Here is a 69,362-nt window from a genome sequence, read left to right as displayed (position 1 = left end):
GAGAGTGGGGAGAGTGGGGTTCTGGTTGAAGTAGGGCCCAGACTCCATGAAGCCTTATCTTTGGGTTCTAATATTCCCTCACTCTCTCCATTCCAGCCCTATAATGGCCATAGGTGCATTTGTAAGATCCCTCAGAATCTTCCAAAGTCCTTTTCAGAGTCCTCCCTCTTGAGCATCCACTGAATCAGTATCAGAAGCTGGCGTAATGTGACTGTATACATCTTAAGACACAGTGCACATATCAGTGTGGAGAAAGCGGCCAGGGGAGGTCTGTGTTATGTGTACTGGTGGTCTTCGTGTAGCATGCATTTGATTTATGGGTTCTGAAGGAGTATGGGTACAGTTCTGTATGTACTGGCTGAGTGTGTACATTTGTGAGAATGTACTTATCTGTGTGATAGCTTTATTGAGGGGTGGAGATGTGCATGTAGTCTAAATGTCTCTGTTTGCTGCCTCTGGCATGTGTGTCTGTCCGTGTCTGTGTTTCCCTGGGCAGGCAACAGTCCTAGAAGTGTATGAGCTGTGGTTCTCAAAGGGTTAAGTGAAACAGGCACCGCCATAACTCTTAATCATAGCTTTGCAAGCTTAGCCAGTGCCCCTGTTGAAAAATGTTTCAAAAAGCAAAATAAATGATCTTTTAGTTACAGAAGTATTGATTTTGCCCACATCTAGTAATAAAGAGCAAGTCACCTGTAGCTAAAACTCTTGTAAAATATATTTTATACTCTAATAGTCTGCAGATAGAGTCACCCGCTGAGCACAGATGACAAATCTCCCCAGCGCGGCTGCGCCCCCCATATTTCACGTCAGGGACACGGTGGTGGCAGTGCAGGCAGCGACAGAGCTAGGCCTCCCTGCGGGTAAAGATGTGGCCTGGTTGGTTGGCTGGAAGAAAAAAAAAGGAAAAAAAGTCTAGATTCATGGTATATGGTCTGTCTCTTTGCCCTGACCCTGAGCCCTTAGCGCCAACCTGGATTGTAGTGGAGGCTTGAAAGCCAACTACTTTGTAGACAGAACACCCCTCTTACACCTGGAGCTCTTGGAGGGAGCTCCCCCAGACTCTCTGAATAAGGTGGCATCTCTCCCCACCATTTGGCTTCAGAGAGACAGAACAAGAGAGTAAACAGGAGGTCAGGGTCTGCTAGGCTTGATGGATATTATTCTAATCATGTTCATTCATGTTCCATGGTCTGGCCTCTCCCAGGCCTCTGTGTTTACACACAGGGCCCTGATGCACACCTGTGTGGGGTATGTACACATTCAGACGGACATGCACTTGGTTTCATGAATACACTCAGACACACACTCAGGAGCTTACCTCGAACGTCTCCAGTTCCTTCACAAAGATCAGGCCAGATCAACTGCCCAGAGATTTTCCAAGAGAACTAGACTTCTATCTCAAGTGACTGAATAATCACTCTGGTTTGAGGTCTGGATTGTATACTACTCTCTTCTCTCCTGATAGATCCAGCCAAACAAGCCCATCATACAGCTACCTCACCCCCACACCTACCCACCACTGCTGGAGGAGGTGAGTTGCCTTGTGGAAGCACCTTGGCCTCTTGATCTCCTTTAATTTCTTCATGGGGTACAGCCACAGAGGAAGCCCACATCTGGAGGACCACAAACCTGCTGTCCGTTTCTCTTTTGCCCTGACCTGATGTATGGACTGGAGCAAACCCCTGGGGAGGAGGGAGACAAGAAGGGAAAGGAAGAGAAGGGAAGGCAAGGGAAGGCAAGGGAAGGGAAGGGAAGGGAGGGAAGGCAAGGGAAGGCAAGGGAAGGGAAGGGAAGGGAAGAGAAAGGAAGGGAAAGAAAGACAGGAAAGGCAAGGCAAGATAGCTCTGTTTGTATGAGGTTAGGAGAAGTCTGGCATCGTGGCCTCCCCTTCAAGAAGGTGCATCAACTTCACCAGGTCTCTGATCGGGGATGTCTTGGAGAAGCCAGCGTGTCCTACATTCTTCCCCTCTGTGCCTTTCCTTAGCCTTCCAGACCCCATTGAAAAGGGTCTGCTCCACAGCCTTCCCCTCTCAGCTGCCACTGAGTGAAGGCAATTGAAAACCACCCCAACCCTTCCCACAGCAAGATTACCAGGTGTAAAGACCCTGCTCCTCCCCAGACTTAGAGCAAATGCAGGTTTCTAATCCACTGTGAGAGAAGGGATGGAGAAGGGGAGGGTGAGAGGTGGAGGAGAAGTTGGTGAATGTCTAGGAGTAAGAACTTCCAGGGGAGTGAAGCCACCGGTAGTGTTGGGGGAGGGTTGGGAACCGGAGGGTTCCTGGGGAGGGTTGGGGGTGGGGGTGGAGGTGGCGGCTTGAGCTGAGGTGGGAGGGGAGGCCTGAGCTGCCACCTAACAGGGGGTGTTGTGGGGTGGTTCGCAGAGTCCGGACTGCGAATGGTATTGGAGGGCGGGGGACAGCAGGTAGCCGTCCTGCACTGGGATCGGGAGTGGGGGCGAGGGGATGGGGAAGGCTCTTTAAGCGGCGGCCGCGCTAATAACCTGTCCAGGAGATGGCTCGTGGCAAATTGCTTTGTTAGTCTTGTCAGCGCGGCCAGGGCCGCCGTCAGCGCGCGCCATGGATCAAGATGATGAATCGCCGTGGACGGCGCAGATGCGGGCGGCCCGAGGCCCGGCCTGGGGCTGGGGGTGGGCGGTGGAGGGGGCCGCAGGGGGCCTCGGCCACCGCTATTAACTCGAGAATTAGCTCTAAGCCGTCCACCACCCAGCCACTGCTCGTGGTGTGCCAGTCGTGGGGGGGGGGGGAGAAGACAGCGTCCCGATCGGACCCTGGCTGGACCCTGGCCCTGCACGTCTGGGCTCCTGTGCACACTGAGCACGGGGCCGCTCGCAAAGGATGCCAGAAGAGCGCGTGTGCAGGCTCGGGAGAGGGCCGACCGCTTGTGGTCAAGCCTGATGTTCTTTGGCCACCAATGCAACCTGAGGAACCCAGTTCTGTCTCCTAACCCACGTCCCAGCCCGGGCACAGGAAGCAAGGAGGGAAAGCTGACTTCTCTTTCTGAGTGTGTGTGTGTGTGTGTGTGTGTGTGTGTGTGTGTGTGTGTGTGACAAGGGGTGAGCGGGAAGGGTTTGGTGTAGCTGTCTTTAAGGGACCCGAGATGGAAGGTTGAGGCTTCCTCACAGGCTCTGGGTGGATTAAACCCCTAATTTTCCAGATCTTTCAGCAAAGACATCTGGGACTCAGCCTTCTTGAAGTTGCCAAGCCAAATGAAAACCTGTGAACATCTGGTTTCCACAAGTCTCTGAATTAACCCATCCTTTGACCTTGCCCCACCTTGGTCCAATTTAGACCCCCTTCCCCCAAGGTGGTTACACGTGGGCGCACGCGCATACATACACACACACACACACACACACACACACAGGAATTTATTAATGCAATCCACACAAGCAAGTCTGCATTGTCATATGTACATATTTAAATGTAAATATAGATCACATTACACACAAATATAGGAGTATATGAGTGTGCATTCACAAACATAGGACACAGGATAATGAATTTCAACAGACATAAACACATTCAGAAATATACTACCTGCTGGGGTGAGCTACCCCCTGTGTCCTAGGATTGTATTTGGGGAGGTCCCCAGTTCCTCTGAGGATGTTCTCTTAAAACCATCACAGCCTGGGGCAGGCGGATGAGAAGGCTCCTTCGAGCAGTTTTGGGAGGAAGATGCTAAGCTCTCTAAGAGACCCTAAGATCTTTTGGCCCTGTCTAGATGGTGGCATTTTTGAAGGTGTGTGTGTGTATGTATCCATCCTGGGGTTTGAACTCAGGGTGTGAACACTGTCCCTGAGCTTCTGTGCCACTGGAGACATGGCTATACTTCTGGCTTTTTGGTGGTTAACTGAAGTTGAGTCCTATGGACTTTCCTGCCCAGGCTGGCTTCAAACTGTGATTCTCAGATCCGAGTAGCTGGGATTATAGGCGGTGCCCAAAGTGGTTTTGTTAGCTAGTGAAACCTACCCACATTGTGGCATGCTAGGCTTCCTACCACTCGCCAGGCCTTCCTAAAGGACTTGTTCCATTTTCCTGTCCTCTTTTCCTTCAATACTCCTCATTCCAGCAATTCAGTTTATTAAGGGTTTCGTGCTCCCTCACACCCCAGGAATGCACAATCCACCCCAGAGCTCCAGCTCTGGGAGGTCATATCAGTAGAAGCCAGGGAGATGGGAATGTGACTTTGTGACATCAGTTCTTGGGGTCTATGCTTTTCTCGTATATGAAGGCCTGTGTGTCCCTTTGAAGGTAGGCAGTATAGGTTTCTCCAGCTGTTGGGAAATCTGTCTTATGAAGCCACCACCTCCAGTCCTGGGTCAGTGGGTACTTGGCAGCCTGGGATCAGAGGCAAACAAGGATTTCCCTAGCTGGACTGTGTCTATATTGCAGACAAGCTCCCTTCACGACAGGTGCCTGCTGGGATCTGTGCCCACCACATGCAGTCCTCTAGAGTCCTCTGCCAGCTAATAGAACCTGTGCTATTCTCAGCCATCCTGGTGCCCAGTCTTTGAAGCTCTGGTTCACCCAGGTGCAGGGGTCACTACCCTTGGCCTGCCCAGCTGCCCCTGTCCTGCTTGAAATGGAGAACAAGGGAAGAATGAGTGGACTTGGGTCTCTTGGAAAAGAAAGATAATACTGGAGAGGAAGCCCTAGGTTGGAGCACAATTCTTGTGGGGGATACTTTTGGGCAAATCCTCCTGATACCCCCAGTTAGCAATAGCTGGAAGAAGTGACAAGAGGAAGGATTTTAGAGCTCCCTCTCCCCATTTGCCTCTCTATCTATATGAGACCTCTCTCACTATGCACCTGTCTCTGTGTTTAAATGAATAGCTGTATATGTGTTTACAGGGCTATAGTTTTCTGCAGAAAAAATGGTCTGCTAGATGGAGGTGCAACGTCCTTCCCACCATTTCCTCTGTTTTCATGGAGCTCCAGCAGCAGTCTTGATTATCTAAGCCAAAGCAGCAGACTTCATTCCCCCCCTCCCCTCCCTTCCTACGCCAGGCCCTGGATCCTTAAAGAGAAATTAAAAGGTTATTTAAAGCCCCCGCCTCCGCCTTTCTTGTCCCTTTAAATTGAGCCTAAACGGTTTTGCTTTGGCAGAAGAAATCTTTTCTGGAGTGTTGTGGTGGGGGTGGGGGATCCTAGTGGGAGAGAAGGGTCTAAGCAGCCTAATCCTCTTATGCCCCCATCATCCACCCTCCTCTTCTTTCTGAGTCTCCCCCCCCCCCCCCCGGGCTATTCCCCTCCCCAGGTGTCCAGCTCCTAAATGGTTGAAGATCCACCTGCCCCTCAAATCTGCTGGTGGCTCTTTCTGCTCTGCCAAGGCCAAATGTCTTGGTCACTCTTGGCCCAGCCTGGGTCTTTAAAATCTACTGTCAGCATGGCCAGCCAATTCTCCCTTCCTTCTTCCCCATATTTTAGTCACTAAGAAACAGAGTAGCTCCTGGGAGCTAGACCTGGAGATTCACTGATGGATCTGAGAGGTGCCAGAACCAGGGGTCCACCTTCCCCAGTCACATATGTAAGACTTGGTACCCAAACTGTGTTGCGCCACCCAGATGACACCCTTGAGCCTGAAACTGCACCAGGATTCATTGCAAACACACAAAGGAAACCCCACAATTACACATGGACTGGCACTCACCAGAGCACCAGTCACCCAAGGCACACTCCACATGTAGTTCGCAGTGACAGCCACTGACATGGAAGAAAGGATGCAAGGAGTCCCAGACAGAGAGGGACACATGGCCCCTCACCCAGTCCGCAAGAGCCTGTTCCACCACAGCCACACAATCACATCCATAGAGTCTCCCAGTGCCTCCACACACGAAGTAGCCACCACACACCTGCCAGCAACGTGGCGCTTAACCTGTTCCCATGGCACACACCTTTAGAAAGGCCAGGCCCCGCAGGCCCCACAGCTGGCTCCAGAACGTCCTCTTCCAGTGAGCCAGTTGCACCTAGCAGGACGCTTGCCAGGGTCCGAATCTTCTCTACGTGAGCCCGCCCTGTTTCTGTCCCCCTTCTCCAGGCGACAGGTGTGTGTGAAGCCGCGAGTCCCTCGCCCTCGACTCCCAGCCTCTCCAAGGCCTCCTGGCGCCGGACAGGTGAGCGGCTTGCTCGGAGGAGCATCCCCCAACTTGGGCCGAGTGTAGTGTGGATTGTGGGGTGTGGTGGCGCCAGAGATGACGGTGTAGCAGTCCAGTCGAAAGTGTGTTTGTGTGCTCGCACAGCTCAGAACCAACCTTGCAGTGCCCGGGGGAGGTGGGAGTCAGTCCAGCCGCCCCCGCGCCGCCGCCACCAAGCGCAGGGGTCAAGCTCTGGGGAAGGCGTGGGGATGGGGTGTTGCCCAGGGGCCTGTTTGGGTCTTCTGCGGGTCTCGGAAGACCAGAGACCCCGGGAGCAGGAGTTAGGAATGACGGGCGGAGGTGCGGGGCAGAGGGGATGGGCGAAGGCTGGGCCCGCAGATCCACCGACTGACCGTCGGATCCATTCGGCCTACGAGGAAGGCTGAGCAGCAGCGCGGGCGGGGCGGGGGAGGGGGCGGGGGCGGCGCGTGATTGGCAGCCACTGGGGCCATTAGGGAGCGCGCGGGCCCGAGCCGGGCGCCCGGGAAACGAGGTTTAAAACTCCGGTCCCGGCTGCGGCGCGCGTAGATGGCAGCGGAGGCGGCGGCGCGGGCCGGGAAGACCAGGTGCGAGAGGGGCGGGGCTGGCGGAGCGGAGCCGGGAGGGGCGCGGGGGCCGCCGGGGCGGGCCGGGCGCGCGAGCCCTGCGCTCCGGGGACGCCTCCCCTCTCGCCGTCCCGAAGTCAGGGACCTACTGGGAAGAAGATCGCAAAGTTTGCTGGGGGTGTGTGTGGGGGGGACGCAGAGACTTGGGGAGACAGACAGCGCAGGGGCAGAGGAAGCCAAAAAGATGTGGGGGAGACAGAGGGCGCGACAGCGGGGGCCGACCGCGGGGTCAGACAGCTAGACACCCGGCTAGACCGGGGGAGGCAGAACTGGAAACTCCGAGGCGGAGAGGGGAGAGCGAGTGGTGGGCAGAGCCGCGACGAGGCGGAGACGGAAGCCTCGGCCCCGCGGAGACGCAGGCACCCGCAGAGAACGCTTCGGATCCGTCACGGTCTTGCCTCATTTGGAAGATATTACTTCGCCCCTGAAAAAAAATAAATACAAAAAAGGTTTGGATATTAAGCGGAGACAAATCCTTCTCAGTTTGGAAGGGGGTGGTGGGTGCGGAGGGTGGGGGGGGGGAGGTGGCCCGGATAATGCAGAGCAGATGCGGCCCCGGGCGTCGCGGAGCTCGCGGCGGGGCTGGGGAGGGGGCGCGGCCGGGGACGCGGGTCCTGGCGACGGGGGCCGCCCCAGCTTCCCGGCCCTTCGGGACCCCGCGACGCCCGAGGCTTCGCGGAGATCCAGCTGTGGTCTCGGCCGCACGGATCTCGTTCAAACTCTACGGCCACCGAGGGCGCCGGGTCTCCCGGGACTGCGATTGCACGAGTTTTCCGGTCGGGGTGGGTGGTGGTGGTGGTGGTGGTTCGGCCGCCACTTGGCGTCCGCCCTCGTAGACGCAGCCTCGGGCTGGGGTCCTCCAGGTAGGTGTCGGCGGCGCCGCGGTCACAGGCGCCTGGAATTCGTTTTCCCTCTCTCGATCTCGGCGGGCGTGGGTCGGGTGGACTCGGGCGGGGAACGGAGTCCGAGGCCAGCCGGAGCAGCTGCGCTCGTGGAGGTTGGGGACCGGAAGCCAAGGGCTGGGGGGCACGGCCACGACCGCGCCTCTCTGGGCCTCCCGCCGCGGTGGCCCTAACCCCGTTCTGGACGGCTGCGGGCTGGGGGCCCCCGGCGTGCCGTTCTGCGGGGGGAGGTCCTGGGCGAGCAGACTGAACTTCCGAGCCTCAAGTTCCGAGACGACCACGCGGGGGCCCGCAGCGCTGCGGCTCGTGCCTCCCCCCATTCTCCCGGAATCGGAGGGGCCCCCCGTCTTCTCTCCGCGTGCCGACTGGCCTCCCTCGGGGAATGGGGAGGGCTCGGGCCTCTCGGATTCGCGATTTGTGGAGGAAGGGAATCCTGGATCCAGGGTGTGGTAACCGGGTCCTGGCCGCTTCGCCGTTTCCGAGTTTGGAATCCCTCCAAGCTGGGAACCCGTGGGGCCTCCCGCGGAGCTCTGGTGGGGTTGGAGCGTGGGACGGTTTTCGTTGCTGTTGTTTTCGTGTTAGGAAACCCCCCTGGGGTCCAGGAGCAGGCTGGCGCTGTTGCTGGTTTTCTGGTGATGGTTTGGGTTTGGGGTCGGAAGAGACTCGATGGCCGGGGTGTGTGTGTGTGGGGGGGGAAGGCCGAAGGAACCGCCCAGGTCGTGTGTGCCACAACCGCAGAAATGGTGGAAGCGTCCAGTTGGCCTGGTGAGAGTGAGCCGGGGAGAGGAACGTCTCGTCCCGTCCCTGCCCCGCGCCCGAGCCCCGTACGCCGCAGGCGGGTTCGCCTCCTCCCGGCTCCGGTTAGGAAGTTCCGCGGCCTGTTACTTTTAGGTGGCGTTGGAGTGAGCGTTTTCAGTTCTGCTGGGTCCACGCCCCTTTCTGCCCTCCCGGTCCTCCGCGGGGGAAGGACCCGAGGATCGCAGAACCGAGTCCTGCTTCCCCTCTCCCCGAGCCGACGGTCAGGTGCGTGCTGTCGGTCAGGAGGGAACAAATCGAATTGGTTGTCTAGTGAGTGTCAGGTCTTCGGATAATTGGCTCGAATTTCCCTCCTCCATGGCTGAGATAGACACACCCTTTGGACACGAAGCCGGGCGTCATTACTCAGGGTTTGGAGGTGAGCACCTTACCCCACCTGCTCAGATCTAGCGGTGTGGACTCTTGCCAGGACGCAGGAACCTGGCGGCGGCCTCGGAGACTCGAGTCCCGGCCACCCAGAAGGGCAAAGGTGCCGAGGAGTGGAAACCCGCCCCGGGCGAAGGCCACCGCGAACGCCGGCGATCTCGGCCTCCTGACGGGCGCTGTCAGGGCAGGCTCGAGGGTGAGCTTCCAGGGCCACGGTGAGTCTCGGGGGGAACGTTCACCCTCCTCAGCTCCACTTCATAGCAAGACCCCCTGTGGGCCAAAGTCGGCCGCCTCCCCCGCGGAGATGAATGACTGCGTGCTTGCTTTAGCACCTGCTCTGCACCCTCACCCTGGCGCACACCGGTCTGGAACTGAAAACAAAGTTTCCACCTTGCGGCGGGCCTGAAGCACTAATCGGACCTGGGAGAAGGAGTGGATCCGGACTCTGGCTGTCGGCTTTCTGGAGGACAGGGGTTCTAGGGGGATGACGGAGACGGTGGCAGACCCAGACCAGCTCGCGGGTTTTGAGTACAAGGGAGGACCAGACCCAGAGACACAGCTCCAGCGCTCTGAGCTAAGGCGGTACTGCCTTCCTCGGCGCCCGCCCGCATCTGCCAGCAGAGCAGTCCAGGTGGACCGCGACCCTCGCGGTCGGATAGCCGCTCCGAGTCATGCCCAGTGCTCAGAGTCACCTGCGCCGCGGGTGACACAACCAGACACACTTCAGATGAGGGGTCCAATGGGCGGGTCTGCCGGACACACACTCGGAGAAGCTCTTGGATAGACGCCGTGGCACTCGATTTCAGCACACGTCGATACCGCGTGCAGGGCTGGGACGGCCGGCCCCAGGCAGGGTCCTGGCCCGCTCTCCACTCTCCCGCCCGGGCTGAGCTCCCCGTCCCCGCCTCTTTCTGGGATCTCCCGTCCTTGCCTGATCACTCTCCCTCCCCCGCGTTCCCCCTCGCCGCAGCCCCTTTCCCCACCGTCCCGCTCGGCCGCCCCGCGGTGCCCATGTAAATGACAGCAATAAATATCTAATCAAGGCCTCGGGCGACGCCGCCTCCCGCCAAAGCCCATTACAAAGCGGGCGACGTAGGGAGGGGGTGCTGCGGGATGGGAGCTTCGGGTGGGGGCTCTGTTCCGTTCCGCGTTCACCCTGCGCCTCTCATCCCTGACCTTGAGCGGGCCTCAGTTTCCCCTTCTGTAAGCAGGGCGCTGATCTGGGCGCTCCGACACCCTGTCTGGGCCTCGGAGGTCCGGTGGCCGCTTTCTGGTTTCCTTCGGAGTGGCTCACAGACCCCTCCTCCCCCGCCCCAGGCCATATTTGGTGGCTCTGGCTCCGACTGTTGGGACTTTAGCTGGGTTTCAGCCAGCGAGGGGAGCCGAGTCCCTGCAGTCCTGGAACGTCAGACCGAAGCGCCTTTCCTGGAAAACTTGGCGGCTTCGGGCCGGCCCGACCTACCGCCGCCGCGTCCGCTTGCGTGTGCCCCCAGGTCACCGGGACCCGCGTGGGCTCGCGTGGGTCGTCCCTCCGTCCTGGGTCTGTGGCGTGCCAGGCGGGGGTGCGCGCTCCGAACCCGCGCCGCAGCCCCTCTGCTCTAGCTGCGCCAGGCCCCGACTGGCTCCAGGACCACCGCGTCCACAGAGGCCGCCACAGCCCCTATGTCCAGGCCAGCGGCCTTCTTCTGCGGGACTCCCGGCCAGGGTGGAGCCCCGGGCGGGTCCAACCTGTCCCCGACTCCATCTCAGCGGCCCCTAAGTCAACTCGGCTTCCAACTGCAGCTCTAGCTGCCTCTGCTGCCAAGGCCGGGGATCAGCAATCGCCCCAACTCCCAGCGTCGGTGGTCAGATCTCTCTGCCTCCCTCTGCCCAGCTTTTAGTCCATGCACTAGAGTCCAACGGATTTGCCAGACAACAAACAAACTCAGGTCTCGTCCATCTTCCTTTCCTCCTCCCGCCACATTTCACTGCTTTATTATTATTTTAAAATTCACTCCAGCCAGGCGCCTGATTTCTCTGCACCTCCAATAATTCCAGACCTCGGAAAACTGAGAACTATAGGCGAAAGAACTTTCCTCAGTCCCGGCCCATTAGCCTGCAGGGGGCTAATTACCCCAATTAGTGGCTGATTTATAATTAATGGCTCGGACCGAGGAATAATTGGATGTTAATGGATAACAGTTTGTGTAGAGAACTAAGTGCGTGGGTTCCTGAAGTGGGTTCCTGAAGGGGGCGGCAGGCTGGGGGTCTATCCTGAGATCCACCCTGGACCCTGGCAGTATCCCTACTGGTGCCTCTTCACTCTGTCCCCTCAAGTAAAGACAGGAGGTGATAAGTCCCTTTGGAGGAATTTATGACCGCGGAGCAGTCCACATCTCAACTGATCTGACCCTGGTGAAGTCAGTCCTTAAGCACAGCTGCCATCGGTCCTTGCTTTTGACTCCAGGATGGCTCTTACCTCAACAGGCCCTTGTCTCCCTGTTGGGGTATGGCAGTGGGGAGGTATTAGTGACACCGTGCCCACATAAGACGTGGATGTTCAATGAGACATCAGTGTCCAGGACTCAGCCTGGGGACCCCGTGTTTCTCCACTGGTTAGGACTCAGTGTGTAGCAAGGTCAGGCCCACAAATTATGGCCAGAAGGTGGCTTAGATTTTGCTAGAGACCTAGAATTTTCCCTGCTCAGGTAAGGTAAGGCAGGCAGTGTGGGAAGGAGACTAGCCTTTGACTTATTCCATCCTAAGCTTTGCTACTCCTTCCTATTTCCTAGCGCTGGTCTTTATCCACTGAGGGGATCTGACCGGCTGTGATTTCCCAGTAGTCTGAGCCCCTTGAGACTCAGAGCCCATTGTGTGATAAGCAGTGGTTCCATCTTTTTGGAGTCAACATAGGATGTTCCTTAGTGCTCTAGAGAGGTCTCAGACCACGGGGGTTAAGAGCTCTGGTGGACATTGAGGTCACACTTGGGAGTTAGACTTTTTGAATTCCATCCTAGCTAAACTGCTTAGGTATTGGTTTGGGAATAAATGACTTTACCTTCTTTTGTATCTTAGCTTCCTTATCAGTCAGTGGGACTTAGGATATTGTGAGGATTAAAAAGATACTACTGCCTGTCAGGTCTCTGTGAAGATGACTGGGGAACATCATTATTATTTTATCTCTGAAAGAGGCCAGGTGGATGGACAACTATAAGTTAATGAGGTAGTGTTATAGCAGAAAAGTAAAGCAATCACCTGTGCCAGCCAGGAGTAAAGAGAAGCTTTGTGGAGAAGTGATGCCTGTGCCTGGGGTGAGGAATCAGGCATTCTCCAGTGGCATGGCGTGATAGTATGGCGGGTAAGAAGGAATCAGTAGAGGAGGTGATGGATTTGGATGTGCCTTTCCAGAACATTTTGGTATTAATGATACCAGAACAAACTGAAAAGTAGCTAAGTTTATTTCACATCTGGGCATGAAAACAGGTTGAATTGCCCTGATAGGGGCATTGGGGGCCAAGATTGACAACTTCAACCTCTCAACTCAGATGGTTGTGGTCTGTGAAAAGCGGATGTACCTCCACTTCCCCAGCTCTTACATATCCAGGGCAAATAATGTTACATTGCTAGTCATTCGCTATTACATTTGTCTCTCCTTCCAATGTCTCCTTGGCATTTTCGTGTGATCTTTGCTGTACTGAATACTGAAGTGTGGATGCCCCACCCCCAGTGAGGAGGCACAGCTGGGGCTGGGGAGAATTTGGCTGCCAGCAAGAGGGAAAGAGACTGGTCCTTGGGCTTTCTGCATTATTCATTCATTGAATGTCTGATACAGACTGGAAGTTTAGGGTGCTTGGAAATTTCATTAGTAATCCAAGAATGAATCTGGAATTCATTGAACCCCTGTACAACAAATGGCATCTGGGGAGGAATGAGGGTGTCCTCATGACACTCAGATAATATGCCTAAGGCTTTACAGGCAGGGCAGGCAGGGTGGACAGACAGGTCAGGGGCTCCACATCTCCTGGCATCATATATTCACTGCCGACTCCTTGCAACTCAGAACTAAGGACAGATGCGGGAATGGAGTACTTCCTGAGATCAGGTCCTGCTTTTCCAGTTTCCAAGCAGTGCATTCAACTTGACTCACTTTTTTTTTTTTTAATACCAGATCTCAATTCCTCATTTGTAAAGTGGAAGAATAAAAAGTGCTACCTTAGTTGAATTGGGGAAAGAAAGAAATGTGGTTCCTAAAGTAAATTGCTTGGTATGTACCAGGTAGAGTTTCTTTAAAAAAAAAAAATCTTGTCTAGTGGGAGTTTGGCCTAGTGGTAGAGTGCTTGCCTAGCATGCACAAAGACCCGGATTCAATTTCTCAGAACCACATACATAGAAAGAGCTGGAAGTGGTGCTGTGGCTCAAGCGGTAGAGCTCTAGCCTTGAGAAAATCTAAGGACAGTGCTCAGGCCCCGAGTTTAAGCCCAGGACTGGCAAAAAAAATTTTTTTTTGTCTAGTGACTCAGTTAGAAAGTCATCTTGTACAGCTGCATTCCAGGGGTGTGTGTGTGCTTATACACTTGTGTGCACATGTGTTTGCTCACTCTTCTTCCTCCAAGGAATCCCTTTTTGGCCTTCCAGGTCAGTCAGTCCTGGGTTACACACATTTTTCACTTTTTCTTTTCTGATGATATAACACTTGGAACTTAGGCCTTGCTCTTGCTAGAAAGGTAGCCTTCCCTTCTGGCTTTAGTTATTTTTTCAAGCAGGATTCCACTTTTTGTAATACTGGTCTGGGCTGTAATCCTCCTATTTACACTTCCTGAATAGTTGACAGGTATGTACCATAGACCTAGCTTTTTAATTTTTGATCTGGGTCTTGGGAATTTTTGCTTTCGTTGGACTTGAAATGAGATCCTCCCAATCTCATCCTCTTGAGTAGCTAGGATTACAGGTATGAGCCACTGTACTGGTTTGCTTTTTGAGACAGGGTTTCAGGCTGGACTTAACCTCAAAATCTTCCTGCTTCAGCATCTCAAGTGCTGAGATTATAGGCGTGTGCAACTATGTCCACTTAGGCACACATACATTTTCTCTTTTATAGGGCTGCCTAATGAGCCACTGCCATATCAGAAGAGGTCATAGAGGATAAGAGCCAGGCATGGCTGTGAGTTTTGCCTAGTGGTAAAGTGCTTGCCTAGCATGCACAAAGACCGGGGTTCAATTCCTCGGTACCCCATACATAGAAAAAGCTGGAAGTGGTGCTGTGGCTCAGGTGGTAGCACTCTAGGCTTAAGAGAGTCCAAGGACAGTGCTCAGGTCCTGACTGGCAAAAAAAAATATAGAGCCAAGCAAAGGGTACTTAGTGGCCTGGTGTTGGGGTGGGAGACCTGCTGTGTCATTCCTGAGTTCATATATTTATATATTCTTCTATATAGCTGAGCAAAAGTGCTTTTGGAACCAAAAGAGTGTTCTCTCTAAAGAGAAAGGTCTCCCAAGTCCCCCCCCCAGCATTGCCCATGGAAAGATATCTGTGGCAGCAGGCTGCCTTCCACCCCTCTCTTTGCTCCTGACACCTGGGGGTAGGCACCACTGGGGCCTGTCTCTTGGCCACATGCTGGATGTGAACATCAGATAGATCTTCAGAGACCTGGGCTCTTATCCTGCTTCTGCCCTTACTAGCTGTGGGAACTTGGGCTGAGGACTGTCTCCCAGACTCTCAGTTTCCTCCAATTTATAAATTAGGCAGAGAATAATATGTATCTAATAGGGTTGTCTTGGAGCTTAGTAGACAAGATGCCTAGAATGAGTCGACTAGGACTTGGCCCATGGCAAATGTTCAGTAAAGGATATCCTCCATTGTTAATAAGGGGTGGTGTCTCACCAGGCCTGGAGTGAGCCAATGAGAGATCTCAGAGAAGGCTGGGTTCTTCCTTTTTCATTTCTTTTCTTGAAACAAAGTTGTTCTGTCCTGTTCCCTAGTGTGTGTGTGTGTGTGTGTGTGTGTGTGTGTGTGTGTGTGTGTATGTATGTGTGTGGTAGGGGAGATGAGAAGACACCAAGGAGATTTGAAAGTTCTGAGATGAAGGACAAAGAGCCACAATGGGGTTGGCTTATGGGGTGGTTGAGCAGGGTATGACCAAAGGAAGGGTCTACTTTCCTTTTAATCAAAGATGCCTTGCATGTGGTTTCCTCGCAGTGCTGCTGTTAATTTATAAAAAATGCCCCCTAATAAAATTCTGCTTGATTCTTCGATTGGCTGGGCATTAGGCCGCAGCCAGCAGCGACGCAAGGACATAACGGATGCATTTGCAGATTTGGAAAATTAAAGCCATCTATATGGCGCCTGTGGCGGGAGATCCGCCGATCTGCTTGCTTAATGAAATATAAAGATTCTTTTAACCAATGTAAGCACAATTCGACAGCTTGTGAAACGCGGCCGTGCCATGATGGATGGCTCTCCTGGCTCTCCAGGAATTGCGGGGCGGCACCTTTTAAATATATAATTGATTCTGTTTGAAGTGTGCAGTGGGCTGAGCCCAGTCAGGGTCTGGTCTGAGACCAGGAGTGCAGGGCCCCCATTTAGAGATTCCCATAGGCCCTGCAGGGCTTCTGTCTGGGCAGCCTTCTCTAGGGTCTAGCAACACTCAGGCTCTGGATGTCGACAGGGCTCCCACTGTTGGGCCTGTGGAAAACTTCAGGGGATAAATGCAGGCTGACTCTATTTCTAGGAAAGGACCCACTGCACTGGGCAAGAAACCCCACCCAAGCCTGGAGTACTGAGGACAAAAGGAGGTGGTAAGGAGGGCACTGTGGGCCTCCTGACCTATGGTGGCCATGCCTCCTCCACCATCTCTTCATTTGAAATTCTTTCTCATGCATATAATATTTATTATTTATTAAGCACCAAATGCCTACCCACACTCCTTTAGGTGTTGCCAAAACAAACAAACAACCAAGAATATTTATTTTGTCTGAGTTGATCCTTGCTTTAAATTTCTTTTCTTTGTATTTCTTGTCTCCCCCCCCCCCCGCCCTGCTTTTCTCTCATATCCTGTTCAGAGGCAAAAGAGCCATAATACATTGGTCCAGCACAGGAAAACCCTGTGAGTTCCTAGGGTTCTATTTAGTGTATATTTCTTCTTCTTCCTCTTTTCCTCTTCCCCCTCCTCCTCCTCCTCCTCCTCCTCCTCCTCCCCCTCCCCTCCTCCTCCTCCTCCTCCTCCTCCTCCTCCTCCTCCTCCTCCTCCTCCTCCTCCTTCTTCTTCTTCTTCTTCTTCTTCTTCTTCTTCTTCTTCTTCTTCTTCTTCTTCTTCTTCTTCTTCTCCTTCTCCTTCTCCTTCTCCTTCTCCTTCTTTTTCCTCTCTCTGTCTGTCTGTTTCTGTCTTTCTTTCTCTTTCTGTCTGTCTCTCTCTCACACACATTCACATTCACAGACATACTCACAAATGGGGATATAAAATAGCATGAACAGCAGACAGGTCTGTGTCCAATCCCAGTAGGGCCGTGTCTGCACATGGTCATGTGGGCACTGAGATGAGTTGCAAATATGTGACTGTGTGGTATCATATGTGTGCCATTTGGATGAGAAATAGCATTCCTAGAAAAGAATCCTTCTGTGGACTGACAGGAGACCCAAGACCCTCATGCTCACTGCAGTGAGGAGGAGGCTGTGAGACTACAGAGACAGGAGCTCAGCAGGGCAGACCTGGGTCCACACACAGCCTCATCTCACTGTATGCACAGGAGCATATGGGTCAGGGGGAATGAGCTTTTCCCCCTGAGTAAATGATAGAGATGATAGAAGTCAGGGAAGGGAATATACTAGAGTGAGAGCCTTCAAGTTAGGCTTGAAGGTTGGCGTGAAGAACTTCACCTATAGAAGAAACTGTGCCACCATTTTCTGACTTCTGGACTCCAACAAATTAAGCATTCTTACTTCTCGTTTCCATAGCTGTCAGATGGGGTACTAGCAATCTCTACCTCCTGTGTGTTGGAAGGATTGATGGGGATCCATCTAATCTATCAGAGGTGCTTAATAAATAGCTGTTGTTATTAACTGGTCCATCAGATCCTCATCTCCTTAGTCTTGCCAGACTTCATGATCTGAACTGGAAATGCATGAGGTAGAGTTGTTATTTTTTTTCTCTTTCTCTCTCATGGAGCTCAGTCTAGTGGGTGAGCTAGAAGTATCTTTACAGAACTTGGATCCAGGTACCAGAATTTAGGAAATCCATGTGGGCTGAGGCTGTGGCTTAATAGGAGAAGCTCTGGGTTCACGCCCAAGAAATTACACCCACCCACTAAGACACACACAACAAAGTAAATAAATCTATACATGGTGCTTTGGGTGTCGTTTGGCAGTGAAAGTGTGTTCAGTGGATCATAGTTATTGTTACCATTATCATCATCATTTCTATGACCCAAGTGCTCTTTCAGGCACCTGCAGAGGCATCCTTGAGCCAGGCCTTCTGAAGAGGGAGAAGTTTGTCAGGTGAAGGGGAGGAGGGGGTAGAGTATTTCAAGTAGATGGCCTGGTAGGGTAAAGCACAGAGTTTGACAAGGAGTAGCAGGAAGCCCAGTATTTCTGGTACTGATGTGTTGGGCAGGATATCAGGCTAGATGGAGAAATGGCAAGGAGGTTAACTGGGGAGGTCTTAGAGACCTATAGGATCTGTATGGGACTCAATAGGGATCTTCTGGCTTTACTTACATTGTGCATTAAAAACTGAGATCATCTAGGCATAGTGGCTTACACCTGTGATCCTACCTACTCAGGAGGTTGAGATCTGAGGATTGTGGTTCAAAGCCAGTTCAGGCAGGAAAGTCTGTGAGGCTCTTATCTCCAATTAATTACCAAAAAGCTGGAAATGGAGCTGTGGCTCAAATAGTAGAGCACTAGCTTTGAGCATAAAAACTCAGGGACAGTGCTCAGGCCATGAGTTCAAGCCCCAGGGCTGGTGCACACAAAGACACACACACACACACACACACACACACACACACACACACACACACACACAGCTGTGAGCTCAGCCAAGTGCCAATGTCTTCTCATGCCTATAATCCTAAACTACTCAAGAGGCAGAGATCTGAGTATCATGGTTCAAAGCTAACCTGGGCAGAGAAGTCCCTGAAATCTTACATTTAATTGACCAGCAAAAAGTGGAGTTGTGACTCAAATGGTGAAGCACTAGCCTTGAGATAAAAAAAAAAAGTCAATATGAGTGTGAGGCCCTGAGATCATGCCCTAGGACTAGCACAGAGCAAATACAAAACCAACCAGACAAACAACAAAACACAGATCAGTAGTCATTTAGTAAATTAAATGAATGACAATAGGCTTTAGAGCAACAAAACCCTGAGTTTGATGGGGGCGGAGACTGCATCCACAGAGAAAGGGAAGTGATGAATGAAACAACTTCCAAATTCTGTTCCCCCTTCCTCACCTGGGGCTTGTGCGTCCTTTAGGAGCCTGGCTCTATCCCTGCATCCACTAAAACTCCACTTCAATCTCTATTCTCTTAAGAAAGAAAAAACCAGGTGCCCATAGCTCACACCTATAATCCTAGCTACTCAGAAGGCTGAGATCTGAGGATCATAGTTCAAAGCCAGCCCAGGCAGAAAAGCCCATGAGACTCTTATGTCCAATTAAGTACCAAAAATTCAGATGTGGAGTCATGGCTCAAGTGGCCAATTGCTAGACTTGAGCAAAAGAAGCTCAGGGATAGTGTCCAGATCCTGAGTTCAAGTCCCAGGACCAGCACCCAAAACAAAAAATAAAACAAAAATGTGAAAATCACCTATAATCCCAGCAGCTACCTCCCAGAGGTAACCTCGGTTAACATTTCAGGATATAAACCTGCTAGACTTTTTTTTTCCTATGCATATTTATTCATACATTACAAAAATGGGATTGCATCATGTGTACTGTTTTGTTACCTATTTCTTCCATTCCACAATATATTGTGAACATCAGCATATGCAGACACACATCATTGTTTTACATGGTGGCACTGTATTCCGTTGTGGGTACTCTGTCCCCTCATTTACTGAACTAATCCTCTCTCGATGGACAGTTAGGTTTCCAATTGTTTGCCATCATAAGCAGTGATGTGATAAATATTCCTCTTTGCATCTCTCTGCATACTGAAGGGATACATTTCTACAAATGGAACTGTTAAGCCAAAGATGACACACTTGTAAAGGCTTTTGATGCAGGGCATAAAGAGCTCTTTCATCAGCAAGGTTGGAGAAAGACCACTTCCCAATCCCTATTTAACCCTGGGTAATCATTGTTCTTCATACAGTGAAAGATCTCACTGCTTCTATTCTTTCTTTGGTTATATGTGAAGCTCATATTGGTTATTGGTGTTTCTTCCTTAATGACCTATCATTTCCTTAACTCATCTTTTCTTGATAGCCATCTTCTAATTTTGTGTTAGAAATCTTTACATATCAGAGACATTCTTTACATTTTTATTTGTGCTACTATTTTTTTAAGTCTTAGATGTAGAAATGTGTGTGTGTGTGTGTGTGTGTGTGTGAGACACACTGAGATAGGGAGAGAGAGAAAAGGGGAAGAGAGAGAGAGAGAGAGAGAGAGAGAGAGAGAGAGAGAGAGAGAGAGAGAGAGAGAGAGAGAGAGAATGAATATGAATATGTCCTGGGGCTTGAACTCAGGCCCTGGGCATTGCTCCTGATCTTTTGTGTGCAGAGCTAGCACTTTCAGATATTTGGTGCTTAATTGGAGATAAGAGTCTCATGGGCTTTTCGGGGCCGGGAGTTTGGCCTACTGGTTAAAGTGCTTGCCTAGCATGCGTGAAGACCCGGGTTCAATTCCTTGGTACCACATACATACCCAAAAAAAGGCTGGAAGTGGTGCTGAGGCTCAAGTGGTAGAGCTCTAGCCTTGAGAAAGTCCAAGGACAGTGCTCAGGCCCTGCGCTCAAGCCCAGGACCGGCAAAAAAAAAAAAAAAGAGTCTCATGGGCTTTTCTACCCAGGCTGGCTTTGAACCACAATCCTCAGATCTCAGCCTCCTGAGTAGCTAGGATTACAGGTATGAGCCATCAGTGCCTGACTAGAAAATATTTTTTTCAGCTTTGCTGTTTGTCTTTTAGCCTTGTTTGTGGTATATCCCATTTTAACTGATGTTTGAATATCTTACATCTACAAATGTCTATCACACTTTTTTCTTAGATTTCTGTCCATGGCTCATGATTTTGATGTGGCGGGGGCTTCTGTAAGTGAATGTTGGAAGTGTCAGTGCTGACAAGGAAATCTGAAAATCCAACTATCATACTCCATTCATCTATATTCAGCTGCTTGTATGTAGGGGGGCTTACAATCAGGGCTGACTCACTATCTCTTAGTTTTTTACTCAAGGAGGTAAGAGTCTAACAGACTTTCCTGCTTGGGCTGGCTTCGAACCACAGTCTTCATATCTAAGCATCCTGAAAGGCTAGGATTACAGATGGGAGACACCAGTGCTTGGCTCAGCTAATACATTTTTTTTGGTGGGTCATGGGGCTTGAACTCGGCCTAGGCGCTGTCCCTGAGCTCTTCAGCTTAAGGCTACTGGCTTACCCCTTGAGCCTCAGCCCCGCTTCCCATTTTCTAGAGGTTAATTGAAGTAAGAATCTCAGGTCCTTTTGTGCCTGAGCTGGCTTTGAACCTTGATCTTCAGATCTCAGTCTCCTGAGTAGCTAGGATTGCAGGCGTGAGCCACCATGCCTGGTGCTAATACATTACATTCTTCTAAGTCAGAATTCATTAGTTTTCTTGCTGTCTTACATGCTCTTTATTTTTTCTTGGTGTACTTTACTAGGCTGATGTGTGAAGTGGATGGAGCAAAAATTAATATTGAAGTGATAAGAACAGATACTTGCCAGGTGATTGTGGCACACACCTGTAATTCTAGCTACTGAGGAGGCTAAGATTGAGGTTTGAAGCCACCAAGACAGGAAAGTGTGTGAGACTCTTATTTCCAATTAACTACCTAGAACAGAAAGAAGTAGAGCTGTGGCTCAAGTGACAGAGCACTAGCCTTGATCAGAAAAGCTCAAGGACAGTGTCCAAACCCTAAGTTCAAGAGCCAGGACCTGCACAGAAAACAACAAAAGCAACACAAACAACAACCCCCCCCCCCATATTGCATTCAATTTTATCTAAAAGGCAGAGAAGTGATTCCACACTCAATTTTGTGTATGCTTCAGGGTCTTTGTCTTGGTTGCTCCTTCTGCTGAATCTTTTCCCTCAAAGCTTCACCATGGCTGACTTCAAGTTTCTGTTCAAATATCAGAGCCCCTTTCTGATACTTGGTCTGAAATGATCGCCCCTTTCCCTTTTGTCATTTTCCTCTCTGCCTGTTTTGCTTCAGAGCATTTATTCCTGTTGACATTAGTTCATATTTCTTTATTATTGTTACATCTTCCGTATCCATTGGGATGTAAATTCCATGAAGTTAGGGACTTGTTGGCAAGTGAGTGCTTAATAAATATCTCTCTTTTATTTTTTTTTGCCAGTACTGGGACTTGAACTCAGGGCCTGAGCACTGTCCTTGGGCTTTCTCAAGGCTAGAGCTCTACCTCTTGAGCCACAGCACCACTTCTGGCTTTTTCTATGGATGTGATACCAAGGAATCGAACCGAAGCCTTCATGCATGCTAGGCAAGCACTCTATCACCAGGCCAAACTCCCGGCCCAGTAAATATCTCATGAATGAGTCTATGCAGTATAGGAATATGTGTGCTGTGTGTGGAGATATCTCCTGCAAGGGAATGTCTGCATTCATCTATGGGATGATGACATTGAACTTGTGTAGGTAGGACAGCTTCTGTAATTGCCTTGCGCATAATGTCTGTGCATGTGTGATTGAGCAAGACATGTGTCTATGCCTGTTTTTGGTGGTGTGGGTTTACGTGCCTGCTGTGAATGTTTGGTGATGTATATCTGTATCTATTTTAGTGAAGGCAGATTGTTGAGACACCTTTTATGAGTGGATTTTCCCCTTCTGCTTCCCACACCCTGAAAGTAGCAATGCTTTAGTACCTTTGGGGGGCTATAGACATGAGATCACATTCTAAAAGTGACATTTTAGGCTGGTGTAGGGTAGACACCCAGAGGAAAACTGCAAGGGGACCTGGCAATAATAGGGCCCTTGGAGGCCTCTTGATGGTCCAAGACATCTCAGAAGGAGGAATTGTTCTTTGATGAGTGGTTGATTTTCTTAGAGCTATTGGTCGTAAATTAATGAGGCTCCTGCCATGTGTGGAGGGCCAGGCATTGGACCGCCACTGTTCTTTCTCCAAGCCTCAGTAGATTCATTTTCAAATGGAGTTTGTTGCTCTTGGTCTGCTTATTTCTTGGAGATTTGTTGAGAGAATAAAAAAGGTAATGACAGCAAATGTCTAACACTTCTAACAATTCCAGTCTTAATGACTGTGTTGTACTTGAGGATTTCATCCAGCATTTTGTCAGAGTGAATGCCTCAATGAGGAGTTCAACCCTGGACTTGGCTCCAGGAGGCATCAGTGCATGTTGAGTGGGCAAATAAATCAAAGTTTGTACACGCAAGTGTATGACAAACTGAATGTTGAGATGGCAACAAAAGGATGGACCAGGCCATCATCAGAATTTATTTATTTATTTATTTATTTTAACAGTCATGGGGCTTGAACTCAGGCCCTGGGCACTGTCCCTGAGCTTCTTTTGCTCAAGGCTAGCCCTTTACCACTTGAGCCATAGTTCCGCTTCCGGCTTTTTCTGTGTATGTGGTTCTGAGGAACTGAACCCAGGGCTTCATGTATGGTAGGCAAACACTCTACCACTAAGCCACTTTCCCAGTCCTAAGTAACATTTTTGAATATAACCAAGTCCTATTGAAAAAGCTTTCACAATTCTTGCAGCAATCCTAGGACATCAGTGCCTTTTTTTTTTGTTCCAGGATTTGGCCTCAGAGTTCTTGCTCAGCTTACCCCCTCACTTGTCTAACATTCTACCACATGAACCATATATTCAGCCAAACGTTTTGCTGGTTATTCTGGAGACAGAATCTCATGGCCTTTTCTGCCTGGGCAAATCTTAAATGGTAACCCTTCAGATCTCAGCTCCCTGAGTAGCTAGGATTACACGTGTAATCCTAGCTCATACCGTTGTTAATACCGTTTTGCAAGTAGAGAGACTGAGGGTCAGAGAAGTCAAGTGACTTGACTAGAGCTATGTTCCTAATTGGCCAGTGTCTTCAACATGTCACTCTTCTTCTCTAAACCTCAGTAGCTCATCTGCCAGTGCGGCTGTTCTTGTCCTGCTTGTCTTTTGATTTCCTGAGAATAAAGATTGACTGGGTTAGAGGGAGAATAAAAGAGTACATTCAGGAGCCCTTTAAGGATAAAACTGGCCATTTTTGGATGGGAAGGTGGCAGCTCTTAGGGTAAAGGTGGGCATTCCTCCTCTACAGTGGGAGCAAAATTTCTCCAAGGATAAACTGTAGTAACCCTGCCTCTTACTTTGCCTCATGCACCTCTCTCTTTTCCCTGTCAGCAGACGGATGCCGCCATGCAGCACTACGGGGTGAATGGCTACTCACTGCATGCCATGAACTCGCTCAGTGCCATGTATAACCTGCACCAGCAGGCAGCCCAGCAGGCCCAGCATGCCCCTGACTACCGGCCCTCGGTGCATGCACTGACACTGGCCGAACGCCTGGCTGGTAAGAGCCCTGGGGACCAGACCATGGGGGCAGGACTCTGGGGCTGGGGGGGGGGGGGCGGTGTGGGGAAGCATCTCCAGAGGGAAAAGAGAGGAGCATTTTAGAGAGCTCTGGGCCACTGAACAACAGAGAGAAAAACAATCTGTGCCTTGCACTTGCTTTGGCCACACTTACACAATATCCGTGGGAGAACGTTGGGAGCATGAGGCTGTGTGCTATGAGATAGTGCATGCCTCAGCCTTCCACAACAAGCCTTCGAGGGAGCCATCCACTAGTCCTGTTTTACAAATTGGACAAATGAAAAGACTGAAGCAGGAGAGTGAGGGACTAGCCCAGAGGATGTCGCTGGCTGGGAAGTAGCTGAAGAGAACAGGGAGAAGACTGAAGACACAGGACCACAGAAGTAATACACATGGTTTGAATAGTAGTGTGCCAGGCCCATGTGAGTTTCTCTCCCCCCCTCTCTAAAACCACTTAATCCCCTTGAAGAGGTTATTTATTTATTTATTTTTGCCAGTCCTGGGGCTTGAACTTAGGGCCTGAGCCCTATCCTTGGACTTTCTCAAGGTTAGAGCTTCACCACTTGAGCTTCACCACTTCTGGCTTTTTTTTCTATGTATGTGGTACCAAGGAATCAAACCAGAGTCTTTGTGCATGCTAGTCAAGCACTTTTACCACTAGGCCAAACTCCTGGCCCAGTTTAAAAGGGTTTTAGAGCCTAAAACCCTTACAAACCTAAGAAGGAGCATCCCAAAGTCTGGGGCTTACTGTATACTTACCTCTTTCTTCCTATTTAGGGTGTTGTGGATGACTCCTCAACTCCTGAAGTACAAACAGAGTACTTGGTGGGTTGTACAGAGGCTGGGACAACTTGGGTTCCTTTAGCATGGACACAGGATGATTTGATTCCCTTGTGTGTGGTGGGAGGCAGGAAGAGGCAGGTGACAGTCCTGTTCTAGTCAGGCAGAAGAGTTGGATACCAGACAATAGCTCTAGGTCTTAAGTTACTAGGCATGCAAGCTAGACTGGAATTGGTCCAGAAGCCCTGTCCCTTCTCTAAGCTTTTCAGTATTAAGACCTGGGTTCTTTGTTCTTCTGTTCTTGAAGAGTCAGCCAGTGGGTTAAGATTGGGTACAACAGCCTTTGCCTGTGCTGAGTCCCAGCCTGTACCAAGCTTTTTGCTTAGGAAACATAAGAGTGATAGCCTTAGGTTCTGCTGTTAGAGATTCCTTTATTCATTCATCATTCTTTGACAGGTGATCTAGCACTTGAGCCACACTCCCAGCCCTTCTTTTCTTCAGTTTTTGAATAGCATGTGGTGTTTTTGTTTGGTCTGGCTTAGACTACAATCTTCCCGTTTACATTTCTTATATAGTTGGGATGAGAGGTGCATGCCACCAGGCTTAGTTTATTGATTGAGTTAGGGTCTCACCTTTTGCTCAGGCTAGATTTGAATTATTAGCTTCCTGATCTCTGGGATTACAGGTGTAGAACACCAGGCCTAGCTCGGAGAGAATGAAATTTAATGCAGAGAATAGAAAATAAAGTTACTGAGCTGGGCATGGTAGATCACGCCTGTAATCCTAGCTGGTCAGGAGGGTGAGATCTGAGGATCGAGGTTTAAAGCCAGCCTGAGCACTAAAGACTGTGAGACTCTTATCTCTAATTAACCACTAGAAAACTGGAAGTGGCACTGTGGCTCAAGGGGTAGGGCAGTAGCCTTGAGCTGAAGAGCTCAGGGAGAGTGCCCAGGCCCAGAGTCCCAGCCCCATGGCCTGAGGAAAAAAAGAAAGAAAGAAAGAAGGAAGAAAGGAAGGAAAAGAAAAGAAAGTTGCTGATACATTTTGTATGCCCAGTCAAACCTCTTCTAATGAGGCCTTGAGATAAGTCCTAGCCCACGTCGTGGCTTCTGGACAAGAACCAGTGTTCTAATGCTAAGAAAACTTCAAGTAGTCAAAATCTAAGGACATAGGGTTGTAGAACCATTGCAATGTAGGGATTCAGATTTAGCATCATGCTAGCTCAGAATATCATAACAGTGTTTTTTTTCTTCCTTTTTTCCCCTCCAGTTCTAGGACTTGAACTTATGGCCTGAGTACTGTCCTTGGGCTTTCTCAAGGCTAGAGCTCTACCTCTTGAGCCACAGCACCACTTCTGGCTTTTTCTATATATACGGTCCCAAGGAATTGAACCCTGGTCTTTGTGCATGCTAGGCAAGCACTCTACCACTAGGCCAAACTTCCTTTCTTAAGACAAGTCTCATTGAATACCATAGGCCAGCCTGGGATTAACCATGTAGCCCAGCGTGACCTTAGACCCTTATATAGCTTGCTAAAATTACAAATATGTTCTACCACACCTGGCCCAGTATCTTTTATTTGGTGGTACTGAGAATTGAACTCAGAGATACACACTTGCTAAGCAAGGACTCTACTGCTTGTATCCCATACCAGTTTCCTTTTGTTTGTTTTCACATAGGGTCTTGTGCTTTTGCACAGGTGGGTCTTGGGCCATGATCCTCCTACCTCTACCTCCCTAGTAGGTGGGACTGTGAGCATGGACTATCATACCTAAATCAGTCAGTAATTGGACATTTAAGGAACTTGGAACACTTGCCTACACTCAGTTGTCTGAAAAGATATGACTCCCAGCCATTCCTGGAGCTAAGTTAAATCTCTGTGGTTTTGATGGTGGATCACATGGTGAGGAGATTTTGAAACCTCAGCTAGTAAAGATGGGTAATTTCCAAGAGCAAAGTTTGGTCAGGGACTAGTTCTGGGGGAGCTGCCTCTGTATCTAGAGTGGGCCAGAGCAGGATAAGGTTCAAGACTCATTTCCCATAATTAAATGGGCGCCCTCTCCTTGCCTTCCAACGGCTGTACATTTCAAGACATCATCTTGGAGGCCCGCTATGGCTCTCAACACCGCAAACAACGTCGAAGCCGCACAGCATTCACAGCCCAGCAGCTCGAGGCCCTGGAAAAGACTTTCCAGAAGACTCACTACCCGGATGTGGTGATGCGTGAGAGATTGGCCATGTGCACCAACCTGCCTGAGGCCCGGGTACAGGTAAGGCCCAGCTTTCCTAACTGCATCAGGTCATTTGGGAAGAATGGATGGAGCAGGTTTCTGGCAGGGTGTGGAGCAGCATTATCATCTACATCCCCTTCCCTCAGAGTACCCTGCCCCACCACAACCCCATTTCTTTCCTCCCTCTCTTGGACTGTTCCTTTCTCTGGTTCCAGGTGTGGTTCAAGAACCGCAGGGCCAAGTTCCGGAAGAAGCAACGTAGCCTGCAGAAAGAACAGCTCCAGAAGCAGAAGGAGGCTGAGGGCGCCCATGGGGAAGGCAAAACGGAGGCCCCAGCCCCAGACACGCAGCTGGAGATGGACCAGCCCCCCAGTCTCACCAGCGCTGACCCCCCTGCGGAGCTTCACCTGAGCCTGTCCGAGCAGTCAGCCAGTGAGTCAGCCCCTGAAGATCAGCCAGATCGTGAGGAGGACCCCCGGGCGGGAGCCGAGGACCCCAAAGCTGAGAAGAGTCCTGGAGCTGACATCAAGGGTCTGGGCTGTAAGAGGAGCAGCCCCAAGGCAGGTGAGGCTTGGGAGGGGTTGTAGATGGGCTGGAGCCCTACCTGGGGTGGGGGGGCACAGGTGGTTCCAGCCTGATCAGGGCCTGGGTATGTGATGTGGGCTGGAATATGAACTTGTCGACAACTGGTTGACTCCTCTCAGGCATGACCAGTTAGGAAGGACTGGCCATGCTGGGCCTGTGCCAGATCAGCCCCCTTTAGTTGCTGAGGTACAGGGAAGATCTAGAGGGTTCTGGGGAAAGGTCTAGGAGGCAGAGAGGGGCAACCTGGAGTGCCCTCTTCCTCAGAATCTCAGCAAACCCACAAAGTCTGCATGGCTTCTTTGGACCTATAGAGGCCAAATGAGGAGAAGAGAGGATACCTAGATCCCCCCACCATTTATCCACTATTTAAAGTATCCCAATACTTTAACAACCCATACAGGCAAGTCAGTGCTGAGTGAATGTCATACCAGTACCAAGATTCCCATGCAACAGGGATTCCTCCGTTCCTTAGGCCTTAGTTCTTTTTATTTTATATTTATTTATTTATTTATTTATTTATTTTACGTGATGGGGCTTGAACCAGAGTCTGGATACTGTCCCTGAGCTCTTTAGTTCAAGACCAACACTCTACCACTTTGGGCCACCGCGACACTTCTGTTTTTCTGATGGTTAATTGGAGATGAGAGTGCCATGGACTTTCCTGCCCGGGCTGGCTTCAAACTGTGATCCTCAGATCCCGAGTCACTAGGGTTGCAGGTGTGAGCCACTGGTGTCCAGTAATTAGTTCATTTTTTGACTCAGAGGTGTGGTTTCCTAGAGGCTCTTGTGGAAGGGACACTTGCTAGGGTATAGGAGGCAGATCATTTGAGAACTAGGTGACACCCCCTTCCCATCTCTTTGCCATAGAGCTGCCCTGCACTAGAGCCCCCCCACTCCTAGCCAAGTTTGTGAGGGAACAGCTCAGGCATGAGCTATATTTCAGGCACAAATCCCAAGTGCGGACATGGAGAAGCTAGGGATTGTGAGCAGAGATCTACAAGCTCTGGAAATGATAAAGGCATTTTCCAATGGCTGAGGATTCTAGAAACATCTACAGGTCCCCTCCCTCCTAGGGTTCTGAATCACATTGAGCTTATAACCTGACTGGTGTGAGCTGAAGGTAGGCTCACCCAAAGCCTGTGTCGGGGAAGTCGGGGGGGGGGGGGGGGGGGGAGGAGGAGGGGTGGGGATCAGATGGCAGTGAGAAGCTGAGGGAACCCCTCTGGGCAGGTCAGTACCCTGTCTTGAGTACTTGATTCCTGTTCTCTGCTTGCAGATTCCCCAGGCAGCCTGGCCCTGACTCCTGCAGCCCCTGGGGGCAGCTTGCTGGGCCCTTCCCACTCCTACTCCTCATCCCCACTGAGCCTCTTCCGTCTGCAGGAGCAGTTTCGCCAGCACATGGCAGCCACTAATAACCTGGTGCACTACTCCTCCTTTGAAGTGGGGGGGCCAGCCCCCGCTGCTGCAGCAGCTGCTGCTGCCGCTGTGCCCTACCTGGGTGTCAACATGGCCCCACTGGGCTCACTACATTGCCAGTCCTATTACCAGTCCCTGTCAGCAGCCGCTGCTGCCCACCAGGGTGTGTGGGGGTCCCCACTGCTGCCTACACCCCCCACAGGCCTGGCACCATCCTCAGTGGCCCTGAACAGTAAAACCACAAGCATCGAGAACCTGAGGCTCCGGGCCAAGCAGCATGCGGCTTCCCTGGGACTGGATACACTGCCCAACTGACTGACAGGCCTCCAGCCCAGCCAGGGGTCTTGGCTGCCCGCCCCTCCCCCACCCCAGTGGTTGTTCCCAGAAGGCTCCCAAGGAGATAACTTGGAGAGCCCAGGGATCCTCGAGCCTGGAGTCCTGTCCTTATCACTCTTCCTCAGAGCCCCAGTCCCAGGTGAAACGCCCCCTAACCCTCTGCATGGCCCTGCTTGGAACCCATGGAGGCCAAATGGGGAGGCTGTGAGAGGCCGCCCGCGTCCCCCTCCTCAGCATCGCCTCCTCCCTCCCCTTCTGCCCCCTAGTAAGTTGAGTTGTGGAATGTGAAATATAAATATAAATATATAAAGCTATATTTTCAGGCACTGCCTGCCCCAGGCCCCAGGCCCCTCACCCTGCCTCCATCTCCTCTCCACTACCACCATTCCCTCCATTACCACCTGTGGCTTCTGCAGCTTGCTCTAGACTCTGATTCTCTCTCTCTCTCTCTCTCTCTCTCTCTCTCTCTCTCTCTCTCTCTCTCTCTCTCTCTCTCTCTCTCTCTCTCTCTCTCTCTCTCTCTGTTTCTTCCCTTTATCCTCCATTCCCTGCCTCTGTACTGGTCTCTGTTATCTGTCTTCTCCATTCTGATCTCCCTCTACATCTCTGCTCCTAGCTCTTTCCTTTGTTGTTGGCTATGTTGGTGTGTCATTAATTTCCCAGCTGTTTTGTTTGGGGGTTGTGATTTTAGTAATTTTACTCCTTCCTTCCTTCCTTCCTTCCTTCCTTCCTTCCTTCTTTCCCTGTCTGTCTATCTCCTCCTTCCACATGCACTCTTTTTAGGCAACTATTCCATTGGTGCCTCCCCCCACCCCTCCCCTGCAGCAACCAGGTCTTAGGTAGAGACCCTGGAGTGGCAGGCCTGCAGGCAGGAGGCAGCTCTGGCCTCAATATCCACCCTCCCCTAGGCCTGGCATCTAGAAGGGGATCTCAAGTTCTTTTCTTTTTAAATTTTATTGTTGGGGTGATGTACAGAGGGGTTACAGTTACATTCATCAGGTAGTGGGTACATTACTTCTTGAACATTGTTACTCCTTCCCATGTTTTTCTCCCACACTTTCCCACCTCCCAATTCCCACTGTCTCCTTCTTTTCTTTTTTCTTTTTTCCTTTTCCCCCCCAGCTTGGAAGTTCAGCTGGTTGAGGAGGGGGAGCAGAGGCAGTGGTCAGTCTGGACGAGCAGTAGAATAGCCAGCATCCCTGTCTGAGGCCAGTGTCAACATTTACCTAGGGCTGACCAGGGCTCCAGGAGTCCAGGTTACAGTAAGTGCAAACTACACAGCCACGCAAGGTTTCAAGCTTCTGCTTGAGTCTCATGTGCATGAACATTTCTATGGACACTGCCTCAGTTTCCCAGTAAGTGTAAGAGTTCCCTTCTGGGTCAATCTAGTTTCAATCCTCATTTTCCTAAATTCCAGTGCCAGCCTGGGGATGGGCCACCCCATTTCCATGCCCATGGTTAGAGAGGGGGGATGGCTTAGACATATTCCTGCATGACTCCTAGTTCTTTGTGGCTCACCACTGAACCCTCCACCCCCGCTTCGAGAAGCTGAAAGCCAGAGCCAAGGTTCCTAAACTTTCCCATGGATGCTGTGCTAAAACTGGTCTGCAGAGAGGTCAGTGCCTATCATTGTTGGGACGTCAGCTTGGACTGGGCTGACCAGCAGGAAAAACTGAGCAGAGGGAAGTTTGAGCCAAGAAAATCATTAGAGAAAGCAGTGGAGCTGGAATCCAGGAAAAGGACCCCACTTCCATGTAGCAAGCACCAAGGCAGGTAGCTGAAAGGTTCTTGAGTAGGGCTGGTGTCTTGCTGGGATAAATAAAGATGGGTCTGAAGTCATGAGGGGATCAGTAGGGGGAGAGACTTGGCAGAGAAATGGCAAAAGCTCTGTGAAAAACAGAAGGGATTTTGGTTTGGTTGGGAGGAGTTTCTGTGGCTTAGGACACATTGACTGTCCTCTGTCGTCAGCTCCAGGAACTTCTGTTTCTCATCGGGACCAAGCATGGGTTCTGAAGCTTTTTGTCTGTCCCTGATGCAAATGACTGTCACTGGGCCTTAGAATCTAACATGTCTAGAATCACCACATCCTCCAGGAAGACTCTGCAGGCCTCCATGGTCTGTCATGGCAGGCTCATCCAGACTCCTTCAGATCTTTTTCAACACTTCTCCCATTTGGTTGGCCTAAACCCACAAGCCCTGAGACGTCAAGGAAGGAATGTGTGGTTCCTGCCCTTTGGAGATTTTGAGCTCGTTAGGGTACTAGGTTCAGGTTCTGAAAGCAACAGGAGAACAAAAGGTGAGTGACCTTCAAGGAGGTAACCATGAATGTAATCTTGCAGAATTAGAGGACATGAGTTGGGGTGGCCCCACATACCGACACTGACACTGACATTGACACCAGAGATTTTTCCAGACCTGCTGGGCAACCCTGAGGGCTAGGGAGCCTGAGACTTGAGCCATGACTATCTCTTCCAGGAAAGCCAATACCTCTCCGCTCCCTCCGATTTGAGGTCTTCCTGTTCCTGCTTCCTCACCTCCCCAGAGCGTGGTCTAGGGGCCTGGGTTCACCTCCACTCTGAGGCTGGTGGGCCATAGAGACTACTTTCCAAACCAGCTGTTTTGTGATCCTTTGTGCTTAGAGGTTGTGCCAGCCCGTGGCAACACACTGTGTACTGTATTTATTTATTCTGTTAGTTGAAGAAACAAGACTCAAGCCGCCTCCTTCCCCATTCTCCTTGCCTCCTGCATAGTGCAGCATGACACTCTGTCCAGTGTATATGTCTGTCTGTTGGTCTTACTTCCTGTGTTGTTGTGACCTGTTCTTTGTCCTACTTGGCTAATAAAAGAGAAGTGGCAGCACAGCCTTTGGTCCACGTTCTTCCCAGACATACCTGATGGACAACAGCATTGTCTCAAGGTCAATTCTGTGTCTCTCCACTACGACTCAGACCAATGTGATGTGAGGTCTCCCTGCCTTGTGACCACTGGTCATTTCTAGGGAGACCTTCCTTGCAGCTCTCTCTATGGCTTTCACCAGTATGTAGCTGGTGTGCCACTCTGGAGAGGACAAAATAGCCTGGCAGGGCACTGGTGGCTCGTACCCAGAATCCTAGCCACTCGGAGACTGAGATCTGAAGACTATGGTTGAAAGTCCATGAGATTCATTTTTTGGGGGGGGTGGGGGTTGGTAGTGGGGCTTGAACTCTGGGCCTGGGCACTATTCCTGAGCTCTTCAGCTCAAGTCTAGTGCTCTTCCTTCCACTTGAGCCACAGCACCACTTCCAGTTTTTGGGTAGTTAATTGGAGATGAGTCTTCGGCACTTTTGTGCCAGGGCTAGTTCACAGGTGTGAGCCACGGGTTCCTGGCCATGAGACTTTTACCTTTAAGGAACCACCAAAAAACTGAAAATAGAGCTACAGCTCAAAGTGGTAGAATACTAGCCTTGAAAAAAAAAAAAACCAAAACAAAAAACATACAGCAACAACAACAACAGAAAAAACCAGGGCCAGGAGTTTGGCCTAGTCTTAGAGTGTTTGCCTAGCTTGCATGAAGACCTGAGTTTGATTCTTCAGTACCACGTACACAGAAAAAGCCAGAAATGGAGCTGTGGCTGAAGTGGTAGAGCACTAGCCTTGAGAAAGCCCAAGGACAGCGCTCAGGCCCTGAGTTCAAGCCCTGGGACTGGTGGAAAACAAAACAAAACAAAAACCCCAGCTCAGTGACAGTGCATAGGCCCTGAGTTCAAGTCCTACAACTGGCCCCTCCTCCCCCACAAAAAGCACACAGGTACCTCGGGATATTCAGGATATCTCGGAGGATAGTTCTTCAGGGTGGAGAGGGGCAGGGAATTCTATGAGAAACCACAAGCAAGCATAGCTAAAGTTGGGCAAATAGGAAGGCACATTGGGATCCAAAGCCAGAGCCATTGACCAGTGCAAGGGCAGCCTGGTCCTTTGAGGTAAGCAAGCAGAGGCTGGAGAAGGGGTTGCTGCTGTGGTGAGGTGCATGTGTTCCTGAGGATCCATTACCTGCTGCCATATATGTATGTGTTTCTGCTTGCTAAGTGAGCAGAAAAGAGTTGAAGACTGAGATCATGTATACAGGCAATAATTGCAGGAGTAAAAGAAGTTTAACTCAGAAATTCTTGTTATAAAAATATTGGTCCTTTCTATTGCATTTCAAGGAAAAGAGGACCAGGGACTTCTACTCAATTCTCATTGTCCTGGCCCCACCTCCTTACCTGAATCTCAGTGTCTACTCAAGGCCCCTTGCCAGAGGGGTGGGGTTGCAAGGGCTGGGGCTTGAGAGACCTCTCTGTCTTAGGACTTCCTGGTAGGAGAACTCCACTGGGTCTGAATAGAATGCTAGGGGCTGTCTGCTGGCCTTCCCAGGGGCAGGCCCTGACCTACCCACTTCCCAGGTGGCTGTGACCCCTGGAGCCACATTCTTCTCTCCAGTGGGGCTGAGATTAGGGCGGGAGCCTTCCCTTCACTTCCCTCTCTCTGTGGGTGGGGCTGACAGATCAAATATCCACCCCAAATCTCCTACTGTCCCCTCCCCCACCTCAGCCGCCCAGTGCCTCCCACATACTTCAGCATCGAGAGACACACCTTCCCTGGCATAAAGGGGACCCTGGGAAAGCTGTGATTCATTCACCATTGACTGAGCACTTGCTATATGCTTGGGCCTGTGCTGGGCCCTGGGTCTACAGAAACATGTACATAATACTTGGTGATGGTAGGGTGTGGGGGTAAAAAACAGGCAAGTATGGGAACACAGAAGAGGGAGCCCTTCTAGCTTGGCCTGAGAAGACCATAAAATCCTGTAAGGGAAGGTGGGAAGATGCCCTGGGAGAGACACAGCTCATCTAAGGTGCCCACCAAACCCTAAAAGAACAAGGGTTCTACCTGGGTGGGGCTCTAGGACAGTGGATGAGGATGGAAAGGGAGACGTAGTAGACTCCAGCCCTGGAACAGGGAATGAGTAGGGTGATCACCTTGTATTTTAGTAACTATACCCTCCCTCATGATGTTGTATGGTAGTTCATGGGAAGGAGGTGGTGGGAGGGAGACCAGAGAGAAGGCCATTGTCAGGTCCTGGTGAAAGAAGAGTAGGGAGATGGAAAAATCAGAGCCATGTCACTGAATGAGGAGACAGAGAAGCTGGACGGCCCAACCTCTAGGAAACGCTGCCTGTGAGGCCAAGAGGATTGTACTGATGGAGTGAGGACAAGCCACGTCCAACTTGCTGTGAACTGTGGGCTGTGCTCTAGTCTTCTCTTGTTGAAGGCATCTATTAACCATGTCCAGCCTGCTTCCTGGAAAGTCAGATGAGACAAAGAGAAGACAATGGGGAGCCTGAGAAGCTGAGGCAGTAAGTAGGTGCTTAGGCAGTCCCTGGGGTGGATTGGAAAAGAGAGAAAGGTTCCCCCACACGTCTCCCCACATTCTTCCTTTTCTTAGGCTTGACCTATGTTCTGTCTGCTCAGCGATCAGGGTTCATAGGGGTCCTGGTGGAAAGACACCTGCTCAGAGGGTCTGGGGATGGACCCCTTGGGTCTAGGCACCTCCTCCCCATGCCTTTCCCACAGAGCTGCCCTGGGCTGGAGCCCCTCACCCCTCATCTCTCATTCTCCTTTTGCTTCTGGGAAAGCCGATTAGGAGGTGGCCTCCTGCCCGCCCCTCTGACAAGTTTGTCTGAACTTCCAACAAAGGCCCTCAGAGGGCTGGGGAGGGAGGGCTCTGCACTGGGAACCTGACACCAGTGGCCCATCATCACCCCAGCAGCCCAGGGGAGGCTCTGTAGCTCTGCCTACCCCTCTGGTGGGCAGGAATGTGCCTCCAAGGGCCTGGGGGCTGGGCTGGGACAGACTTGGGGCCCCTTCACCCAGGAACCCCTTACAAAAGGAAGGTGACTGGGGCCAGTGCCTAGGAGGGCCACAGGTGGGAATGAGCATATATTCACAGGTACATAACATACACAAAACACACTCCAATCACACACACACACACACACACACACACACACACACACACACACACTATACTGTGTGTCGATCCCAGTGTGTCCATCTCCTTGTCTGTCACAATCATGCACCAAACTGTCAGACACACAGCCTATAGTTGGCTGCCTGGATGTGTCAAACAACTGCTCACTCCTAGATATGAACTCTTGATGGCTCACTCACCATTCTCCTTCTAGATAGTTCTCTCTAGAACTAGGCCAGCTTGGGCCTGCAGATAGATAGTCAGGGACTGCTGTCAATTGCTTGTGAAGAGACTACCCCAATGCCGCTTTGAGGGTCCAGGCTTGGCCTCTAGAACACCACAGCCACTCCCATAATTCCATCCCTTTCCTGAACCCACCCCTCACACACAGAGCTTTTTCTCCCCAGACTATCTTCACAGGCCTCCCATGAACTCACACGGGACCTTGGACTCACCAGGCCCACTAATGTTTTGCTGTGGCCATATTGAAATTATTTTAACCAGGGGTCTGACATCTCCCTTCAGCACTCAGTCCCACAATCTCCCTCCACCAATCATTAGCCACCCCCTCTGTGGCTTCCCAGAGCTCTGAGCATCTCTTGGCTGCCTGGATGCCTCCATTTCCCTTGCTAGCTGTGGCTTCTCTCTCTGCTTCCATCCCTCACCAGATAGCTGAGTGTGATGGGGAGAGAAGAGCCTACCATCCACCTGCCAGAGTCACCTTGTGGCTCAGTGTCCTTACCTGTGAAATGGGGCTCATGCGGCTGCTTAGTGGGGGTTCATCAAACGAATAACTTTACACAAATACTTAGCACAAATTTGGCATTCAGCAAACTCTCAGTGAACGTTTCTTAGTCCTATTATTACACTTAAAGTCCCTCCATTTAGTCTAGGGAGTAAAATAAAATAGTCAATCACCTGGACACAGAATACAAAGTAGCAAATGAGAAGTACAGATGCCTCTGCTGGCCAGGAGGCAACTTGAGGCTACAATCAGATTGGTCTAGAGTAAGTCACAGTCCCATCAGAAGTCAGAGAGAGTTGGAGCGGAGAATAAGGATAGGAGAGAACTCAATTTGAATTCTCAACTCAATTTGTCCTCTGCCATTCCATGCCCTTTTTGTATTTAGTATTGATTCCTGGGCCCTTGTGGGTTTTTTTGTTTGTTTGTTTTGTTTTGTTTTGGGGGGTGGTGGTGAGTACTGGGTGTTGAGCTCAGGGCCTTGCACTTGCTAGGCAAGCATTTTACCACTTTTTGTTGGTTATTTTCCAAGATAAGAGTCTCGCTTCATACCTGGATTGCCATCCTTCTGTTTGTGCTTCCCTGCATTGCTGAGATAGGAGGCTTGAGCTTGAGCCACCAGCTCCAGCCACTGTGCTTCTCCTGTAGCTGAGATGACAGGCAAATTACTGTGTGCATCCGGCAAATGTGCTCTCTCTGTTCCACTCCATGTAGCAGGGGTGACAGGCATGTGCCACAGTGCTACAGTAGTTAGTCAGTTAGCTTCCCTGGACTGACCTGTTGAAACCCCTGGATTTCTACCTCCTGGTAGCTAAGATCATAGGCTTGAGCCACTGTATCTGGTTTCACAGTGGATCATTAACTAAGCTGCCAGATTTCTGTGAGCCTCCATTTCATCATCTGTAAAATGGGGTGATCTGAACTGACCCCCTGGTTTGTGGGAATCTGAGAGTGCTAATAATGGAAAAGAAGGATTAAGTGGCAGCTGCTGCCTCTAATGACTCTAAGCCTGGCCCCCAGGGTTTCCTCCCCTTCCAGGCCCAGTAGGCTGTACAGCTTTCTCAGCTCTGGCTGGGGGTGGGGAAGGGAGACTGTCACCTTAGTTGTGGATCCTTTCCAACAAGAGTCTAAAGATTTTGCAAAGCCTTTGAACAACAAAGGTTACAGGAGTGGTATTTCCTCCTAAGGGCTGACCGCCCTGTGCCTCCTTTATCTTGGCAAGTATGCTGAAGAGTGTTCTTGGAAAGAGCTCGTGTGGGGTGTGTGTGGGTGTGTGTGCGTGTGAGTGTATACACAAAGCTGCTCATTGTTTTGCTGTCTCTACCTAAGCAGGCTGATAAACCTGTACACTTGGGTCCTTCACAGATCATCCCATCCACAGAATGTGCAGGGCAGCCAAGAGAGAAGGAAAGCATGGGCTATTACTATAAGGTTCTCCCAGAGGCTAGACCTCTAGGAAACGGGAATCACAATCCTTCAGCAAGAATCGAGGTCAGCTAAGGTGAATCTATGACAATGGGGAGAAGTATAGAGATTTTATTCTTTTAGAAGGTACAGGGCATGCCTCAGTCCTGGGTCCACAGGAAGGGGCTTGCGTCTGCCCTTGATAAGCCACTTAGGTAGACTACAGAGCAAGGAAGCCCAGCTTGGCTCTTGGACTGTGGGCCTCTAGCAAAGTCCCAGGCTGGGCTTCGTGCCTATCATGAGTCAGCTTTGGACTCTGACTTAAGTCCCCTGGAAGGGTTAGATGGAAATTGGAGACACACAGGTAGGTCCTTGGGTGGCTAGAACTGCACAGCAGCTTTTCTGCCTGCCACTTCACTTCTTCCCCCCTCTCCCCCAACTCCAAATGCCCAGGGGAATGGACAAGGTAGGGGCGGGATTGCTATGAATGGACTAGGCCTGTTGACAGAACGGGGATTCCTGTATGAGGTTCTCTGAATAAGCATCCTTGAGAATCTCTAGTTCAGTTCCCAAGTCGCTGACAGTTAGCATTTACCACAAACATGAAGGAGCAGGGAGCTCCTTACCTGCCAGGGCAGCCTGCTCCAAGCCTGAATGCCGGGGAAGTTCTTCCTCAAAAGCTGAAACCTGTCACTCTATAGCCTCCTTATCAGGCCTGGCCTGACCTGGACTGGGGGCTACTCAGATCATGTCTGTGCATACTGTACTGGGTCATATCAGCCAGACTGACCTGCGAGTGACCACCCTCACTGTGCTCTTTCCCATCTGACTTTGCTTCTGGTGATTCCTTCTCATGCAGAAAGTGTATTCACTCTTCAGAATCCTTCCACATGCCACCTCCTCCAGGAAACCTAGTCTAGCTACTTGGTTGAGTAAGGAGGGAGGTAACTCTCATCTTTATGGAATGACCTTCCAGCTCTGCAATACGGCAAGGACAAGCACTGACCTTCGGAATCTCTCTTTCCTAGGTGGCGCTTGGACAGATGGCTTCTGTCTGTCTCCAACAGCCTTGATTTCTCAGTGCTTCCTCTTCTATGTAATAAGCACTCTCGGTTTCCTCAACTGTTCCATCCAGGACCTGTTACCAACTGGGTATTCCATGATACGGTGCAAATAGGATGTGCAGGAACATGGAAAAGGCCTAGAAGCAGTCAGAGCAAGTGAGAATAACAGGTGATGCTGAGGAAGATTGAGCTTTTCTGTCCATGCAGTCCTCCTCTCCCTTTTCTGCCCTGGCAATATTAAAAGATGAGGCTAGGCCTGAGGTGGAAGCACCAAACTACAGGCCTTTATCTCTTTCTGCGGGCATGGCCCTGTCCTGGCACAGGCTTCAGTTTTTGTCTTTTAGTCCTGAGCATTAGTGTTCAGAGTTCAGGGACTATATACCACAATCTTTGTAAGATAAATGGGAGGTAGCTCAGTAAACTAATATTTACGGAGCACCAGTTTATGCCAGATGGAGCCCAGGCACTAGGGAACCAGTGCTATGTAGGATAAAATCCCTGCTCCTAATGTTATATGTCAATGGGCAGAGAAGCATATATATATATACAAATATATATATGTATATATATATATACATGTACCTTTGAGTTGTTGATTAAAGGTTATGGATACAACATTTGAGAGGCTGAGGCAGAAGAATTGCAAGTTTAAGGATAGCTCGGGCTACATAGAGAGACTTCCATCTCAAAGGAAAAATAAAAAAACTATGAAGAAATGGAAACAGAGCATGAGGTCAGGGCTCAGACAGATGGAAGGGCAAAACCAAGAATGAAGCCTGAAATGACCAGACATACTCTGCCAGGTAGACAGCGGGTGAGGAAAGGGGCTGTCTCAGGCCTAAGGCTCAAAGGGAGGAGGACTGGGGGGGAAGGGTCAGGATCTATTAAACTGATGACTCCAGGCCCTAATCCCATGCCAGGCCCAGGCTGGTAGTGTATGTAGGGGGAGGGGAGCACCCCCTGCTGGGGTGTAATTTCACGCTGAAGGGCCTGATGGGGCATCCCAGGGACTGATCCTTTCTGGATCAGAAAACCCACTTCCCTTTGTCACATGCAGGGCGATTAGTGTCTTAACCCTTTGTGGGCTGGCTCTGGGCCAGCCCTGCCCCTCCTCACTCCCCTCCCCCTGCCAACCCCAACTCCTGAGAGCTAGCCTAGAGTTCTTCCAGCTTAGCCACTAAGCTCTTCAGCTTAGCCACTCTGGGACTTGTACGCACTGAAGGAAAACCTGTGACTGTGAGAATCCAGGGGCGATTCTAAAAAAGTTTCTGTCCATGTGTCTATTTCTTGGGTCTCAGCCTACCCCCTGCCCCCGCTCCGTCTTTGTCCTGAGAAAAAGAGAGCTAGCCACCGCTCAATTTCAGTCTGCTTCAGGAAGCCTGGAGTCCAGTCTCATCCACTGCCTTACTCAGTCTGCTAACTGCAATTCATTGTCTTCCTGTATAGGAATTGTATTGCAATGGGGTGCTCACTACCTTGCGATGCAATAAAGCCAGAATCTTCTACTGCAGTCTCATGGTATCCTCAGAATACTCACAAGCCACAGCTCACCGACACCTCGGAGACATCTCTGGCCATTTCGTCTTACCAGGCAGGCATTCCAGGACCTAGCAGTTTGTCCCTGCGTGGATGCCCCTCTTTTGCTCATCCCTTCCTTTCTGTTGTCACTGTTCAAAGACCCACCAGGAAGTCAGCTTACCTCTGGTTCCATATGACTCTATCCTGCCCTTTGGAAGATGGTTGGATTGTTGTTCCCAGGTTAACTTCCTTGCATCCAGGAGCTGCTCTAGAAAGTTCTTTAGAGCTCCTCTAGGGTCCCTGAGAAGGGCAGAGACCAGGCAGGTCTTCCTCTAAGCTTCCTGGGTCTGTAAAACCCGAGCCCCATTAAAAGAAAGCCCCTAAATGTTATTTACACTTCGGAGTCTTAAAAACCATTAACAAAAGCCACTTAATTCAATTATCTTCCCGGCTGGCTTGATTCTCAGCTCTGAGCACCGGCCTCCCTTGCCACCCCCTCCTTCAGTGTTGTCCCCCCCCACACTGTCATTGTGTCGGGCTAATGAGGTAAACTGAAGCGAGCCCTGTCCCCCCTGACAGGTTTATGAGAATTTAATAAAGCGTAGCGGGGACCAAATGAGTTGCCTCAGCCTTGGAGAGCTCATTGTCTTCAGCGTCAGCGTTTTTTGACTCTTGCCGTGTCCCCTCCCCCTGCCCCAGCTCCAGCCTCTCCTCTCCCCCCACCCCACCCCCGCCCCTGCACTTTACTAGGTGAGCCTAGGAGTCCTGTGGACCTGGCAGAGGCCAGTGTGACTCCAAGCGGGAGAGGACCCAGACTGATCCTTCAGGAGGTGAGAAATTAAATGGGCTATGTCATGCTGAGGTACTGTGGACCTCTGTGCCCCACACGTCAGCACTCTCACAAACATACAGAGACCTTGGGCATTTTCCCATGCTGCCTTGTGCTCATGTGTCACAGACCCTGACAACCCCAGGCTACGTTGGGGCAAGATTCACGTTTTCTTGACCAGCCAAAGTGAGCTGTTAGTGTAAAGGGGCTTCTCTTCCTGTCAGGGCTTCTGTCATGGTCTGGTCTCATTCCTCCCTGGAGTATCATTTGCTCTTCATGTTTCTCCTAAAGGGCACAAGGGGTGGAGCACAGCCCAGCTAGTGGAAGGGACTTCCTTGTTTAATGTTCCCATCCGAGGTAGTTGGGGCTCAGATGGAATCAGTTCCCTGGTAGAGTCCTCAACTAGGCAGAGAAAAAGAAGCCATTTCTGGAGCTCCTGGGATACCTGGAGAAGCACAGTTGCTCTTCCTCCCTTATGTCCTGGATAGCTTGAAACTGGTCTTTCCTACCTCTCTGGGGTACAAGAGTTTCTAGATCATTCTAAGACCTAGAAATCCTTCTGTTTCCCACAAAAGTGGGATTTTTGTTTTGTTTTGTTTTGTTTTTGTCTGTCCTGGGGCTTGAACTCTGGGCATGGGCGCTGGCCCTGAGCTCTTCAGCTCAAGGCTATTGCCCTACCCCTGGGCCTGGGTGTTGTCCCTGAGCTCTTCAGCTCAAGGCTGCTGTCCTTCTCTTTGAGCTACTCTTTCTGGTTTTCTAGTGGCTAATTGGAGATAAGAGTTTCATGGTTTTTAGTGCCCAGGCTAGCTTTGAACTGATTAGCTAGGATTACAGGCGTGAGCTACCATGCAGGGCTACAAAAGTGCTTTTAAGGAGCCATTTTCTTTTGTGGCTGAAGTTTGACTCATTAGAAGCAGTTGAAGTTGATGAGGGTGCTCTAAGTGACCATGTTAAAAGTTCAGTTCTTGTCAGGTGTCAGAATTCAGGTTGATACTACATCCAGGGTACTATAACCAAGGTCAGGTTTATGTTATCAGTAAATCAAGACTCAGTATATGGAAAAGGGTCAGTGTTGTTTGTTCCCAGGGCCAAAGCTCAGCTTATGACCAGACTAGGAGCAAATGTCTGTTTATGATCAAGATGCAATCTGTGTCCAGGTCACAGTTCTATACTTAGTCAAAAGCTAGGTTTAGCCAACAGACAAGGACAGCATAGTCTAATAAAGAACAGGTTCAAAGCCAGGTGCCAGTGGCTTATGCCTGTAATCCTAGTTACTTGGGAGGCTGAGATCTAAAGATCATGGTTCAAAGCCAGTTTAAACTGGGAAGTCTGAGAAACTATTTTTTTAATTTGTTTCTTGTCAGTCCTGGGGCTAGAACTCAGGGCCTGAGCACTCTTGTTGGGCTTTCCTCAAGGCTAGAGCTCTACCACTTGAGCCACAGCACCATTTCTGAGTTTTTTGTGTATGTGGTACCGAGGACTAGAACCTGGGTCTTTGTGCATGTTAGGCAAATGCTCTACCACTAGGCCAAACTCTTGCCTCCAATGAACTACCAGAAAAATCAGAAATAGAGCTTTGGCTTAAAGTGATAGAGTGCTAGCCTTAAGTGAAAAAGCTCAAGGACAGCACCAAGGCCCTGGGTTCAAGCCCCATACAACCAACAACAAAACAAAAACAAAAACCCCACCACACCAGGTTTAGTATATGTACCAGGTAGGATCAGGACTCAAGAGTGTGACCAAGGTCAAGTTCACTCTATTATTGAGGTCAGGACTCTATGTGAACTAGAGTGAGGGTTAATCTAAGATCAGAGTCTAAGTTCAGCCTATGACCAGACGAAGGACTTTCTTGTAACCTTGTTAAAGGTGAAGTCTATGTCCAAGTGAAGGTTTTCTCTGTAGTGGCAGAAGCGGTTGGTTTACTTAGTAAATCAGAGTGACTTACTGTCACTCTTTCCTCACCATCCTAGTTATCCTGCCCTTCCCATTCCTCAGAGCCTTGGGTCTCAGAAGAGAAAAATGCAAAATTGTGCGGTTAATGCTGGGCTGAGCCACCTCTGTCCCTTGTCATGTGCCCAGGGTGCCCTCTGGTGGAAATCTTTAGTAGTGTCAAATTCTTCAGGAACTTCAGGGAGCCCAGCCATCAAGGAGGACCCACTGATTCCTATCTTTTATGACTCCCACATAAAAGTAGACGCCAAGGGATTGGCCCACTTCCCAGTCAGACATCTTTGTTGTTTTGGATATGTTTTTGTAATTTTTTTTTTTTTGCTGCTACAAGGGCTTGGACTTGGGAACTCATGCTGCTCAGTTTGCTTGCTCATGGCTGGTGTTCCATCATCTGACCTATGTCTCCAGTCTGACTTTTTGGTGGTTGATTCAAGATTGAGTCTCCTGGATTTTTTCTCTCTAGGCTGCCTTTGAACTGCTGTCCTTTAGATCTCAGCCTCCTGAGTAGCTAAGATTACAGGAATGGGCCATCCCCCACCCAGGCTGTCAGTAAGTCCCTATTACCAGAAACCTAGTCTCTCAGTGATGAAATGAGATACACATCTGATATTCATTCATCCACTCCACAGGTTTTAGTGAGCACTAGCCATAGACCAGATAAGCACTGAATGGCACAGCCCCAAACTTTCACAGTTCACATTCCATTTACCTCTCCCTAATTCCCAGCTCCTAATCCATACTTTTCCTTAGAAAGACACTGGCATCAGCAGAAATTTGAGCAAGACTTGAAACTGGACCACTTAGGGTTCCTTTCCCCCCCAGCTTCAGAAATCAGACTGTATTAGATTAAGAATTCTGTCTTCATGTCTTCACACATCTTTTCTGGATTCATGGCTTAGTTTCACAAACTATGCCAGAGACTCCTAAGTCTGCATCCCAGACCCTTTTCCTCTTTCTAGTTCCTTCCTGGTAGCTCTCTTGGGCTAAAAACCCTTTGAATTCCCCCCAACCGCATCTTCCACTACACACCCAGGTGCTCAAGTCAAAATTTGCACCTTCTCCCAGATTCTTTTCTCTCCTGGCTCCAGAAAATCCAACAGGGTGATCTTGTCCCATTTATCTCCAACACGGATGATGGTTCTGTCTGGTCCACAGAGACCATTCCTGTCCCAGTCCCCTTCCCCCCCCCCCCCCCCGCCCCCAGCACAACTCTCCGCAGTCACCTCCTAACCCGTCTCCTTGCCCTGCAACACTCTATTTTCCACACAGCAGGCACAGCGATCTTTACAATCATAAATCAGATCATGCCATTTCCTTGCTTAAAACCCTCCAGTGGCTCCCATTTTGCCGAAAATAAAATCCCAACTTCTCACCCTGCTTATTAAGCTTGCCATGAATGGAGCTCTATCCTTCTCCCCATCTCTCCAATTTCAACCCCACCCCCATCTCTGTAGCCATTTTCCTTTGTTTTGACCAGGTTCATGCTTTCTTGGGGCATTCGTAGTGGTCATTTCTTGAGTTTCTAATGTCATTTCTCTAGACCTTTGCATGGCTGACTCTTGCCATTTGGAGTTAGGTTTAGTTTTATCTCTCAGCAAAGACCTTCCCAACCATACAATTTCTCATCCTCCCCCTTTAAGGCATTTTTGCTGTTTGTTTGTTTGGTAGCTAATATCTTCTGGTCTTGTTGGCTTACTTTTTTTCCCCCCTCTAGTCCTGGGGCTTGAACTCAGGGTCTGGGCACTGTTCTTGGACACTTTTTGCTCAAAGCTAGTGCCCTGCCACTTGAGCCACAGTACCACTTCCATCTTTTTCTGTGTATGTGGTACTGAGGAATCGAACCCAGGGCTTCATGCATGCATGCTAGGCAAGCCCTCTACCACTAGGCCAAACTCCTGGCTCTTGGCTTCTTTACGGTTTCCCTCAAGCAGAATTTGATCTCTGTCACAGCTTATGCATACTCTAGTTCCAATGTCAGGATCATAGCAGGGCTCAGGAATTATCTGTGAATAGTAACAACTGCTTTGAAGTAGCTGTCCTATTGCCTCTAGTGAGAGGAGAAAAAAGGGGCCACCATTTAATGAACTCCCTTATCCAGGTCAACTGTCACTCCCTGCAGGAGGCAGGGCTCCCACTACCACACCAGAGCGCCCAGGCCCTGGAGGAGATCTGTCCTTTCCTAAGGACCAGCTCTTACTTCTCTGCTGAAGCCCTGGAGCTCTAAGGATGCCTCTGTTCTCAGACTCTGGTGCCCAGGGTAGGCGTGTAAGATTTAGCCTTCATCCAAGGCCCCATGCAGCATCCCTGCAGGACTCATCAGGCCCTGCATGAATTCCCAAAGCCAGGGAGCTGGATGGCCCTGTGCTGCCAAAACAATGTCCTAACTTTCCAAAGAAGCAGTCTCTGCAGTGGTCCCCCTCAGGGGCCCTGCCATGGGTACACGGGGAGGGGGGGGGATGAGGACAGAGCACTTCTTCCAGTCCCATTCTCCTACACAGCGGGGTCAGACTGCCCTCAAGGGACTTGCTTTCACTTAGGGAAGTGTCTCAAAGGGACCCGTCTTTGTTGTGTCAGACCTAGAGAGACTGAGGGTGGAGGAAGTTCTCTGCTGGGGTTGAGTGCGTGATGAGAACCCCTCTTGATGTGCCTGAGGAGGAGGGGATACAGAAGAAATAAATCTAGAGCTCAGGAAGGCGCTCCAGAGAGTCAGCGTCTCCTGCTTTCACCCTAGCTGTGCCTCCATTTTCCTCACGGCATTGATCTTTGATCCGTTGCTTCAGTGGTTCGTTGACTTCCCTGAATCCTTATGCGATATTTACTCTTTCTTGCCCAGCAGCTGGGTCCAGAGGAAGACCTGAGATCTTGTGAGGAAAAATAAGGAAAGAGCTATGAGAGAATCCAGCAGCCTGGATTCAGCCTGAATCTGAAGTGGTGGGAGAGGGTGTCCAGAACACACTGCAGGCAAGCAGCACCATTGATCAAGGCGACAGGCGGCATCTGGGGCTGCTAATGACCCAGAAGAGAGAGGGTGACCCACGGGAAGTGGCTCTACACATACATTCTCTGCCTGCCTCCCTGCCTCCTTCTCTTCCTCTTGCCCTCTCTCCCTCTCTCCCTCCATGCCCCACCCCCTCACACACATACACCCCTGGATGATCATGGCAGAAAAGCAGCAGATGTGTTCTTGGAAAGAGGAGGGAGGCTGATGAAGCCAGGCTGGGTGAGTAGGGTAGCACGGTCCCGAAGGGTGGTGTGTCAATGTGTGCCACCATCACTGCTTGCTTGGCCCTCTGCAGGGATTGGAGGGGCTAGCTCAGAGCTACTGGATCTTTTTCTAGCCCCTCCCCCAGCCTTCCCCTCATTCCTCTTGCAAGGCAGCCCTCATTCCTCTCCCAGCAGCTCTCACCTACCAGGGCGGATCACAGGCTGAGCTCACAGTCCAGGCAGGTCTGATTTTTACTGTGGCTCCAGAGCCCTTGTCTCTCTGTCATCCCTGTTGGGTGGCCATGCTTCTAGACTTCCACCTCCTCCCACGCCCACACACAGTGTGATGTTGACAGTTACCCAAACACTGTCATCCCTCATCCCTCCCAGAAACCAGGCAATTGCACCCACAGTTACACTCCTACATTCATCCAGCCTCCCTCATCCGACACACCTGTTCCAGCTGACATTACCAGGCACATACAGTCTCAGACAATCTTTTCTCCAGTCATGCACGCCACTCCCCTGGGGTCTCCTTCTCTCCAAGAAGGGCTGGTAGTGGGATGCTGAAGGCCTCAGCCACAGGCTGAGCCCAGCCCATCAGCCAGAGGCTCCCCAGTTGGCTTATCCTTCTGGCCTGCTCACCACAGAGGGCTGTCTCAAGATGCTTTATTAAGGAGTGAGGCACAGCAGAAATGGCATGGTATGGGTGTCTCTGACAGTGAAGATCACACAGCAGTCTCCAGAGCTGAAGAAACCCCTCAGCTCCAGAGGTCCTAGGGGAGTTGAGGCAGAAAGGGTGGGGTGTGTTCACTCAGCTCTGTCCTAGGAACCATCCTGATTGAAGTCAGAATTCTTCCTCTCAAATGAATCTGAAAGGTTATTTTGGGGTAGAGACAAGAGAGGGAGGAAGGGTGGGGACAGAAAGGTGGTTAGAGGCCTTTACATGGCATAAGGGGCAACACAGGGCTTTACTTCTTCCCTCCTCCTCCTGCCTCCAGGGGCCTCCCTGGGTTTCAGCCTTGCTCACAGTGGATGTGTCTACCTCCACAGTGCCCAGATGTCACAGGGCCAGGGAGGGGGCCGGGGTCCAAGGCGCCTGGTTTCATCAAGACAGGGCTGAGGGCAAGATGCTGAGCCAGTAGACCCTGCTTAAGAAGCCAAGGTGGATATTGGGTGCAGTGGCTCATGCCTGTAATCCTAGCTACTCAGGAGGCTGAGATCTGAGGATCATGGTTCAAAGCCAGCCCAGGCACAAAAGGAACTAAGACTCTTATCTCCAATGAATCACTAGAAAAAAAGGAAGTGGGGCTTGGCTCAAGGGTAGGGTGGTAGCCTTGAGCTACCGAGCTCAAGGACAACGCCCAGGCCAAGTTCAAGCCCCATGACCCACATAAAAGAAAAAAAAGAAGCCAAGGTGGGTAGGATGAGTGCCCACACCATCTCCAGAGTTCTGGAGACGGGCAGATGAGGACACCTGTGCCCACCCAGCGCGGAGTCTTATCAGATCGTCCCTCCCTTGCTCCAATTTTTGCTTAGATGGCACTGGACAGAGAGAACTCAGAAAGGTGAATCAGGGAGGCCTGCTAGGAGGCGGCCCAGTCCCGGGGCAGGTTGAGCTGGTTTCCTTCGGGGTGTGTCACGTAGATGGCTGCCGGGGCGGCCGCGTCCAGGGCGAAGAGGCTGAGGCCAGGGCTGGAGTGGCCAGAGGACGCGGCCGAGGCCGCGGGGCTCAGCTGCACAGCCGTGGTGTCCTGCGCCGTGCGCTCGCTGCTCTCCATCTCCAGGGCCACGGGCCCCGCGCGCCCCGCGCCCGGAACCCGGCCGGCAGTCGCCAAGGAGCGCGCGCGGGGCGCAGGACCCCGGCTGCTACACACACAGCAGGCCACGAAGAAGCCCAGCGCCAGCACTAGCAGCGCCGGCCCCACCATCAGTGGTACGTTGTGTCCGGGCAGGAAGGAGGCAAAAGCGCCCACCAGTGTCACGTTCACGCCTGCCAGCAGCACGCAAAGACCGCAGGCGCAGCATAGCGCAGGCGATGGGAGGCCGGGCGGCCAGCCCTGGGCGCGGCCCTTGGGGGCCTGGGCCCCCTGGATCTTCTTCTTTGAGGGCAGCATCGTCCTGCACATGCAGGTCACGCCTCAAGCTCCCACCTGTTGCTGGTCCGGATCAGCCCGCATGTCAGGGGTCACGGTGGTCCTGTGGACACACAGCAAGAGGGACGGCTCAGCCTCGCATCTGGGCTCAGTGCTGTGCGTACATTCAGGGCTTCCTAGCCTCGGCTCATCTTGGTGGCCCCTTGCCTATTCCTCTGGGTGATAATAACCCATCCCACCTGCTGCTAGTCTGCCTGTTGTTTCCCTGCTTAGTCCTTAAGTGTCCCTAACTGAGAACCTCCTGGGCTACCTAAGACAGTGAGTAGCTGTAAGGTCTGATCAGGAAGCATCATAAATCAACATCATCCTCAGTAGTCCTCCAAGTCAGGTAGCTGGTGTAAGAAGCTCTTGGGTTTTAGCCAACTCCCCAAGTGGAAGAAGCCTGAGGATTACCTGGTCAAGCTCAACCTTGCTGAGAAACTGAAGCCCAAAGGGGCCTAGTTATTTAACAAGACCCAGGACCAGGAACTAAAGGATCACACAAGGCTATGGGAGGCAGAGCACTGAGTGGCACTTTCTTGACCATCAAATGAGGAGGCTCTGGCTAGGGTGAGCTGGATGACAGAGAGAAGCGCTGGAAGTTTCTGACGTCCACAGAGCCGGGGACAGTCCTCACGAGAGCTAGGCACTGGTGGCTCATGCCTATAATTCTAGCTACTCAGGAGGCTGAGATCTGAAGATCACAGTTCAAAGCAAGCCTGGGCACAAAAGTTTTTGAGACTCTTATCTTCCAATCAACCACCAGAAAACAGGAAGTGGCACTGTGGCTCCAGGGGTAGGGTGGTAGACTTGAATTGAAGAGCGCCCAGACCTAGAGTTCAAGTCCCACAACTAAAACAAAAACAAAACAAACAGAAAAAGAGATAGCAGTTCTGCTGGGACTAGCCAGAGTCACCTTGCTCCCACACCAAATTGGTAGGAAAGCAGACATGTATTTTCTTCAAACAAGTGTTGATCCTAGAGGTCACTGACAAACAGAAGATTCCTCAGAAAGCTCCATATTGAATGATCCAACCTGCAGCTGAAGGTTCTACCCAGCAACTACCAAAAGTTATAGCATCAGACAGTCTGCAAAGCACTTTTACACCATCGCATCCCTACAAGTATGTCGTGTTTATTAATAGCCACATTTTACAGCTGAGGAAACTGAGGCTCAGAGAAGAAAGTATTGGGACAGTGGTGGCTGTACTGAAAGAAGAAAAGGCCTGAGACCAAACTCAGAGAATAGATGACTTAGTTTACACTGTACACTAATTTTGCTTCATCCCTTTGGAGGGATGAGAGTCTCAGATCATCTTTCAAATTGTCTGCCTGTCTCTCAATCTACCCATATCATCACTACCCGGCACTGGCAAAGACGGGGTTCTTCTTTCCTGCAGCCTTAGCCAACAGAGGGTGAGCCTGGTGGAGGAGATGGAACCTGGCCCTTCCTCTCACCTTGCACCCTGCTTAAAAGCTGACTAGAGAAGTCCTGGGAAGCTGAGGGGCCGAGAATCTCACTTCTTTTTAGTTCCAGAATTTCCCTACAATTCTTTTTCTTTTCTTCTCTTTTTCTTTTTGTCGATTGGGGACCTTAACTCAGAGCCTGAGTAATCTTTTGCTCAAGGTTGCTACTTTGAGCCACAGCGCCGCTTCCGGTTTTCAGGTAGCTAACTGGAGATGAGTCTCATGGACTTTTCTGCCCAGGCTGGCTTTGAACCGTGATCCTCAAATCTCAGCCTCCCAGGTAGCTAGTACTGTAGCTATAACCTAGAACCTAGCTATAATTCTTTTTCATAGATTCTAATTTTCTATTGAAAGATTCCCTGCTGTTAACTTTATTCTAAAACATTTCAGTCTTTAAATCCTATGCCTAAAATGTCCATCATTTAGCTCTCTGGCAAGTTTGTGTCTAGAGACTATCTTATCGCTCCTGGCTTTTGGTCATCTGCTCTTATCTCCTTGAACAACAGATATTTTTATTTTATTTTTTTTGCCAGTCCTGGGGTTTGAATGCAGGGCCTGAGCACTGTCCTTGGACTTTTTGTCTCAAGGCTAGAGCTCTACCACTTGAGCCACAGCACCACTTCCAGCTTTTTTCTATGTATGTGGTACCGAGGAATAGAACCTGGGTCTTTATGCATGCTAGGAAAGCATTCTACCACTAGGCCAGACTCCTCGCAAACAACAGATATTTTTAAGGCGGATGGTATTGCTGGGATTGAATTCAGGGCCTTGTGTATGCCAACAAATATTCTACCACTGAGCAATTCACCATATCAGCCCTTAGATAATAGTAAAGAGAACATGTATCCTCCAGAGAGAATTTACTTATTGTTCTCAGACATCTAAACAAGGGATGAAACTATTTTAACTCAGTCTGGGATGGATTTGATTAGAAACTCTGTTTCAGTCTTCTTGAAGCTAATCTGTATCTGTCTAGTCATGCTAGCCTTTTGGGCCAGTCAACTAAAAGCTGGAGGAAGGTTAGGGTAGAACTCAATGATAGAGCATGTGTCTGGGTTTGATCCACAGTACCAGAAAAAAGGAAAATAAGATAAAAGTGGTACTGCTTAACTGGATCTCTCCCCTTTGTAAGCCCTGAGTTTGAGTTCTGATCCCCCCATCCTATTGTCTCCTATAAACTGCAAAATACCTTAAAGGAATGTTAAAACCAAACATCACTTCTTTTCCATCTACCATCTGGTCCCCTGGATTCACTATTATCTCTAAACAGATTTGTTTATATATATATATATATATATATTTTTTTTTTAGTACTAGAGATTGAAATCAGGTCCTTTTTTTTTTTTTTTTTTTTTTTTTTTTTTGCCAGTCCACGGCTTGAACTTAGGGCCTGGGCAGTGTCCTTGAGCTTTGTCAAGGCTAGAGCTCTACCACTTGAGCCACAGCACCACTTCTGGATTTTTCTATGTATGTGGTACCAAGGAATCGAACCCAGGGTTTCATGCATGCTAGGCAAGCACTCTACCACTAGGCCAAACTCCTGGCCCAGGCTTTATTTCTTTTCTTTTTTTTTTTTGTTTTCTTTTTTTTTTTTATTGTAATTAGTAAAAGGGTTACATTATATTTGCCAGATAGAAGGTGCATTAATTCACATACATTGATACCCTTTCACATGTCTTGGTACCCATTTCCCTCCCCCCCCACACACCCCCCACCCCCAGGCTTTATTTCTTGTAAAGCAGGCATGAGACAAGCTGAGTGACGCTTCCAGCCCCTTTTTGCCTTGGTTATTTTGCAGGAAGAGTCTTGTTTTATGCCTGGGCCAGCATGTATTGCAATCCTACTTGTGCTGTATGTCACTGAGGGCGACAGGCATGTGCCACTGTGCCCAAACATTTTGCTTTCTCTGTAGCTAAGATAACAGGAATGTGCCACTACTTCCAACCATGAATGAGATGGGGTCTCAAGAACTTCTATAGCCAAGCTAACCTTGAGCCTTGATTCTCTAATCTCTACCTCTTGAGTAGCTGGGATTATAGACTTGATCAGCATGATTGGTTTAAAGATGGTGCTGGTGGCTCACATCTGTAATTCTAAATATTCAGGAGGCTGAGATCTGAGCATTGAGGTTTGAAGCCAGCCTGGGTAAGAAAGTCTGTGAGATTCTTATCTCCATTTAACCACCAGAAAATTGGAAGTGGAGCTGTGGCTCAAAATGATGGCACAGTAGTCTTGAGCAAAAAAAAACCTTAGGGTCAGTGCCCAAGCCCTGAGTTCAAGCCCCATGATCAACAAACCAAACAAAGGCATTTCTTAAATATTCAATCCAGCTTTTATAGTTCTTCTCAATCGTAAGTTCATTTGATACAAGTGAGTCTACCTTAACTAGAAACAGAAGTATACATGGGAATCTGGAATTTGCATTTTCAGACTAATAACATTTGTGTTATATAGAATACTTCATAATAATATTCAATTTTTATAACTTACGATGTAGTATTGCTATGATAACCTCATTTGACAGAGGAAGATCTTGAAAAAGATTCATTAAAGTCACTCAAGGCCATTCAATAGCAGTGACGGTAGAAGGCTTAAAATTTGGTATTTTGATGCCCTGAAGCCTGAGCTCTCAACCTAGCTGGGTGTGAGATTAATGTTTAGCAAATGTTGCATGACTGAAGCACCAGGCCCCAGCTCTTCTCCAGGTCCTGTAGGTGAGCTCCTGTAATTAGCACTTACACTAGTCAAATGTCAACAGCAGAGCAGCACAGGCTATGTTTTCTTTACTGCAAGGAAAGGTAAACTCTGCTCATCCTGGGATTTAGTACACTTGGTTCAACAGATTGCAAATTCTTGCCTAGGGACCTAGTTGCCAAGGACTAATTACCAATGAGTGATTCTTATCTGGGAGGAATTGCTGGCTAGGAGAGCTGACTTGGAAACCAAACAACTCCCAGAAGATTCTCTATCCAAGGCACAGAAAGATGGAATGGATTGTGGGTGTGGGGTTTCTTCCTGAAGTATACTCCATTATGGTGAACTGCGATTTGGACATGTGCAGGGGTGAGGTGTTGAGGTCATTCAGTTGGCACTGCCATTTCCTCTGGCAGGCTGGCCCTGGGTGCCTGTGCTGCAGTGTTGGTCTTATTTTGTGGTGGGAGCTTTGGCTGTTCCTGCTGTATGATTGTCCTTGCTGCTATTCATGACATCTTTCTGGTCTTTCCCTCTTCAAAGCACATTAAGGCAGCATCTCATGCCAGATTTGAGCTCTGGAAAACGAATTCTGGGCTATTAAGGAAGCAGGGCCCCCCTGAGCTGATGCTAGTGCTATCTCAAATCTTCCAGGCCCTATTTGATTACAAGCTCAGCCTTCAAGACCAGTGCCTGAGTACAGCGAGTTTGAATCATGAGTTGCTAGGATTGGAGAACCTTTGCCTTAGCAAGTCCTCCAAGCTGTTGCTGAATCCGGAGAGATCACCTGGACCAAAGACTCCTGTTTAAAATGTTATTATAAAAATTACTACTGTGATTATTATTAGTTGCTGTGCTAAGGACTGAATCTAGACCTCACTTATGCTAGATAAGTGCTTTACCACTGAACTGTATACTTTGCCTTTTTAACAGATGTATTAATTTTGAGATAGCGTCTTGCTAAGTTCCCCTCAAACTTGTGATTTTTCCTACCTCGGCCTCCTGAGTAGCTGGGATTATAGGTATACATCACCACAATCCAGAACAAAGTTTTTCATTTACAGATAGGAGAAACTGAGGCTTGGCATGAGAAATGTCATGGAGGAAGTCTGTGCCAAACCAGAACAGAGTCAGCCTTTTTCCAATCCAACAAGTGTCCCGAACACTGACAGCAGCTGCCAAGGATTCTGCTTAGCATGCTCGTCGTCCCTCCACCCTATCTTTGGCCAGGAAAGACCTTGGCACTCTATTCTGGTGTCCAGTCTAGAAGCAGTTTGGGGCTAGGGGCAGGCACTTGGGGATTTCAAGTTGTTTTGGACAACTTGGAAAAAACTGAAACTCCTTCTCAGGTAATTGTAAAAATGAAGAAAGGAGGAAGGAAGAAAGGAAGGAAGGAAAGAAGGAAGGAAGGAAATAAAAAGTAAAAGATGTAGCCAGGTTATTGTCCCTGAACCAAGGTCCCTTGAAACCTGCTGCTCTACCTTGTTAGCAGAGGTTTATAAAGGTGGAAATGGGTACCTGGTTTTACATGGCTGGGAGTTGAACTACTATAAGATTGAAAAGTCCTTGTTTCTCCTGCACCAGAATTACTTCTTGCTGGAAGGTATGGAGGTTTTGGTAGGTTGTGGGACTTGAACTCAGGGTCTGGGTGCTGAGCCTCTTTGTGCTCAAAGCTAGCACTCTGCCACTTTGAGCCAAAGCTCCACTTCAGGTTTTTAAGTGGTTAATTGGAGAGAGGTCTCACTGAGACTTTTCTGCCCAGGCTGGCTTGGATCTCAGCCTCCTGAGTAGCTAGGATTACAGGCATGAGCCACCACACCCGGCCTTGGGAATGTTTTAAAAGAGTATAATCGTTGAGTATAATTAACCAGGTAATCAACAAGCTTAGGAGTGGTTCTTGGCAGAGGGAAGGGTTCTTAGGGAGAAGGTTTCTGTAGGTCAGTTCAAGGTTCTAAGATATTTGAGTTGCATGAGAATCTGCTATTTCAGGGGCAATTGCCCAGGTTTGTGGTCAAAGCCCCAAGAACCTCTGGATGAGAGACTTGGGCTTTGGTAGACATCCTCCACTGGCCCCAGGACCCCTGTCCTTCATGTGAGATTTGCCCCTCATTTGCTCAACCCAAGTCCTTTGCTGTTCATTAGGAAATCTTCTGGTTTCCTCTCCTGAAGTCTGGGCAGTCTACCTGTCTGGTGCTTCAGCTCCCGGCTCTATTCCCAGCTCTGATGCTTCCTCAGGGAACCTCCCACAGCACTATTACTCATTGTGGGCTGGGGTTACTCACTACCCTGCAAGCTCTCAGCTTCTGCCAACTGAATTTTGTCTCCCCAGAGCCCAGAGAGCCACCATCACCCTACTCCACCCCATCTCCCGGATCTTCCCCACCCTAGGCACACAGATGGGAAATTTCCTTATCCAGATTCTCCAACCTCAAAACAAGGCTTGAGAATGAAGGCCTAGCTTTCCCTGAGGGGATGAGTACACTCGCTCACACCTACACCCACATGCACACTCAAGGGCCAGACAAAATGGCTGGCATATTTGCTGCTACATTCCACACAGAGCTGTAGACGGAACGATACACAACCAGCTAGACACATTCCCAGTTGTCTCTGTGATAGAATGGGCTACAGCCCCATAGATCTACCTCTGAGCATGTCTTTCCTGGGTGAGTAGAGGCAGAGGCAGGTGCCTGAGAGAAGGGGTCCCTTGGGAGAGGTGATGGGAGCAGCTGATTCAGTCACTTTGATGGCATCCTCAAATTTACAGTGGGTCTCCATGCCTCTACCCAGCAAATCCCTTACAGCCTTGCAGGCTTCAGGACCCTCCAGAGGATTCCAGGATTCTGCAAGCCTTCTTTGCAGTAATGTATACAGCCTTGAATACATTAGGTTACCCTGTGCACCCATCTGGGAAAGGTGTCTCCTCTGCCTTGGGTCTTCTGATTCCTTCTATTCCTGCCTGATGCTTTCAGCCATGTTCCCAGCCAGAGCAGATTGGAATTGTTGGCCTTTGTCTGTGCCTTTGTCTCCTTCCCATTCCTTACCCTCCTGGAACAGCTGGAGTGGAGGCTTTGAGACTAGTTAGGCCTTCTCTTCCAGTCCGCTCAGGGCCTGAGCGCTGTCCTTGGACTTTCTCAAGGCTAGAGCTCTACCACTTGAGCCTCAGCACCACTTCTGGCTTTTTTCTGTGTATGTGGTACCAAGGAATCAAACCCGGGTCTTCATGCATGCTAGGCAAGCACTTTAACCACTAGGCCAAACTCCTGGCCCTCCAATACTCTTCTAAGCTGCCAGGGGATTGAGTATAGTTTGTCCCCTGTAAAGCACAGGTTTTCATTGCAATGGTGTCGGGAGGGAAAGCCTGTAAGAGGTCATGAAGAGGGATTAATGCCTTTGCCACTGGAGTAGGTTAGTTATGTCTCTTTGGGGAATGGGTTTGTTACTACAAGAGCGGGTTTTTAAACTGGGTTTGTCTGTTTTGCTCTTCTGCTTTCTGCCACAAGTTGAAGCACCACCCAATATTGCTAGAGTATCCTGCTCATAGGCTTTCCATCCCTATTTAATAGACAGGAAATCAGACACTCTGAAAGGCTACATCACTTGCCCAAGGTCACAAATGTGGTAGTAATACATAGCAGAGCCAGGATCAAAACCTAAGTGGCTCATCTCCCAAGTCTGTGCGCTCTTCTAAATCTGTGTGTATCTGAACCCTGTCAAGGTTCCAAGCCGCACATTGATTGCTGCTGTCACTGTTCTCTAATCACCTGCCACCTTCCAAACCCTACATTCCCACCATGGTCCTCTTGCCCCTGCCACTCTGTGCATCCAACCTAGATCCCATACTTGCTGATTTCAGTCCTCTCATACATACATACATACATACATACATACATACATACATACATACAACAAACAGTCAGTTGTGGAGCTTGAACTCAGGGTCTGGATGCTGTCCCTGAGCATTTTTTTTTTTTTTGCTAAAAGCCAGAGCTCTACCACTTGCTTCCTTTTTGTGGGGGAGGGGGGAGGGTGGTTAATTGGATATAAGAGTCTCATGCTTGAGCCACCAGCACCCAGCTTCCTCTCTTACATTCCTTTGTTCTTTGGCTAAATCTGCCCAGCAAAATCTCAACTTCGCTACCTTCAGTCCAGCTTGCTACCTTCCCAAGTGTTTGCCTATAATGCTAAGCCTAGGATAGAGAAGAAGCCACACTAGGAAGTGTGGGCCACCCTACATCCATACTTCTAGCTTCCCTGGGGCCTTGAGGTTTGAGGGAAAACCTCCCCTCCTCCCCTCCCTAGTCTAAGCTCCCCAGCTCCCCATCCCCCACCAGACTGTGCTGGAAACAAAAACTACCTCCCACCCCACATCAGTCTTCAGCTAATACTCCCTCCCTTTTGTGAAAGTGCTGCCTACAGTCTGTACTTCCGCCTCCTTCCTAAGTGTCCTCCACCCTAGTCTGGCTTCTGCTCCACATTCTCCTGCTCACCAAGGCTGCCAGCTGACCTTGTCACAGAGTTCAATCCATTCTGCTTAGCACTTTCCTACCAGCTTTGGTCTGCTGAGCCCTGCCTCTAGGCTGCATGTTTTCACCCTCTCTCACAAAGCCCACAGCCTGGGCTAGAATACCAGGCTTTGGCCTTGGCTCCTCCTCCTTCTTCTAGTGCAGCTGAGGTGACTCCTGCCCCTTTATCCCTCCCTGCCATGGGCTACCAAACTTCAGACCCCCTTTCCACCATCAGATCTGTATGCCCCCACTGGCGTGAGCCCCAGGATTAGTCCACCTTGTTTGCTGCAGTGCCCCCAATATCCAGAGGATATACATGGCAAAGGCAGGCACTGGTCAGAGATTACCTAGGGTTGTCTTCTGCGGTGCTGGCGTCACTTGTTGCTTGGACGAGAAGTTGCTGGGTATCCACTTGTGTCTGCTTCCTCCTCACTTTGGGCTTGGGTACAGGGAGGGTAGAAGATGATGGATCCTACTTAGTTGAGGAGGCCAGAAGTAGCCTCTGTGGTTTCGTCTTCTCCCACGTGCCTCTTTGTCTCACATCTTTTCTCAAGTCCCTGTCTCCTTGTCTGGGCGCCGCTACTCCCTCCCCCTCCCCCGCCCCGACTCCCTTGACTCCAGAGCTGCACAGATGTCTGAAAGCGACCCCTCCTCAGCCCTCGCCGCACTCCCTCCGGCCTCCCCCAACTCGCCTGGGCGGGTGCGTGGACTCTTCCCTCTCCTGCTGTCTAACCAGGCGATCGTCCAGTGCCAGGGGCGCGGGGAGTCCGCGGGCGGCGGGCCGGCCTCGACGACGGGGTGGCCCCCGGGCAGCAGCTTCGGGCAGCGGCGCCGCGAGCGTCCGGCTCAGCCGACGCTGGGAAGGGGTTCCGGGAGGGTGGGCGCCCAGCGCCCGGTGCCGGACCAACACACACCGCCGCGCTCCGCTCGGTTCGGTTCCCACGGAACGGCTCCCGGGGCGGAGCCGGGCCTCCTCCCCCAGTCCCCAGCCCCTCTCCCGACGTGGGCGGCTGACCGCGGCCCCGGGAGCCCCGGGAGAGCTGCGTCCCTGCCTCCTCCCGCTCCGCGGCCGCCTCCCCTCCGCGCCTCCAGGTTCGCGCATTGCAGCCACCCTAGCAAATAACGCCCGCCCGCCCGCCCAGCGGCCCACGCGCACCTGCCAGGACCCGGGTGCCCACGCACACCTGCCAGGACCCGGGGGCCCACGCACACCTGCACGGACCCGGCGGCCCACGCACACCTGCCCGGACCCGGGGGCCCACGCACACCTGCCCGGACCCCGGGGGCCCACGCACACCTGCACGGACCCCGGGGCCCACGCACACCTGCCAGGACTCCGGGGGCCCACGCACACCTGCACGGACCCGGGGGCCCACGCACACCTGCCAGGACTCCGGGGGCCCACGCACACCTGCTCTGGACCCGGCGGCCCACGCACACCTGCCCGATCCCCTGGGCCCACGCACACCTGCCCGGACCCCGCGGCCCACGCATACCTGCCAGGACTCCGGGGGCGCACGCACACCTGCCTCGGACCCGGGGACCCACGCGCACCTGCCCCGGACCCCGGGACCCATGCGCACCTGCCCGGGCCCCGCGGCCCACGCACACCTGCCCCCGACCCAGGGACCCACGCGCACCTGCCCGGACCCGGGGGCCCACGCGCACCTCCCCAGACCCGCCTGCCCGCGCACACCTGCCCCGGACCCAACGGCCCACGCACACCTGCCCTGGACCCGGGGGCCCGCGCACACCTGCTGGGACCCCGAGGCCCACGAGCACCTGGCCCCGGACCGGCAGCTGCCTGCTGGGCGGCCCTGTGTGCAGCCTGAGATGATTCCTCGACAGCCCCTAGGCGTCTGGCGCGGGTGGGGAGGGGGCAGTACAGACAGAGCTTTCTAGAGCTTGTGTTCAGCGCCTCTTCCCTAACCAGCCTCCATGTGCAACCTAGCAAGGGGTGTGGCCGCGGGCACCTAGCCCCATCTCCTGATGGGGTTTGTTCCAGCACTGAAAAGGGATAGGGAAGGTGGCAATAAGGCAGACTGAGCTGAGGAGGCCAGGGCAGGAGGTTCCTGGCTGGGCTGTGTGGGTAGCAAGCTTCCCCACCTCCATCGGGGAAGCTGCTGTGCTGGCCTGGTACCGCTGCTCATCTCTCCCCTTCATTCACCCATATGCAACCATTCACAAATCCCACCTGGTGTGGCTGTGATGAAAGGAGTTTCTACAGCCACCCTCCATCTGCAGATGTGGAGATCTAGGCCCTTCCTTCCCGCTGTCCTCCATCCCAGCCTCCGGCCTCAGCCACTCCTGGCCAGAATCAGGTCTCATTTCCACTTCCCAGGCAGAGCATTAGTCCTTAGGCATGGTGTGCCTTCAAGGGGCTTCCTGGACTAGGCACTGTCTGCCTTTGGTCCACTGCTGTGTTCTCATTGCCCCGCTCAGCCCAGCCACAGCCCACAAGTCAGGTGTAGGGTATTGAAAAGCAGGGATTCCTTTATTGAAAAGACTGCTCAGTGTCTGAGTCCCTGTCCACGCCCACTTTCATGCTGAAACATTCCAGGATTCTGTTTTTGCCCAGAGCAAAGGGTCACTCCTCCAAACACTACTTACTGTACTACCCTATCAGCTTGGCTGTGACTTGGGAGGGTGGAGGTACTATAACCAGGGAGTTCACAAATGACCCATCCACCTGCACAAAAGCTTGCAAGAAGTCCAGACAGGGAAAGAAGGGGAACCAGAGGCCCAGGCCTCAAGAGCTGCAAGGATCCTCTGAACCCTTACTCAAATCTTCTCCAACAGGGATGGCTGTTTGCCATTTGTGTTCACTCCTTCATCTATTCCATTCTGATTCCTAGCACCTCTCTGTGCCTGACCCTGCTAGGTATTCAGGGTACCATAACCCTGCCTTGGGGGGAGTGGAGTTATGTCTGAGAGGGGCTGATGGGAGAGGAGAACCCTGCCTCCCCGGCTCAGACTCTACATTCTCCAGTCTCCATCGTCCAACACTGGGCATCTTTTTGGGGGATGAGGAGTGAGCCTAGGAGGAAGGGTCTCCTCATGGATAAAAGAGGAGCCTGAGCTGTTGTTGATGATAGTGTTGAGGAAAAGGAGGAAGGAAAAGGGAAGGAACAGGAGACAGGCAGAAGGGAAGTAGAGTGGAGGGAAATTCAAGGAGAAAGGTTGACTTCCCTTGGGCTTAAGGAACCAATTCCCTCTACTGGCCGGCATTGTGGAGTGCAGCCCCTTCTTGGAGATCTTTCTACTGTGGTCAAGGGAGTGAATCTTGGGGATCCTTTTCCTCAACACCATCATCATCAGTAACAACTCAGGCTCCTCTTAGGTCAATGAGGAAACGCTTCTTCATATGTTCAATCCTCATCCCTGTTTCTGTTCGGAGGACTGAGCTTCGGGTGCAAGACAGGGGAGGAAAACTGGATGCAAAGTCTGGCTCCATAACCTTGTCTGGGGCACTTGATGAGTCATTTATCGCACAAAACCTCAGCTTTCCTATCTATACAATGAGATGGATTTTTCTTCTCTGGTTACTTTCCCTCAACAGCCATGGGGTATTTTTTCTGTACTCGGTCCCTCTGTTCTCAAGAGGAAGAAACAGACCAGAGTTATTCAAAGCAGTGGGCTGGAGGATGCCTTGGGGCTGTGGAATGACAGCGCAGTCAAGGAAGAATGAGATAGTTTCTAGCTTCTCTTCTTCTCAAACCAGGATGTGGAGCAGGTGTCTTAGATGTCAGACAATTCTGCTGGGCCAGGAGGTCTAGGTATGCTGAGAGGAACCTCTGTGTGGGTGCCGGCACCTGCATTTCCTCACCTCAAACCCCAGTGTAGATGAGGGCCCTGGCCTAGTTCATGGCATTGTTTGCATATTAAATCTCAGCCTCTAATGTTTATTGAATATCTAATGCGCGTTGCTTGGTACTAGGGGCTAGAAAAGGAGCAACATTCAGTGAGCTTAAGGAGACTTAATAATTGTTTTTGTGACAAAGACTTCAAGGTGTCAGAAAAGGGGAGGGAAATGCAGGTTGCTGGCGGAGGAGGAAGGTAGCATGAGCTCAGATTCTCAGAGCGGAGCTTTTAAGGAAGCAAGTTACCATGGACAAAGAAAGCAGGGAGGCCTTCAGAATACAAGTCCAGTCTCAGAGGTAGGCACACATTAGCCTGTCCTTGGAGCAGAGAAATAATGGGGTGAGAAGACTAGGGTTCAGATAGGGTTCAGCTAGGGTTCAGGATCTATCCCCAAGAAAAGGATCTGCTTCTAGCCTTCCCTTTCTCCTAGTGGCCTTTAGAACCTCAGGGCCAGGCTGTGGCAGCTGGGTCCTCAGCTTGGTCTAAGGCAGTTCAGTGGCTCCTATTTGCAAGGATGAAACAAGGGACTGGGAGTCATTGGTGATTGTGTAGTGAGGCTTGAACCTCAGATTCCAGGGAAATAAGTCAGCAGATTAAAAGCTTAGCTATATTCCAGAAAGAACAGCCAGGTGAAGAGACAAGACATGTGAGCCAGGAGGCTGGCAGCGACCCCAGGGGAGCAGTTCTGATGAGCCTCAGCCAGAGACAAATGCAGGCCTGATGTCTTCAGGGCCTAGTCAATCTTCTGGTTTGGATCTTCTAGCTGGGACTCAAGAGGGCTGTGAGATAGGGGCGTCAGGCAGGAAGGGAGGGCCAGGCAGGGGCAGTGTCTCATCCTTCCTCAGCCCCACGGCTTCCTGGCTTCAGCTTCTCCAAGGTCCTGCTTACAGTGGACAGGCTACTGCGGGCTCCTGGAGGAGAGATCCAGATAAGACTGCCTAAGTACAGATTGCCATGGAGTTGTAGGCCAGGGGAGCCCCCAAAAGGACCCAGGATATGATTATCCAGGAGCCCAGGGCAGAGCTGGGATAGATGGAGAGCCTTCTAGAGGGATGGCTCCAGCCCAGTGAGAACAGGCCAGCCCACCAAGAAGAAAGCAGGGCAGTGTGAAGGAAGGGGTCTCTCAGATATGGTGCTGCTGTCTGCCTCTACAACTGGCTAGTTGTGTGATCTTGGGTATGTTACTTCATCTCCCTGTGCTTCAGTTGCCCCATATGTAAAATGAAGTGGTTATTGGCCCCGCCCTCACATGGCTATTATGAGAATTAAGGGAGTTCATGAAGAGGAAGTGCTCCAGATAGCATCTGGAACAGGCCCCCCGCTGAGTGAATGCTAAGCACCCTGCCTGAGGTGGCAGAGCCTGTGGGCTAGGTTCCCTGGGAGACACTCCTGCCCTGGGATTTTCCAGTGCCTGGGGGACAGGATCGGAGAACGAGATATCTAGTATCAGGGATCAGTTCTGAGAGTTGAATTTCACCCTGGAGAAATAAACTAGGACAGGGTACCTAGAGGAGGGAAAGGGAAAGTGCCACCCCCCTCTGTGTCCAGGCTGGGCAAGACATGGCATCCCTGTGGATAAACAAGAGATGAGGTGAGTTCCAAGCAAGAAGGGTTTAGACAAGGGGAAGAAGTGCTCAAACTCCATTGCTCTGCTGGGGTGGGGGGCACACTCAACATCCCCCTTAAGGGCCCACTGGGATGCCTAATCAGAGGGAAATAAAGGATGGATTCAGGGATTTCAAGAATTTACCGTCCTTATTTCCATTGGTGCTGGATCTTCCCTCCCCACGCTCTGGCCCAGGGTTGGGGTGGACTCTCAGGTTCCCTGTCGGGTGAAAGCATCCAAACCATTGGTTACTGGGCCATTCCCAAATCAGGCCCAGGAAAGTTCTTCCTGTTTTCCAATTCTCATCTTTGCTTCACTGAATTCCTTAAGGTATCTCATGTAACCTGGGCTGAATTGGGAACCTTAAAAAATAATTAAAAATGAATCTTTGGAGGAGATGGCAGGATTTTTTAAAAAAAGACATAGTTCTCCAAGTGAGAAACGAGGGATACGTATGTAAAGCACTAGAGGAGTCGGGAAGTACTATGTGGCTGCTGAGAAGAGTTGGGAGCTGTTCAGAGGTCCTGGGGCCTGAGGGGCAATAGAGAGAGTCTTTATAGGACTCCGGGATGAGTGAAGATTATCTGGCTTGATTATCTGACTTTGACTTAGAGGTGATGGAAAGTCTCTCAAGGGAGAACTCACTCCCTAGGTTCAGTCACCTTTGCTCAGGCAGCAGGCTGGATTCTGTTACACTGTAGCCATGGCAACTGCTGCATAACACACACAGATAGCAATTCCAACACACAGCCAGGAGCAGTCTCACACATAGACTCACTCAGACTGCACAATCAGTCACAGGCTTATACATGAAGGCCTTGAGCAGTCCTTGGCAGAGCGTCTCCTGGGAGAAAGGGGGAAGAGGGCTCTCACCCAGGGCTGGTAGGATGTGGTCCAGGTTGAACCGAGCCTTCAGGAAGGGGTAGGCAAAGATGAGAAGCCCTGAGAAGAGAGACACAGAGGGGTTCTGTGATGAGAAAATCTGATCAGTGTGAGATGCAGGAGGCTGTAGATGGGCTGTGAGCCTGGAGAGATGGCTTATAAGGGTGATAGGAGTGTGTATGGGAGGGCACAATGCTCTGAGTGTGTAAACAAAAGCCAGTGCAGGTGTACACGAGGCAGCCAGTCTAGGTTGGGAAGACTGTCTGTCTGGGGAAAGGGCTAGTGACAGTGAAGGACACTCCCTCTTGGCACCACCATGCCCAGGTGAAGAGCAGGTTGGCTATCTTCCTTCTTACTTGGCTAGAATTGGACTCCACTAACATCACCCTTCCCTCCACTCCCCTAGGGCCCTCAAAGCTGGATGGGGAGTGGGGGCCTCCTTGGCATTCTTGAAGAGAAATAACACAGCAGGTCCCCCCCTCCCACTGCCTCCTTAAACCAAGGACCTAGCAGAATTTTCAAATACTCATGTCCAGAGACGCTGGCTTGGGGCTTCAGGTTCTAATTTTTAGCTTAAGGTAGTGGGATGGGGTATGAGATGACACTCAGCATAATTGTGGAGATCCAGGGATGAACAGATCGAGTCCAAGAGCAGAAGGAAAGGAAATCCTTTGGAGCTGTACTGTTTTGTTGGCCCCATCAACCTGTTCCAAACACTCTGATGAATCCTGCCACAATTAGGAGAGGCCTCTGGGCCTGAAAAGCAGGGTTGAAAACAGTTCTACTCTTCCTCACTTCACTTCCCTGCCACTGGGTACCCCACCCCAAACTAGGGCTGCCTCGTTTCCACCCCTAGCTTCCACTATGGAAGCCAGCCTTCCCCTCCATTTCCTCTTACCTGACCAGGCTCCTGCTCCCCACAGAAAGTCTCCCCTCTACCCCAGGCCAGCTCCTACTCACCCAGCCCGGCAGCACCAAGGAAGATGCCGCCCACCGCAGCTGCAGCCTTGGACACGGAAACGCCAATGATGATGCTGCCAGCCACGAGACCCAGGGCCACACAAGCCAGCTGCAGGCAGTGGAAGTCTTTGCTGCTGATGGGGTTATCCATGCAGGCCTATCCAGGGGCCTGCTCCAGCTTCCTGGGGCTCTCCGTCTTCTTGAATGACCCTTTGTTACAGCCCTACCTTCAGGACCATAGCTTCTGGGCAGTAAGGGTCTAAGCTGGTAACTCTTGGGTTTATGTGCAGTCTATCTGACAGTGCCCACCTTGACCAGGGCACTTCAGCTTACTCTTCCTTCCTTAAAGACCCCTGCAGCTGGAGGCCACGCTTGGGACTCAGGTCCAGCCACATTTTTGCATTGTCTACTTGGGTACGCTGACCTTCCTCTGCAGTCTCCACCCAGACCCTGGAAGAGCTTGGTCCAGTCTCTTCCACCTAGGACATCCTGGCTCAACTTCCTGAGGCCCGCTACCCAGCCTGGGCCTATTAAAGTTTAAAGCACAGAGAGGCAGGGGTGGGGCACTGGTCTGGGATAGGCGGGTTCCTCTGATGTGCTGAGTTATTTATGAGGTTGCAATATGAGCCATGCCTGGGTCCTGAGGGCGCGCTGGACAGTCAGCCTAAGTTCTACTGGTGTTTCCTGCATGGGAAGAAAGAGATAGTGGCTGTAGATGAAGTTCAGAAGCCAGGGGTGTTGAGGTGGCTTCCTTGTCCTTTGGCTTAGAGGCATTCCTGTGGCCTGCACTGGAGACCTAGAGACAGAGACATGGAAGAGAACAGGAACCGTGAGAGGGACAAGAACAGGAAAGGGAGAGGTAACCTCCAAGTCCACTTTTTTTTCTTTTTTCTTTTTTGCTGGTGATCTACCACTTGAGCCACAGCTCCATTTCCAGCTTTTTGGTGATTAATTGGAGATAAAAGTTGCATAGACTTTCCTTCCTGGAGTGGCTTTGAACCACAATTCTCGGATCTCATTCCTGAGTCACTGATGCCTGGCTTCAAGTTTACTTTTATGCACATCTTAGGCACAGCTTGTGGGGGGAGGGGATATCTTAGTTTGAGGTTCAAACTCAGAGGACCCTTTTTTCCTCAGGTAGGCTTGTCAATCATTACTCTTCTATTGGCCAATGGAACAAGAGAGTGAGCCCTTCCAGTGGTCCTGGGAATCCCTGGTAGGGAACTGGTAGAAGCAGTGGTGGTGGGTAAGAATTAGAAAGAGGGACTGGGCTGGAAGTCAGGTAGCTGACTCGTACTTTCTGACCTGGCTGATCTACTTGTAGATCTACCAACCCAAGACTGGGCAGTGGTAAGTCAACCCAGCCGAGCCCTGATCCCTGAGCCCTGTCCCCAGATCCTAGTTTTAGCCTTCTTCACTAAGTGCATTCTCTGTCCCTGGTTCAGTGCCTTCTCAGTCCTAGATTATGCCCTGGCCTCAGTCCTCAACTGAAACAATTTCCAGCATCCCATCACCCTGCTCAGAATCCTGGCACTAATCTCACAAACCTCTTTTTGGCTGGCTTTTCTCTTACCATTGCAACTGCAGTCTTATCCAAGCTGCAGATATCTGCCTGCACAGCTGTATTGTCCTCCTTCACCCTCCCTGCTGAGTGGCCATCATGAAGTCCCCGCTGTTTGGAAACCCTTTCCTTGTCCACTGGGCTAGGAATGGCCAGCTGCCTCTGGGCAGCCTTTCCACTCATGCCTGAGCCCATCGTGGCTCTGTGGTCCTACATGAAGGGTTTATTCTTCTATTTTTGTTCTGTCTCTTCTGCCCTTGAGGGCACGCTGAGGGAATGACCTCCACAGAACATTATGGCCAGAGAGACCTGGGCAAGGCATCTGGACACAGGGCAGGGATGTAGAGGGGCTTGGATCTGCGTGTCTTCCGGGGATTGGTAAAGAGGAGGGGTTGTGGGCATGAAAAAAAAAATTCCTCTGTCTCTATAAACAGTCTTCCACTCGGCATTCGTGGCTCATGCCTGTAATCCTAGCTACTCAGGAGAATGAGATCTGAAAACCATGGTTCAAAGCCAGCTCAAGCAGGAAAGTCTGGGAGAGTCTTACCTCCAATTAACCACCAGAAAATCAGAAGTGGTGCTGTGGCTCAAAGTGGTAGAGTGCTACTTGAGCAAAAAGAGCTCAGAGACAGTGTCCAGGCCCTGAGTTCAAGCCCCAGGACTGGCAAAAACAAAAAGAATCCTCAGTAAAATTCCTATGGCTAGGTTCCTACTGAGTTGGGAAGTTCTCCAACATAGCTCTTTTGTGCATTATCTTATTTGAGGTTGAAGAAACCGGCAATCTTGCTGTACGTAATTTTTTTTTTTTAATCTATTGTGGGGCTTGAACTCGGGTTCCTAGACACCATTCCTGAACTTTCCCCCCCTCAAAGCTACCACTTTGAGCCACAGCTCCATTCTGGTTTTCTGGTGGTTAACTGGAGATAAGAGTCTCACAGACTTTCTTGCCCTAGCTGGTTTTGAACTGCAATCATCAGATCTCAGCCTCTTGAACGGCTAGGCTTACAGGCACAATCAATGCCCCCATTGAATCCATTTTCTATTGCTATGACAAAATATATGAGTCTGAACTAGTTTACAAACCAAGAGGGGTTTATTTAGCTCACAGGTAGGGGTATAAGTCCAAGGGTAGGTGGCCTTACCTTACTCTGATGAAGGCCTCGCCATAGGTGGCTCGTGGCAGACAGCTTTCCAAGGGCAAGAGCACAGGTGAGAACAAGAGAGCACATTGCAAGGCATGTGGGAGAAAGTGATCTTGCTCTTTTTTTTTTTTTTTTAAAGCAACCAAGCCTCACAAGAGTTCAGATCAAGTAACCAGCATCAATCTCTTCTGAAGACAATGCTCTTTCCCAGGCCCTAATGACCATGCACTGGGCCATACTTCTTAAAGATCCCTCCCAACAGGGCCATACTGTGGACCAGTGTTCTAACACTTGTGCCCTCGGGAGACACACTCAAACCATATCAAAATCGTCACATCTACTGGTAGCATTGACAGGTGAACACCAGTTAAGGCTCCTGAACTGGTGGGAGTGACTGTGCTGCTCCACCGATTACAGATGTAGGGAGAGACGTGTCCATTTTTTCCCCTGAAGAAGAGAATCCATGCTGGTCTCTGGTTCAAGGAAGCTCTGTCTGTGGGTGGTGGCCCAAGACCCTGGAGCCCCATGGCTTTCCAGGCACAGGGCCCTCCTCTCAGGAGCCTGGGCTCCTCCTGGAGCCACAGGACATAGCCATAATCAAGATTCCACCACAGAGTCTACTGTCTTCTGATAAGGCGTGCCCCTTCCATCCAAGTGTGGTGGGAAGTAGGCGGAGGAGTGGGCGACCATGTCTCAGCTTGGTTTGGTTCTGTTTATTTTTTCGTCAGAGGTGAGAACCCTAGAACAAAGTGTGATTAATTCAACATTTTCCCCCATGGGCAGGAGGGGATAGGCAGCCTTACTAGAAGGTTCAGAAGCTGAAGTCAGGGAAGTGGCTTCCAAGGCAACTGCTACCATAGCAACAGGAGTGTTAGCCTTGGTGGGGGGGACCTTGCCTGCTAGGCCCCCTCCAGACCTGAAGCAGCTGGAGCAGTTGGCATGGAATCAAGGCTTTGCTGTTTGTGAAGATGGCTCTAGTGAAAGGCAGTGGGCCAGGCGAGAAAGAGGTCCTGCAGTGCTCAGGAAGGTAGACACGCAGGGGCTCAAAGTCCTGATCATCTCCGTGGCTACAAGTATTTGGACAGGAGTCCTTAAGGACTGATTGAGCCAGGACTGGAGCTGTGGCCAAGGCTTGCTAGCTGGATTTGAGGGACAAAATCTGAAGTTTGAGACATTCCAGCTGGGTGGAAGCCACTTCCTTTTTCTAAGGTCCAGGCAAGTGGGAACCCTGAAGCTGTGGGACTGGCTCCCTCCCCTGCAAGTCCCATGCCTGAGTTCAGGGCCTCTCTTAGTACACCTGCCGTGTACCTGGCAGAGCCCTGTGGACTGGAATCCAGGGCCTCTGGTCCCTCTGGCTCTTCCTCTGGGGCAGAGGGCTCCCTGAAACAGAAGCTCATTTCCAACTCTGCGTCTGTGGCTGGAATAATTCTGTTCCAGGAGATAATAGATGGGTAACACTGTAGAACACCTACTATGTGTACTGGACCCACAATCAGTACTTTACACTATTTTGCAATTTTCACTGCAAGTCCATCATCACAGCTAAGCACCACCATCCTTTTTCATAGCTGAACAAACTGAGACTCAGAGGTGAACTACCTTGTCTAAGGTCCATTTAGAAGTTGAGCTGGGTTTGGAACCAGGGACTCAAGGCCCAGGGTCTTATGACTATCTGAAAGGAATTCTACTTGTAGTATTCATGCCTCACTATACACCCCCAGGCAAACTAGGTTTTTTTTTTTCTGTTCTTGTTAAGAGCAGGGTGGGTCAGACAATAGTATCTACCTCACAGGACTGTTGAAAAAATTAAATACCATTTATAAATTTCTTAGAATGCACCTGTTATTTAGTAAGTGCACAACAAAGCTAGACAAACCAAAGGAGTCCGAGCAGCAATTAAGCAAGGAGGGAGCCTTGCTGCATGTTCAGATATGTGGGCACAGCACATGAGAGCTGTGTGTGTGTGTGTGTGTGTGTGTGTGTGTGTGTGTGTGTGTGTGTGTGTGTGTGTGTGTGTAGGGCTGTAAGGGTGTGGGGATATGGCTGTAGTACTTGACCCAGTACCACATTTAAGTCACATTCCTTTTGGGCTAATCTGGAGGCCTGACCAGGTTGGTTCTAGATCCCCAGGGGCTAAAAGTCTTTGGGTTAAAAGATTCAGCTTCTGCAGATCTACTTTTCTATCTGACCTCACTTCAGGGGGATGAACACTTTGGCATAACAGGGAGTAAGGGATGTTGTGAAGGGAAGACAATTAACCACATCATCACACATGTGGGGGCATCTGGAGGGACCTACAACCTGAGCCCATAGTGATGAACCCCCAAAACTTCCTTGCCACACATCCTTTGGAATTTATAACGGTCCTCCCCTCCCTAGCCTTCTCATCTGGCTGTGAACCATGAGTATGGAAGTCCTTCCACCTGATGGACACAGAGGCTGTGGGAAGGAGTGCCATTTATCTTGATTGCCAACTCTTAACTGGAAAAAGGTAGTCCTGGATACAACAGCTCCTCAATCAAGGTGCAGTAATGCTTTAGACAGAGGGGCATCTGCTCCTGCATGGGGTAGGAGAGGGAACACTGAAGTCTGCTTGTGTGATGGTTGCTGATAGCTTGGTCCACCTCTTGACGAAGAGCCCTAAAAAGTGAAGGCTGTGGTGCTGGGAGTTTGGCCTAATGGTAGAGTGCTTGCCTAGCGTGCACAAAGACTGGGATTTGATTCCTAGGTACCGTATACATAGAAAAAGGCCGGAAATGGTGCGGAGGCTCAAGTGGCAGAGCTCTAACCTTGAGAAAGCCCAAGGACAGTGCTCAGGCCCTGAGTTCAAGCCCAGGACTGGCAAAAAAAAAAAAAAGTGAAGGCTGTTTCATTTCTAGGTCCTAGCAGAAGTGACTGATACATGCTTGATACATTTTCTTACCTCATGTAAAAACAGAAACGTACCATGTTTTCT

General features: G+C 50.7%; 3 protein-coding genes across 5 annotated transcripts; 1 reads left to right on the top strand and 2 right to left on the bottom strand.

The window, feature by feature from the left end:
* The first annotated feature begins 23,373 nt into the window (after positions 1–23,373).
* Positions 23,374–28,873, top strand: Dmbx1 (diencephalon/mesencephalon homeobox 1). Of its 2 annotated transcripts, none has more exons than XM_090333763.1 (4): positions 23,374–23,525; positions 26,401–26,596; positions 26,773–27,121; positions 28,419–28,873. In XM_090333763.1, the coding sequence occupies exons 1-4, from the start codon at positions 23,374–23,376 to the stop codon at positions 28,871–28,873; spliced, it is 1,152 nt and encodes a 383-aa protein (XP_090189889.1). The 2 variants fall into 2 exon arrangements, with proteins under 2 accessions (XP_090189889.1, XP_090189890.1); XM_090333764.1 differs by having other exon boundaries at positions 23,374–23,527; positions 26,418–26,596.
* Positions 28,874–46,364: 17,491 nt separating this feature from the next.
* Positions 46,365–47,788, bottom strand: Tmem275 (transmembrane protein 275). The gene has a single exon (XM_090333762.1). It carries the CDS (start codon positions 47,720–47,722, stop codon positions 47,180–47,182), a length of 543 nt encoding a protein of 180 aa, XP_090189888.1. The 5' UTR covers positions 47,723–47,788; the 3' UTR covers positions 46,365–47,179.
* A 12,573-nt stretch (positions 47,789–60,361) lies between these two features.
* On the bottom strand, positions 60,362–63,854 carry Kncn (kinocilin). Of its 2 annotated transcripts, none has more exons than XM_090333760.1 (4): positions 63,704–63,854; positions 62,726–62,803; positions 62,006–62,101; positions 60,362–61,166 (listed from the first exon to the last, which is right to left on the bottom strand). In XM_090333760.1, exons 1-4 carry the CDS (start codon positions 63,852–63,854, stop codon positions 61,087–61,089), a joined length of 405 nt encoding a protein of 134 aa, XP_090189886.1. In that variant the 3' UTR covers positions 60,362–61,086. The 2 variants fall into 2 exon arrangements, with proteins under 2 accessions (XP_090189886.1, XP_090189887.1); XM_090333761.1 differs by having other exon boundaries at positions 62,006–62,080; positions 62,735–62,803.
* Positions 63,855–69,362: the final 5,508 nt, after the last annotated feature.

Source organism: Megascapheus bottae, chromosome 6 (assembly GCF_031878675.1).
Source record: "Megascapheus bottae isolate mThoBot1 chromosome 6, mThoBot2.hap1, whole genome shotgun sequence".
Taxonomy (NCBI): domain Eukaryota; kingdom Metazoa; phylum Chordata; class Mammalia; order Rodentia; family Geomyidae; genus Megascapheus; species Megascapheus bottae.
Note: the sequence above shows the minus strand (reverse complement) of the source record. Positions and strands in the feature narration are given on the sequence as shown.

What these genes read in the sequence shown, in the direction of transcription:
- Dmbx1 (XM_090333763.1), top strand. Translation starts at nt 23,374, where the DNA reads ATGCAGCACTACGGGGTGAATGGCTACTCACTGCATGCCATGAACTCG. An exon ending in ACACTGGCCGAACGCCTGGC is followed by an intron (nt 23,526 to 26,400) that starts TGGTAAGAGCCC and finishes CTTGCCTTCCAA; the next exon opens with CGGCTGTACATTTCAAGACA. An exon ending in GAGGAGCAGCCCCAAGGCAG is followed by an intron (nt 27,122 to 28,418) that starts GTGAGGCTTGGG and finishes CTCTGCTTGCAG; the next exon opens with ATTCCCCAGGCAGCCTGGCC.
- Tmem275 (XM_090333762.1), bottom strand. Translation starts at nt 47,722, where the DNA reads ATGTGCAGGACGATGCTGCCCTCAAAGAAGAAGATCCAGGGGGCCCAG.
- Kncn (XM_090333760.1), bottom strand. Translation starts at nt 63,854, where the DNA reads ATGGATAACCCCATCAGCAGCAAAGACTTCCACTGCCTGCAGCTGGCT. An exon ending in ACCAGCCCTGGGTGAGAGCC is followed by an intron (nt 62,102 to 62,725) that starts CTCTTCCCCCTT and finishes GTAACCAATGGT; the next exon opens with TTGGATGCTTTCACCCGACA. An exon ending in CACCAATGGAAATAAGGACG is followed by an intron (nt 61,167 to 62,005) that starts GTAAATTCTTGA and finishes TCTCTCCTCCAG; the next exon opens with GAGCCCGCAGTAGCCTGTCC.